The sequence below is a fragment of the Microtus pennsylvanicus genome, chromosome 5 (genome assembly GCF_037038515.1).
Source record: "Microtus pennsylvanicus isolate mMicPen1 chromosome 5, mMicPen1.hap1, whole genome shotgun sequence".
Classification (NCBI taxonomy): Eukaryota; Metazoa; Chordata; class Mammalia; order Rodentia; family Cricetidae; genus Microtus; species Microtus pennsylvanicus.
Genome location: NC_134583.1, coordinates 9197056 through 9252286, shown reverse-complemented (window position 1 = coordinate 9252286; position 55231 = coordinate 9197056). Strand labels below are relative to the sequence as shown.

At 45.7% G+C, this 55231-nt stretch overlaps 1 protein-coding gene across 1 annotated transcript; it reads left to right on the top strand.

Moving 5' to 3' along the window:
* The first annotated feature begins 22870 nt into the window (after positions 1–22870).
* Gabrr1 (gamma-aminobutyric acid type A receptor subunit rho1) lies at positions 22871–54712 on the top strand. Its single transcript, XM_075971257.1, has 10 exons — positions 22871–23074; positions 33638–33691; positions 36779–36885; positions 38568–38635; positions 39647–39870; positions 45351–45433; positions 46376–46516; positions 48805–48957; positions 50083–50279; positions 51563–54712. The coding sequence occupies exons 1-10, from the start codon at positions 22971–22973 to the stop codon at positions 51854–51856; spliced, it is 1425 nt and encodes a 474-aa protein (XP_075827372.1). The 5' UTR covers positions 22871–22970; the 3' UTR covers positions 51857–54712.
* Positions 54713–55231: the final 519 nt, after the last annotated feature.

Genomic DNA, 55231 nt, shown 5'->3' with positions numbered 1-55231 from the left:
GGACACAATGTAACATGTAGGATGTGACATCCTCTGCAAACAGCAGGGATCTACAGGACACAATGTAACATGTAGGATGTGACATCTCTGCACACAGCAGGATCTACAGGACACAATGTAACATGTAGGATGTGACATCCTCTGTGACAGCAGGATCTACAGGACACAATGTAACATGTAGATGTGACATCTCTGCACACAGCAGGATCAACAGGACACAATGTAACATGTAGATGTGACATCTCTGCACACAGCAGGATCGACAGGACACAATGTAACATGTAGATGTGACATCCTCTGTGACAGCAGGATCTACAGGACACAATGTAACATGTAGGATGTGACATCTCTGCACACAGCAGGATCTACAGGACACAATGTAACATGTAGGATGTGACATCCTCTGCACACAGCAGGATCTATAGGACACAATGTAACATGTAGATGTGACTTCCTCTGCACAGAGCAGGATCTACTGGACACAATGTAACATGTAGGATGTGACATCTCTGTACACAGCAGGATCTACAGGACACAATGTAACATGTAGATGTGACATCTCTGCACACAGCAGGATCTACAGGACACAATGTAACATGTAGGATGTGACATCTCTGCACACAGCAGGATCTACAGGACACAATGTAACATGTATATGTGACATCTCTGCACACAGCAGGATCTACAGGACACAATGTAACATGTAGGATGTGAAATCTCTGTACACAGCAGGATCTACAGGACACAATGTAACATGTAGATGTGACATCTCTGCACACAGCAGGATCGACAGGACACAATGTAACATGTAGATGTGACATCCTCTGTGACAGCAGGATCTACAGGACACAATGTAACATGTAGGATGTGACATCTCTGCACACAGCAGGATCTACAGGACACAATGTAACATGTAGGATGTGACATCCTCTGCACACAGCAGGATCTATAGGACACAATGTAACATGTAGATGTGACTTCCTCTGCACAGAGCAGGATCTACTGGACACAATGTAACATGTAGGATGTGACATCTCTGTACACAGCAGGATCTACAGGACACAATGTAACATGTAGATGTGACATCTCTGCACACAGCAGGATCTACAGGACACAATGTAACATGTAGGATGTGACATCTCTGCACACAGCAGGATCTACAGGACACAATGTAACATGTATATGTGACATCCTCTGCACACAGCAGGATCTACAGGACACAATGTAACATATAGGATGTGACATCTCTGTACACAGCAGGATCTACAGGACACAATGTAACTAGTAGGATGTGACATCTCTGCACACAGCAGGATCTACAGGACACAATGTAACATGTAGGATGTGACATCCTCTGCACACAGCAGGATCTACAGGACACAATGTAACATGTAGGATGTGACATCTCTGCACACAGCAGGATCTACAGGACACAATGTAACATGTAGGATGTGAAATCTCTGTACACAGCAGGATCTACAGGACACAATGTAACATGTAGATGTGACATCTCTGTGACAGCAGGATCTACAGGACACAATGTAACATGTAGATGTGACATCCTCTGTGACAGCAGGATCTACAGGACACAATGTAACATGTAGATGTGACATCTCTGTGACAGCAGGATCTACAGGACACAATGTAACATGTAGGATGTGACATCTCTGCACACAGCAGGATCTACAGGACACAATGTAACATGTTGATGTGACATCCTCTGCACACAGCAGGATCTACAGGACACAATGTAACATGTAGGATGTGACATCCTCTGCACACAGCAGGATCTACAGGACACAATGTAACATATAGGATGTGACATCTCTGTACACAGCAGGATCTACAGGACACAATGTAACTAGTAGGATGTGACATCTCTGCACACAGCAGGATCTACAGGACACAATGTAACATGTAGGATGTGACATCCTCTGCACACAGCAGGGTCTACAGGACACAATGTAACATGTAGGATGTGACATCTCTGCACACAGCAGGATCTACAGGACACAATGTAACATGTAGGATGTGAAATCTCTGTACACAGCAGGATCTACAGGACACAATGTAACATGTAGATGTGACGTCCTCTGTGACAGCAGGATCTACAGGACACAATGTAACATGTAGGATGTGACATCTCTGCACACAGCAGGATCTACAGGACACAATGTAACATGTAGGATGTGACATCCTCTGCACACAGCAGGATCTACAGGACACAATGTAACATGTAGGATGTGACATCCTCTGCACACAGCATGGTCTACAGGACACAATGTAACATGTAGGATGTGACATCCTCTGTGACAGCAGGACCTACAGGACACAATGTAACATGTAGGATGTGACATCCTCTGCACACAGCATGGTCTACAGGACACAATGTAACATGTAGGATGTGACATCTCTGCACACAGCAGGATCTACAGGACACAATGTAACATGTAGGATATGACATCTCTGCACACAGCAGGATCTACAGGACACAATGTAACATGTAGGATGTGACATCTCTGCACACAGCAGGATCTACAGGACACAATGTAACATGTAGATGTGACATCCTCTGTGACAGCAGGATCTACAGGACACAATGTAACATGTAGGATGTGACATCTCTGCACACAGCTGGATCTACAGGACACAATGTAACATGTAGATGTGACATCCTCTGCACACAGCAGGATCTACAGGACACAATGTAACATGTAGGATGTGACATCCTTTGCACACAGCAGGATCTACAGGACACAATGTAACATGTAGATGTGACATCCTCTGTGACAGCAGGATCTACAGGACACAATGTAACATGTAGGATGTGACATCCTCTGCAAACAGCAGGGATCTACAGGACACAATGTAACATGTAGGATGTGACATCTCTGCACACAGCAGGATCTACAGGACACAATGTAACATGTAGGATGTGACATCCTCTGTGACAGCAGGATCTACAGGACACAATGTAACATGTAGATGTGACATCTCTGCACACAGCAGGATCTACAGGACACAATGTAACATGTAGATGTGACATCTCTGCACACAGCAGGATCGACAGGACACAATGTAACATGTAGATGTGACATCCTCTGTGACAGCAGGATCTACAGGACACAATGTAACATGTAGGATGTGACATCTCTGCACACAGCTGGATCTACAGGACACAATGTAACATGTAGATGTGACATCCTCTGCACACAGCAGGATCTACAGGACACAATGTAACATGTAGGATGTGACATCCTTTGCACACAGCAGGATCTACAGGACACAATGTAACATGTAGATGTGACATCCTCTGTGACAGCAGGATCTACAGGACACAATGTAACATGTAGGATGTGACATCCTCTGCAAACAGCAGGGATCTACAGGACACAATGTAACATGTAGGATGTGACATCTCTGCACACAGCAGGATCTACAGGACACAATGTAACATGTAGGATGTGACATCCTCTGTGACAGCAGGATCTACAGGACACAATGTAACATGTAGATGTGACATCTCTGCACACAGCAGGATCAACAGGACACAATGTAACATGTAGATGTGACATCTCTGCACACAGCAGGATCGACAGGACACAATGTAACATGTAGATGTGACATCCTCTGTGACAGCAGGATCTACAGGACACAATGTAACATGTAGGATGTGACATCTCTGCACACAGCAGGATCTACAGGACACAATGTAACATGTAGGATGTGACATCCTCTGCACACAGCAGGATCTATAGGACACAATGTAACATGTAGATGTGACTTCCTCTGCACAGAGCAGGATCTACTGGACACAATGTAACATGTAGGATGTGACATCTCTGTACACAGCAGGATCTACAGGACACAATGTAACATGTAGATGTGACATCTCTGCACACAGCAGGATCTACAGGACACAATGTAACATGTAGGATGTGACATCTCTGCACACAGCAGGATCTACAGGACACAATGTAACATGTATATGTGACATCTCTGCACACAGCAGGATCTACAGGACACAATGTAACATGTAGGATGTGAAATCTCTGTACACAGCAGGATCTACAGGACACAATGTAACATGTAGATGTGACATCTCTGCACACAGCAGGATCGACAGGACACAATGTAACATGTAGATGTGACATCCTCTGTGACAGCAGGATCTACAGGACACAATGTAACATGTAGGATGTGACATCTCTGCACACAGCAGGATCTACAGGACACAATGTAACATGTAGGATGTGACATCCTCTGCACACAGCAGGATCTATAGGACACAATGTAACATGTAGATGTGACTTCCTCTGCACAGAGCAGGATCTACTGGACACAATGTAACATGTAGGATGTGACATCTCTGTACACAGCAGGATCTACAGGACACAATGTAACATGTAGATGTGACATCTCTGCACACAGCAGGATCTACAGGACACAATGTAACATGTAGGATGTGACATCTCTGCACACAGCAGGATCTACAGGACACAATGTAACATGTATATGTGACATCCTCTGCACACAGCAGGATCTACAGGACACAATGTAACATATAGGATGTGACATCTCTGTACACAGCAGGATCTACAGGACACAATGTAACTAGTAGGATGTGACATCTCTGCACACAGCAGGATCTACAGGACACAATGTAACATGTAGGATGTGACATCCTCTGCACACAGCAGGATCTACAGGACACAATGTAACATGTAGGATGTGACATCTCTGCACACAGCAGGATCTACAGGACACAATGTAACATGTAGGATGTGAAATCTCTGTACACAGCAGGATCTACAGGACACAATGTAACATGTAGATGTGACATCTCTGTGACAGCAGGATCTACAGGACACAATGTAACATGTAGATGTGACATCCTCTGTGACAGCAGGATCTACAGGACACAATGTAACATGTAGATGTGACATCTCTGTGACAGCAGGATCTACAGGACACAATGTAACATGTAGGATGTGACATCTCTGCACACAGCAGGATCTACAGGACACAATGTAACATGTTGATGTGACATCCTCTGCACACAGCAGGATCTACAGGACACAATGTAACATGTAGGATGTGACATCCTCTGCACACAGCATGGTCTACAGGACACAATGTAACATGTAGGATGTGACATCCTCTGTGACAGCAGGACCTACAGGACACAATGTAACATGTAGGATGTGACATCCTCTGCACACAGCATGGTCTACAGGACACAATGTAACATGTAGGATGTGACATCTCTGCACACAGCAGGATCTACAGGACACAATGTAACATGTAGGATATGACATCTCTGCACACAGCAGGATCTACAGGACACAATGTAACATGTAGTATGTGACATCTCTGCACACAGCAGGATCTACAGGACACAATGTAACATGTAGATGTGACATCTCTGCACACAGCATGGTCTATAGGACACAATGTAACATGTAGGATGTGACATCCTCTGCACACAGCAGGATCTACAGGACACAATGTAACATGTAGGATGTGACATCTCTGCACACAGCAGGATCTACAGGACACAATGTAACTTGTAGGATGTGACATTTCTGCACACAGCAGGATCTATAGGACACAATGTAACATGTAAGATGTGACATCTCTGTACACAGCAGGATCTACAGGACACAATGTAACATGTAGGATGTGACATCCTCTGCACACAGCAGGATCTACAGGACACAATGTAACATGTAGGATGTGACATCCTCTGCACACAGCAGGATCTACAGGACACAATGTAACATGTAGGATGTGACATCCTCTGCACACAGCAGGATCTACAGGACACAATGTAACATGTAGGATTTGACATCCTCTGCACACAGCAGGATCTACAGGACACAATGTAACATGTAGATGTGACATCTCTGCACACAGCAGGATCTACAGGACACAATGTAACATGTAGGATGTGACATCTCTGCACACAGCAGGATCTACAGGACACAATGTAACATGTATATGTGACATCCTCTGCACACAGCAGGATCTACAGGACACAATGTAACATATAGGATGTGACATCTCTGTACACAGCAGGATCTACAGGACACAATGTAACTAGTAGGATGTGACATCTCTGCACACAGCAGGATCTACAGGACACAATGTAACATGTAGGATGTGACATCCTCTGCACACAGCAGGATCTACAGGACACAATGTAACATGTAGGATGTGACATCTCTGCACACAGCAGGATCTACAGGACACAATGTAACATGTAGGATGTGAAATCTCTGTACACAGCAGGATCTACAGGACACAATGTAACATGTAGATGTGACATCTCTGTGACAGCAGGATCTACAGGACACAATGTAACATGTAGATGTGACATCCTCTGTGACAGCAGGATCTACAGGACACAATGTAACATGTAGATGTGACATCTCTGTGACAGCAGGATCTACAGGACACAATGTAACATGTAGGATGTGACATCTCTGCACACAGCAGGATCTACAGGACACAATGTAACATGTAGATGTGACATCCTCTGCACACAGCAGGATCTACAGGACACAATGTAACATGTAGGATGTGACATCCTCTGCACACAGCATGGTCTACAGGACACAATGTAACATGTAGGATGTGACATCCTCTGTGACAGCAGGACCTACAGGACACAATGTAACATGTAGGATGTGACATCCTCTGCACACAGCATGGTCTACAGGACACAATGTAACATGTAGGATGTGACATCTCTGCACACAGCAGGATCTACAGGACACAATGTAACATGTAGGATATGACATCTCTGCACACAGCAGGATCTACAGGACACAATGTAACATGTAGTATGTGACATCTCTGCACACAGCAGGATCTACAGGACACAATGTAACATGTAGATGTGACATCTCTGCACACAGCATGGTCTATAGGACACAATGTAACATGTAGGATGTGACATCCTCTGCACACAGCAGGATCTACAGGACACAATGTAACATGTAGGATGTGACATCTCTGCACACAGCAGGATCTACAGGACACAATGTAACTTGTAGGATGTGACATTTCTGCACACAGCAGGATCTATAGGACACAATGTAACATGTAAGATGTGACATCTCTGTACACAGCAGGATCTACAGGACACAATGTAACATGTAGGATGTGACATCCTCTGCACACAGCAGGATCTACAGGACACAATGTAACATGTAGGATGTGACATCCTCTGCACACAGCAGGATCTACAGGACACAATGTAACATGTAGATGTGACATCCTCTGCACACAGCAGGATCTACAGGACACAATGTAACATGTAGGATTTGACATCCTCTGCACACAGCAGGATCTACAGGACACAATGTAACATGTAGATGTGACATCTCTGCACACAGCAGGATCTACAGGATACAATGTAACATGTAGGATGTGACATCTCTGCACACAGCAGGATCTACAGGACACAATGTAACATGTAGATGTGACATCTCTGCACACAGCAGGATCTACAGGACACAATGTAACATGTAGGATGTGACATCTCTGCACACAGCAGGATCTACAGGACACAATGTAACATGTAGGATGTGACATCCTCTGCACACAGCAGGATCTACAGGACACAATGTAACATGTAGGATGTTACATCTCTGCACAGAGCAGGATCTACAGGACACAATGTAACATGTAGGATATGACATCTCTGCACACAGCAGGATCTACAGGACACAATGTAACATGTAGGATGTGACATCCTCTGCACACAGCAGGATCTACAGGACACAATGTAACATGTAGGATGTGACATCTCTGTACACAGCAGGATCTACAGGACACAATGTAACATGTAGGATGTGACATCCTCTGCACACAGCAGGATCTACAGGACACAATGTAACATGTAGGATGTGACATCTCTGCACACAGCAGGATCTACAGGACACAATGTAACATGTAGGATGTGACATCTCTGCACACAGCAGGATCTACAGGACACAATGTAACATGTAGGATGTGACATCCTCTGCACACAGCAGGATCTACAGGACACAATGTAACATGTAGGATGTGAAATCTCTGTACACAGCAGGATCTACAGGACACAATGTAACATGTAGGATGTGACATCTCTGCACACAGCAGGATCTACAGGACACAATGTAACATGTAGATGTGACATCCTCTGTGACAGCAGGATCTACAGGACACAATGTAACATGTAGGATGTGACATCTCTGCACACAGCAGGATCTACAGGACACAATGTAACATGTAGATGTGACATCCTCTGCACACAGCAGGATCTACAGGACACAATGTAACATGTAGGATGTGACATCCTCTGCACACAGCAGGATCTACAGGACACAATGTAACATGTAGATGTGACATCCTCTGTGACAGCAGGATCTACAGGACACAATGTAACATGTAGGATGTGACATCCTCTGCAAACAGCAAGGATCTACAGGACACAATGTAACATGTAGGATGTGACATCTCTGCATACAGCAGGATCTACAGGACACAATGTAACATGTAGGATGTGACATCCTCTGTGACAGCAGGATCTACAGGACACAATGTAACATGTAGATGTGACATCTCTGCACACAGCAGGATCTACAGGACACAATGTAACATGTAGATGTGACATCTCTGCACACAGCAGGATCGACAGGACACAATGTAACATGTAGATGTGACATCCTCTGTGACAGCAGGATCTACAGGACACAATGTAACATGTAGGATGTGACATCTCTGCACACAGCAGGATCTACAGGACACAATGTAACATGTAGGATGTGACATCCTCTGCACACAGCAGGATCTATAGGACACAATGTAACATGTAGATGTGACTTCCTCTGCACAGAGCAGGATCTACTGGACACAGTGTAACATGTAGGATGTGACATCTCTGTACACAGCAGGATCTACAGGACACAATGTAACATGTAGATGTGACATCTCTGCACACAGCAGGATCTACAGGACACAATGTAACATGTAGGATGTGACATCTCTGCACACAGCAGGATCTACAGGACACAATGTAACATGTAGATGTGACATCCTCTGCACACAGCAGGATCTACAGGACACAATGTAACATATAGGATGTGACATCTCTGTACACAGCCGGATCTACAGGACACAATGTAACTAGTAGGATGTGACATCTCTGCACACAGCAGGATCTACAGGACACAATGTAACATGTAGGATGTGACATCCTCTGCACACAGCAGGATCTACAGGACACAATGTAACATGTAGGATGTGACATCTCTGCACACAGCAGGATCTACAGGACACAATGTAACATGTAGGATGTGAAATCTCTGTACACAGCAGGATCTACAGGACACAATGTAACATGTAGATGTGACATCTCTGTGACAGCAGGATCTACAGGACACAATGTAACATGTAGATGTGACATCTCTGTGACAGCAGGATCTACAGGACACAATGTAACATGTAGGATGTGACATCTCTGCACACAGCAGGATCTACAGGACACAATGTAACATGTAGGATGTGAAATCTCTGTACACAGCAGGATCTACAGGACACAATGTAACATGTAGATGTGACATCTCTGCACACAGCAGGATCTACAGGACACAATGTAACATGTAGATGTGACATCTCTGTGACAGCAGGATCTACAGGACACAATGTAACATGTAGGATGTGATATCTCTGCACACAGCAGGATCTACAGGACACAATGTAACATGTAGATGTGACATCCTCTGCACACAGCAGGATCTACAGGACACAATGTAACATGTAGGATGTGACATCCTCTGCACACAGCATGGTCTACAGGACACAATGTAACATGTAGGATGTGACATCCTCTGTGACAGCAGGACCTACAGGACACAATGTAACATGTAGGATGTGACATCCTCTGCACACAGCATGGTCTACAGGACACAATGTAACATGTAGGATGTGACATCTCTGCACACAGCAGGATCTACAGGACACAATGTAACATGTAGGATGTGACATCTCTGCACACAGCAGGATCTACAGGACACAATTTAACATGTAGGATATGACATCTCTGCACACAGCAGGATCTACAGGACACAATGTAACATGTAGGATGTGACATCTCTGCACACAGCAGGATCTACAGGACACAATGTAACATGTAGATGTGACATCTCTGCACACAGCATGGTCTATAGGACACAATGTAACATGTAGGATGTGACATCCTCTGCACACAGCAGGATCTACAGGACACAATGTAACATGTAGGATGTGACATCTCTGCACACAGCAGGATCTACAGGACACAATGTAACTTGTAGGATGTGACATCTCTGCACACAGCAGGATCTATAGGACACAATGTAACATGTAGATGTGACATCTCTGTACACAGCAGGATCTACAGGACACAATGTAACATGTAGGATGTGACATCCTCTGCACACAGCAGGATCTACAGGACACAATGTAACATGTAGGATGTGACATCCTCTGCACACAGCAGGATCTACAGGACACAATGTAACATGTAGGATGTGACATCCTCTGCACACAGCAGGATCTACAGGACACAATGTAACATGTAGGATGTGACATCTCTGCACACAGCAGGATCTACAGGACACAATGTAACATGTAGGATGTGACATCCTCTGTGACAGCAGGATCTACAGGACACAATGTAACATGTAGGATGTGACATCTCTGCACACAGCAGGATCTACAGGACACAATGTAACATGTAGGATGTGACATCTCTTTGACAGCAGGATCTACAGGACACAATGTAACATGTAGGATGTGACATCCTCTGCACACAGCAGGATCTACAGGACACAATGTAACATGTAGATGTGACATCCTCTGTGACAGCAGGATCTACAGGACACAATGTAACATGTAGGATGTGACATCTCTGCACACAGCAGGATCTACAGGACACAATGTAACATGTAGGATGTGACATCTCTGCACACAGCAGGATATACAGGACACAATGTAACATGTAGGATGTGACATCTCTGTGACAGCAGGATCTACAGGACACAATGTAACATGTAGGATGTGACATCCTCTGCACACAGCAGGATCTACAGGACACAATGTAACATGTAGATGTGACATCCTCTGTGACAGCAGGATCTACAGGACACAATGTAACATGTAGGATGTGACATCTCTGCACACAGCAGGATATACAGGACACAATGTAACATGTAGGATGTGACATCTCTGTGACAGCAGGATCTACAGGACACAATGTAATATGTAGGATGTGACATCCTCTGTGACAGCAGGATCTACAGGACACAATGTAACATGTAGATGTGACATCTCTGTGACAGCAGGATCTACAGGACACAATGTAACATGTAGGATGTGACATCCTCTGCACACAGCAGGATCTACAGGACACAATGTAACATGTAGGATGTGACAACTCTGCACACAGCAGGATCTACAGGACACAATGTAACATGTAGGATGTGACATCTCTGCACACAGCAGGATCTACAGGACACAATGTAACATGTAGATGTGACATCTCTGTGACAGCAGGATCTACAGGACACAATGTAACATGTAGGATGTGACATCCTCTGCACACAGCAGCGTCTACAGGACACAATGTAACATGTAAGATGTGACATCCTCTGTACACAGCAGGATCTACAGGACACAATGTAACATGTAGGATGTGACATCTCTGCACACAGCAGGATCTACAGGACACAATGTAACATGTAGATGTGACATCTCTGCACACAGCCGGATCTACAGGACACAATGTAACATGTAGGATGTGACATCTCTGCACACAGCAGGATCTACAGGACACAATGTAACATGTAGGATGTGACATCTCTGTGACAGCAGGATCTACAGGACACAATGTAACATGTAGGATGTGACATCTCTGCACACAGCAGGATCTACAGGACACAATGTAACATGTAGGATGTGACATCCTCTGCACACAGCAGGATCTACAGGACACAATGTAACATGTAGGATGTGACATCTCTGCACACAGCGGATCTACAGGACACAATGTAACATGTACATGTGACATCCTCTGCACACAGCAGGATCTACAGGACACAATGTAACATGTAGGATGTGACATCTCTGCACACAGCAGGATCTACAGGACACAATGTAACATGTAGGATGTGACATCCTCTGTGACAGCAGGATCTACAGGACACAATGTAACATGTAGGATGTGACATCTCTGTGACAGCAGGATCTACAGGACACAATGTAACATGTAGGATGTGACATCTCTGCACACAGCAGGATCTACAGGACACAATGTAACATGTAGGATGTGACATCTCTGTGACAGCAGGATCTACAGGACACAATGTAACATGTAGATGTGACATCTCTGCACACAGCAGGATCTACAGGACACAATGTAACATGTAGGATGTGACATCTCTGCACACAGCAGGATCTACAGGACACAATGTAACATGTAGGATGTGACATCTCTGTGACAGCAGGATCTACAGGACACAATGTAACATGTAGGATGTGACATCTCTGCACACAGCAGGATCTACAGGACACAATGTAACTTGTAGATGTGACATCTCTGCACACAGCAGGATCTACAGGACACAATGTAACATGTAGATGTGACATCTCTGCACACAGCAGGATCTACAGGACACAATGTAACATGTAGATGTGACATCTCTGCACACAGCAGGATCTACAGGACACAATGTAACATGTAGGATGTGACATCCTCTGCACACAGCAGGATCTACAGGACACAATGTAACATGTAGGATGTGACATCCTCTGTGACAGCAGGATCTACAGGACACAATGTAACATGTAGGATGTGACATCTCTGCACACAGCAGGATCTACAGGACACAATGTAACATGTAGGATGTGACATCTCTGCACACAGCAGGATCTACAGGACACAATGTAACATGTAGGATGTGACATCTCTGCACACAGCAGGATCTACAGGACACAATGTAACATGTAGGATGTGACATCTCTGCACACAGCAGGATCTACAGGACACAATGTAACATGTAGATGTGACATCTCTGCACACAGCAGGATCTACAGGACACAATGTAACATGTAGGATGTGACATCCTCTGCACACAGCAGGATCTACAGGACACAATGTAACATGTAGGATGTGACATCCTCTGCACACAGCAGGATCTACAGGACACAATGTAACATGTAGGATGTGACATCCTCTGCACACAGCAGGATCTACAGGACACAATGTAACATGTAGGATGTGACATCCTCTGCACACAGCAGGATCTACAGGACACAATGTAACATGTAGATGTGACATCTCTGCACACAGCAGGATCTACAGGACACAATGTAACATGTAGGATGTGACATCTCTGTACACAGCAGGATCTACAGGACACAATGTAACATGTAGGATGTGACATCTCTGCACACAGCAGGATCTACAGGACACAATGTAACATGTAGGATGTGACATCTCTGTACACAGCAGGATCTACAGGACACAATGTAACATGTAGGATGTGACATCCTCTGCACACAGCAGGATCTACAGGACAGAATGTAACATGTAGGATGTGACATCTCTGCACACAGCAGGATCTACAGGACACAATGTAACATGTAGGATGTGACATCTCTGCACACAGCAGGATATACAGGACACAATGTAATATGTAGGATGTGACATCTCTGCACACAGCAGGATCTACAGGACACAATGTAACATGTAGGATGTGACATCCTCTGTGACAGCAGGATCTACAGGACACAATGTAACATGTAGATGTGACATCTCTGCACACAGCAGGATCTACAGGACACAATGTAACATGTAGATGTGACATCCTCTGCACACAGCAGGATGTACAGGACACAATGTAACATGTAGGATGTGACATCTCTGCACACAGCAGGATCTACAGGACACAATGTAACATGTAGATGTGACATCCTCTGCACACAGCAGGATGTACAGGACACAATGTAACATGTAGGATGTGACATCTCTGTACACAGCAGGATCTACAGGACACAATGTAACATGTAGGATGTGACATCCTCTGTGACAGCAGGGATCTACAGGACACAGTGACACGTAACATGTAGGAGACAGATCGGGACTGTGGTAGAAAGACTAAGACTAGGCTAAGTTCCAGTGTTTTTATCAACACATTGTATTCAACAATAGGTTTCTTTGTGACATTTTCTACCTGAACATTACATACTTTATCATATTTCTGCTCCACTACCCTTCCTGTGTCTCTTCCCTCATGCCCAGGCTCTCTCCTCTTCCCAAACAATCCCCTTACACTTTCATGTTTTCTTTTTAAAGTCTAGATTCTGTATCATGTGACAATTGTCTGAGTCTGTCTCATTTTCCTCCACATAGTGATCTCCAGTGTCACTCACTTTTCTGAAAACAACATGGTTTCCTTCTTCTTTATGGCTGAGTAATCTGTGTGTGCATGCGTGTGTGTGTGCGCGTGTATGCGTAAGTGTGTGTGTGTGTGTGTGTGTGTGTGTGTGTGTGTGTGTGTGTGTGAGTTTAGCCAGTCATCCACTGCTGGGTGTTTAGCTGATTTCATATGGGATTCCACATGGCTGATTCCGATTGAACCGCTTGGTATCATGTGGCTACTGTGACCAGTGCCACCATTCCCAGGAGTGTGTAGGCATCTCTAGTGTATGATGACTTTGATTCTTTTTGGTACATATCCAGAGTGATTTAGCTGACCATATGACTCAGTATGGAGGTTACTCAAAACACCAAAAATAGGAATAGCTTTCTGAGCTCCTGTAATTCAGAAATCAACTGGGGCCAAAGCAGAAAGGGCTCCAACAAGCCTCTTTCCTCACACTTCTGTGACTGGAGGCACCTGTGTGGGGGGTCTTAATGCAAAGTCTCTGCAGCTACTATCAGCCTATCCTTCCTGTGGGCTGACTCGGACCTTGGAGCCAGTCCTGACTACTAAAAGGCAGAGGAAATGTATGTTGGGGCCATTTGTGTTTGCTCTCTATGGTTATGTCTAGTATATAAGTATATAGAGTAAGTTCCAGATCTTTAAAATACATTATCTATTGATGAGTGGCTGATTGTGGGAATATATATATATATATATATATATATATATATATATATATATATATATATCACAGTGCATGCGTGTTGCTAAAATTCCTTCCCTCAGGGAGAATGTCTGCTCCTCCTCCTCAGGCCCCAATGACAAACCAAGGCATGATTCCAGCAAAATTTACTCTGGGGAACTAATGAGTTTATTTAACTCCCTTCCAGAGCATATGTAAGGGGTTACCTCCAGGGAGTACACGCTCTTCTCAGTCCAGAAAGGAAGCACTGGAAAACCCTTACCCAGATGGGATGATAGCTACACTGATGGAGCACCCCATTTCTAGCCTCTAGTCCTCCCAAGACCCCAAGGCATGTACAGTTAAGGCAGAGTTGCATTCAGCTGATTGGGAGGGCTGGCTGGATACTCAGATGAGTGACCGATTTCCTGCACAGCCCTCCTCCTATGAGGAAAGATAAGCACTCAACTACCTAGCTAGGTTGATTTTTTTTTTTTTTTGATTTTCGAGACAGGGTTTCTCCGTAGCTTTTGGTTCCTGTCCTGGAACTAGCTTTTCTAGACCAGGCTGGTCTCGAACTCACAGAGATCTGCCTGCCTCTGCCTCCCGAGTGCTGGGATTAAAGGTGTGCACCACCACCGCCCGGCGCTAGGTTGATCTTTGCCAGCCAGCCCAGTAGAATTCCTAAAGATGGTGTCAGTTTCACTCGGAGGAGGGTCCTGCATGACAAGGTATGTGTGCAGGGTGTGCTCACGTGCCTGTGGAGGCCAGAGGATAAGGGCCAATGCTTTCCTTTGTCAATTTTCACCCTATTTTTTGAAATTGGGTCTCCCAATTTCTAGAGCTCTGGGAATGCACTTGTCTAAACAGACCCCCTATGCTGAGGTTATATACCCACTGTGGCATCTGGACTCTACGTGTATCCTGGGTACCAAACTCAGGGCCTCGTGCTTGTGCAGCGGGCACTGGAGCAACCGACTCATCTCCCACATCCTGATCCAGAATCCGACATCCCTTCATGCCCACACACCTCAGTCCATGCCTCATTGTCCTGGACATCTCGATGTGCTCAGTCAGAACATCTTCCCTTCGTCCTTCATCCTTGAAATCAACAAGACGCTGCAGGTCCCTAACCACAGGTTCCTAGCCACAGGTCCCTAGCCACAGGTCCCTAACCACAGGTCACTAACCACAGGTCACTAACCACACTGAGCTCACATTGACGTCTGAAGGCGTCACCTTCTCTGCCTCTGTTTCTGTGTGTTGAATGGTTGTCTACAGTGGATAATAATTTAAACTGGCTATTTCCCTAAGTTCACCAAAGACTGTTATTTACCATAGAAACCCCTTTCAGTTTGCTTTGCAAATTCAAGTCATATAATATTGAACAAATCTGAATTTGCCTCTGTTTAGATGTTATCAGAAGACATCCTAATGGGACAAGGAAGCCAAGCCCAAGAAATTCTGTTAAATTTGCCTCTAGCATGTAAACATTCAGGTGAATCCCTTTTTCTTGAGTTTTCAAAAAACTACCACAAGACTATGTGTATGTACTATGTATATATATATATGTGTGTGTGTGTGTGTGTGTGTACACATATATACATATATGTGACCAAGGAATTATATATAATATTACATATAATTACATATAAACTATATATATAATTCTTTGGTTGCCTGTCATTTTTGTGCAAGGTCGAGGCCTCCTGGCTTTCCCCCATCTGCTATCTTACAGAGAGCTCCCTATCCCCTGGCACTTACAAACTCTTTCTACCTCCTCTTCCAAAATGATCCCTGAGTCTTAGGTACAGGAGTGTTTCATAGATGTATGAGTTAGGACTGGGCCCCACAACTCTGTAATTTGATTGGCTGGGATTTTCTGTAGTGGTCTCTGTTTGTTGCAAAGAGAAGTTTCCTTAATGAAGGGTTAGGACTACATTTACCTGTGGTTCGAAGGACAGATATTTAGACTGGAGTTTAGTAAGGTAGCAGAAATAGATTCTCCTCCAATACCCATGACTTCACCAGCCCTGGGTAGTCATCTGGGTTCCCAGGGTGAGGCATGATTTCTTCTTGTTGAGCTGGTTTTGAGTCCAGTAAGAGAGTTCTTGGTAACTGGCAACAGCGTGGCCCTGGCACACCCTCGGCTGGCTGGTGCTGTGGTTCACAGGCATCAGAGTTGGGTAAGACTGTCGGTTGCTACTTCTTCTGGAAGCTTCATGGTGCCTCCTGGTCCTCAGGAAGGAGGTTTTAAAATCAGTTCCAGCTCAGGGGCCTCTGGTACATGGTGTCTTTAGCGACAATGACCTCAGCCTTCCACCTCTAGGGGCAACCAAAGGCAGTAGCAATCACCTATGATGTTTTGGGAGTCTCTCAGACTACCCTGACCAACAACTCAAAGCAGGGCTTTTCATGCCTGGTGTTGGGTTTCTTGTTAGATCGTTGTCTTAGTTAGGGTTTCTGTTGCTGTGACGAAACACCATGACCAAAAAGCAAGTTGGGGAAGGAAGGGATTATTTGGCTTACACTTCCATATCATTGAAGGAAGTCAGGACGAAACTCAAACAGGGCTACATCCTGCAGGCAGGAGCTGATGCAGAGGCCTTGGAGGTGTGTTGTTTTCCCATGGCTTGCTCAGCCTGCTTTCTAATAGAACCCAGGACCGCCAGCCCAGGGATGGCACTGCCCACTGTGGGCTGGACCCTCCCCCATTGATCACTAAATGAGACAATGCCTTACAGCTGGATCTCATGGATCTCTTTCCTCAGCTGAGGCTCCTTCCTCTGATGACTCTAGCTTGTGTCAAGTTGACACACGAAACTACCCAGTACGATGATCTCAGAGGGAGCATTGTTAGCCCAGCTGGGAATTTTTCATTTAAACTATATACTTATGTATAGTGCTATGTGTATAGTCGGTTTTTCTAGAAACTAGTTAATAGTGTGGTTTCTCCTGCCTTTTCCAGACATCCTTTCTGTTGTTTTATCCTCTCTCCTGTACTCATCTCCCTCCCCTCCCCAATTAGACACCCCCCATTTTTCCCATCTGCCCAATCAGATCACTTCTGTCCTGCTATTCCCCTCTTTATCGCCTGCTCCCCAACAATAGCCCTTGTTTGTTTGCTTATTTTTTGTTTTTATTATTTGTTTGCTTTTATTTTTCCGGGTTTCTGCAGTCACTACAGGATGCATACTCACATCTAAAGATTTTGAGCCAGAAGCCTTCTGTGAGCGAGAACATTTGATGCTTCTCTTTCTGGGTTGGGGCTACCTCACTCAATAGGATCTTTTCTAGTTCCAGCCATTTAATTGCAAAGTTCATAATTTCATTTTTCCTTGCAGCTGAATAGCATTTTATACTGTGTATGTATCACATGGTCATTATCAACTTAACACTGAAGGGCATTTAGGTTGTTTCCATTTCCTGGCTTTTATGAACAGAGCAGCAGTGACCATGGCTGAGTAAATATCTGTAGAGTAGGGTACCAAGCACTTTGGGCACATGCCAAAGAGTGAGAAGCTAGACCATACAGCCGAATTATATTTAACTTTGTGAGGATTCTCCACACCGATTTCCATAGTGGCTGCCCCAGTGTGGAATCCCAACAGAGAAGGAGGGGTCCCCTTCCCCCAACCCCTCCAGCATTTGCTGCCAGTTGTTTTGTTGATCCTTGCCATCCTGGCTGGGGTGAGCTGAAATATCAAAGTTGCTTTGATCTAAATTTCTCTAATTGCTAGGGATAATGGATAATGCTGTAGACATTTCTTATCCATTTTATTATTCTTTTGAGAACTCATTGTTCAGGCCCCAGACTCACTTTTTGAATGGGTCATTTGTTTGCTTGTTTTTGACTCTTTGTTTGTTGAGTTCTTCTTATTTTCTGTCTTTTTAATCCAGCGTTTAGCTGATAAAGATTCTCTCCCCTCCTGTGGCCTTACTTTCCACCAGGTGGATTGTTTCTTTAGCTGTGCAGAAGGTTTTTAGCTTCATGACAAAACTGTTGTTCTTAATTCTTGGGCACATGGAGTCCTATTCAGTAAGTCCTTTCCAAGACAGACCAGTGGTGGCGTATGCATTTAGTCCCAGCACTCAGGAGGCAGAGACAGGTGGATATTCTGTGAGTTCGAGGCTAGCCTGGTCTACAGAGGGAATTCCAGGATAGCCAAAGCTACACAGAGAAAACCTGTCTCAAAATCAAAACAGACAGACAGAAAGTCCTTTCCTACACCTATTAGCGTGTAAAGTGCTGTCTGTGTTTTCTTCTGAAAGTTTTGGTGTTTCAGCTTTCAGGTTTAGACCTCTGATCTATTTGGAGTCAGTTTTTGTGCAAGGTGATAGAGGGCTAATTTTATTCTTCTGCATATGGACACCCAGTTTTCACAGCAATATTTGTTGAAGATACTTTCTTTTCTTCGGTGTATTTTTGGCATCTTTGTCAAATATTAAAAGGCTGAATTCACATGTTTGGGTCTTCAGTTTTGTGTCATTGGTCTACATGTTTGTTTTTGTGCCTACCATATTGTTTCTCTTACTATGAGTCTGTAATATATCTTAAGATCTAGAATGGTAGGACTAGAGATGAGATGATTCAGTGGTTAAGAGCACTGACTGTGTGTTTGTTGTTGCTGTATAGACAAGCTATTGATTTGTGTCCTGCCACACTGCTGGGTTTATCATTTGTAGAAATTTTCAGGTAGAATTTTTAGGATCTCTAACGTAAAATATTATGTCACCTTTAAATATGAACAGTTGACTTCTCTCTCCTTTGCATCCCTTTCATTTCTTTGTCTTGACTTATTTTTCCAGCACAATATTGCAAAGAAGTGAGAATAGTGTATAGCCTCGACTTGTTCCTGACTCAGCAGGATTGCTTCAAGCTTTTCTCCATTTACCATGATGTTGGCTGTGGGCTTTTCATATACAGTTTTTATTGTGTTGAGCTGGGTTCCCTCTACTCTTACATTCTCTGGGACTTTTATCATGAAGCCATGTTGGATTTTGTCAAAGGCCTTTTCGCCATCTACTGAGATGATTTTTGTCTTTAAATCCATTTATGTGATTTATTGCATTTGTTGACTTGTGTATGTTGAGTCATTCCTACATTTCAGGGATAAAACCAACTTGGTCATGAAGGATAATCTTTTTGGTGTGTATCTGTATTCAATTTGTAAGTATTTAATTGATCGCTTTTGTGTCTGTGTGCTCTGGGAACACTGGCCTGCAGTTTCTTTTCCTTGTTGTGTCTTTGCCTGGATTGAATATTACAGTGATACTGACTTTTTAGTAGAAATTTAGGAGTGTTCTCCCTTTTCTGTTTTTGAATAGTTAAGAAGGATAGGCTGTAGATCTTCTTTGAATGTCTTGTAGAATTCTGCTGTGAATCTTGCCCTCCCCAGGCCCGGCCATCCCCGTGGGTGTGGATGTGCAGGTGGAAAGCTTGGACAGCATCTCGGAGGTCGACATGGTGAGAGCTTCTCTGATGGGGGCTGGGGAGTGGGAGCTCATTTCTCTCTCATTACTGAATTCTGTTCTCGAGTCCTAGGTGTCTTCATTTCTATCAGCCTTATGTTTGTGTTTTCTTTGGAATCACTCAGGCATTTGTCCTCCTCAAGTTCTTTCTCCTTAATATTATTAAGCTCTTTCTATCACATTCTTTAAGTTCTTTAATTATTTGATAAAGTTTATGATTTTTCTTTTAAATTCTGTGTCCTCGGGTTCATCTGGGTAATTCTCATCGACCAACATTTCTACAGGATTGTTGCAAGGAGGCTGCTTGTTCTTCCCTGCCCCCCGTATAGCTTAGGCCCAAAATAACCACACAGAAACCATATTATTTAAATTACTGCTTGGTCCGTTAGCTTTAGCTTCTTATTGGCTAATTCTTATATTAATTTAACCCATTTCTATTAATCTGTGTATCGCCATGTAGCTGTGGCTTACCGGCTAAAGTTCCCAGTGTCTGTCTCTGGCAGGCTACATGGCTTCTCTCTGACTTTGCCTTCCTTTCTCCCAGCATTCAGTTTAGTTTTTCCTGCCTATCTAAGTTCTGCCCTGCTATAGGTCCAAAGCAGTTTCTTTATTCTTTAATGTTAATCACAACATACAGAGGGAACTCACACATCACAGGACTGGTAGGTTTGGGAGAGAAGGTACTGGATGCAATGCGATCTTGGTATGTAGATTTCTTATGTTAGTTCTAAGGCTGATATGGAGAGAACAGGTTGGGGCAAAAGAGAAGATGTGTAGGTGGATTGTGCCTAAACGTTGGAAATGGCTTTGGTGGGATAAAGTCAGGTGGACAGAAACTGGTGTGTGGGGTATGGGATATGCATCATGGTCCACGGTCCATGCCTCTAGTGTGGGAGTGGATATGACTGGTCAGAGAGGTTGGGTTTGGTATGGGAGGGGACAGACATTATGGGTCCTGATGGAAAAGGTTGGTTGTGACTCCAGCAGAGTTGGCCATTCTGTGTCAGGGCACTGGATGTGGGACCCTGGCTAGACCTGGCAGACTGGGGAGGATGATGGAGGAGAAGGGAGACTCAGTGAGAGACTCTGGAGAAAGATGTGTAAGATCCAGCTGGTGGAGTGGTTGGATGTGGTGTCACCTTTGCTCTTTTAATAAGAGTCTACAGTCTTAGAAATAAACAAGGTCTTTTGAGAACTACAATAATCTCATCAAGATGGGACCTCCTTCCCATTAATTATCTCACATATCCTCTTCCTCCTCCTCCTCCTCCTCCTCCTCCTCCTACCTCCTCCTCCTCTTCCTTGAGTTACTCCTCTTTTCATTTAGTGTCTTGGTTCTTCGATGTAGTCTTGCCATGTAAACTAGGCTGGCCTCAAATGTATAACCTTCCTGCCTCAGTCTCCCAGAATACTGAAATTATAGCTATGCACCACAACACCTGGCCTATGCCCTGTCTCTTAAAGATTCCACCCCTCTGGAGACAGGAAGATCAGGAGTTCAGAGACAACTTTGACTATATGGAAAGCACAAGGCCAGCCAGGTGGCCTGAGTTTCAGGATGCCTCTTCCGCTATGGAGTTCTGGGAACCCTGTCTCAGTCTGTCAGCACAGTCTGAGAGTTCTCAACTGTGTGAGCTTAGCTTGGCAGAGTCAGTAATTTGGAGTCCTGGATGTAGTCCTCTTCCATGGGACCCTGACTCTAGCCTGGGATGGAGACAGAAGCCTGGACCTACAGATTATGTGCCAGGGTCTCTGGGCAAGTGTTAAAGGATAACACTTGATGGCAGCTCATTTATTTCCAGACGTTTCCAAATGTAAAAGCCCAGTGGGGCTGATGAGAGGAACATTGCACACCATGACAGAGCCTCTCCCTATCGCCCTCTTAACCCCGTTATAACCGCCCACCAGGTATCAACCCCAAAGGTACAGAAGCCGTGAGTGAGCTAGAAACATCTAGAAGCTTCAGTTAAATCAGGGCAGGATCATGGCAAGCAGACAGACGGCGCCTCCGCCTTTCCGCATTTACTTTCTTTTTTTTATCCAGCTGACTTGAAAATCCAGACCCTCACCACATTTGATGATGGACTAACGTAGACCAGCCCCAAGGACTGTCCCACAGGGCACAGGAATTCAACCTCAGTTCAGAAAATCCCTGACATCTGACGCAGGAGGATTTGTGGGGTTAGTGGAAATTGCTTTCTCCCGCTGACCAGATTACAGACTGCGGCTTCATTTGTGCAGGAGTAAACATCCTAATAACAACACAGCAAGGATGCCGTAAGAGAGGACCGGCAGCGGCTCCTCACCAGCTCCTCCTCCGCCTTCTCACGGCTTCTCGGGAGAGCTGTTTGACTGTCCAGAATATGAAATTTGGCATCTTCCTTTTGTGGTGGGGATGGATTCTGGCTGCTGAGAGCACAGTGCACTGGCCAGGAAGAGAAGTTCATGAGGCGTCTAGGAAAGGCAGGTAAGTGACAGGGAGGCCAAGGCCCGGGGGACAGAGGAGGGGCAGGTGCTGCGTGGTCCAGTCTCGGGCAGCAGCAAGGCCAGATCTGGGCGGAGGCCTCTCCCCTCTTCCTTCCTCTCTTTCTCTTTCTGGAGACTAGAGTGATGTTTTCCTTTGTAGTGATACTACACTTGACAGTATTAGCATATATTCTTAAATTTGTTATTAATTATCTTGTGTAAAAAAGATTCTAGAAAAGAAACTATTGTATATTTTTTGAAAACCAAGGATGACTGATGTCTGCACTGATTCTCAAGGGACTGATGGAAGTTTCTATCTCAGGGGATGATTTTGGTAACTAATTATTTCTGTTATGAATGTGGGACTCTTTCCAGTCTTATCTGGAAAACTGTTTTCTTCAGGCCATACAGATAGCAGCATTGGTATATCACCCTTACTTGCAGCCTAGGAGAGGCTAGGATGGGATGTGCTGCCCTGGCCATAGCCACCAAGCAGATGGAGATTAGGAAGCTGGAGTCCCGGCCTTTGCCTCACCTGGCTCCAAGGTCACACTGGCTTTGTGTGCCACCATCACACTGATCTACCCTGCGTCGGTCAGTAAATCAGGCCCTGGAGACGACCAGGCCTAGCACTCCCTCTCTACTGAGGAGGAGATGGACGAAGACAAGGTTGTCTTCTGGTCTTCAGTGTTAATTTCCAGTCCAGCCTGAGTCTCCCTTCTATTTGGATGTCAATCCCCAGAGTAAAAAAAGACCAGATAATGTGAAGGGAGGCATGTCTCTGTAAGGTCAGGCCCCTGTCGGCCCCTGTCTTGTTCCCCTATGCTCCCTCCTGAGGTCTGAGTCCCCCCTTCTGTCCGCTTCTGTGATGTCATACAACCGGGAGCTCAGACATCCAGCACGCACAGTGAGCCAGGATGGGGGTAGAGGGTGGGGGGAGTGGTGGTGGGGGTGCAGCACATGGAGGAGGACCACTGTGCCTGGAGCGTCAGAAATTGTTTGGGAAAATGGAATTCATGCAGTGATGGAGCCCAAAACCACAGGGGTTGTTTGACCCAGATGTGCACTTGGGAATTAAAACTAACTAACCCTGCTAATTGTCACCGGAAACTGCACAGCCTTTGTTCTCAAGACACAATTAGAACGGCAACCTCTCTAGAGAAGCCACAGAGACTGAGAAGACTCTTTTAGAAAATGAATTTTGACTATTTTTAAATAAATTTATTATATATACAGTGTTCGGCCTGCATTTATGCCTATAGGCAAGAAGATGGTACCAGATCTCATTACGGATGGTTGTGAGCCACCATGTGATTGCTGGGAATTGAACTCAGGACGTAGGGAAGAGTAGTCAGTGCTCTTAACCACTAGAGCCATCTCTCCAGCCCCTTGATTAATTTTTAAAAACTGAAGTATTAGAAAGTGATTGAATAACTGTCCTTCTGCTTGGCTTCCGTGATTTCAGTTGTCTTAGGCTCTGCCTGTAGGTGAGATGGACGGTATTTAAGATGCACAGTCAATTCAAGAAATTGTGCCTAAGAGCCCTTGAGAGGGCGAGGCAGGTCGTCCTCAAATACATAGGTCCCAGGCCAGTCTGGGCTACACAAAACCCTCTCTCAAAGCAAAACAAGAGGAGGGGGCTAGAGGAAGAGAAAAGAAGAGCAAAAGAGGGAGGGGGAGGGGTGGGGTGGAGAGAGGGAGAGAAGAAGTGAATTGGTTTTACACTCCATGGAGATCTCTTTCCGGCAATTAAAAATAGGGAATTAGATTTGGGTCAGAATTTGGGCTTATGAGAGAGATGGAGAATCATTAGCATTAGGTATCTGTCCTGTGTCTAGCTTCTTCGACTTTGAATAACACCCTGCAGGTCCATCCAGGTTGCCACAAACGGCAGCCGTCCCTTTTGTAAAGGGCTGTCTACCGTCCTATTGAGAACACATCACGTCCTCTAAGGGCTGTCTACCGTCCTATTGAGAACACACCACGTCCTCTTTATACTGTAACTTAGCTGCTGTGCACCGTGCTGTGGGGACTGTGGAAATGCAGACATCTGTTCAAAACACGGAATCCCAGACCTCTAAATATAAGCCCTGAGATACGATGGCATGCTAATTCCGTTTGTTGTTTGGAAAGCCTCGTGATTTCGGGAACAGCTATATGACTCTGCACCTGCGCCAACCGCGCACGGGACTCACCGCTCCTTCACTCCTCGCAGACAAGAGCTTTCCCAGCTTTTACTGGCCACTTGCACGGCTCTTTTGAAAGAGAAAAATGGCAGGCAAGGGTGTGTCTTCATTCTGCTTTAAATCTGGTTGTTCACTTTCTTATTGAGTTGAATTCCCTGTGAATTCTTGTTGGCACCCTTCTTAGATGTAGGCCATGTCAATATATTCTCCCAGTCCGTAGGTCTGTCGCCCAGCCTGGTCTCGTCATTCAGCTGATTGCTGCCTTCTCCATGCAGAAGCTGTGAGCTTGAGATAATTGCTTGGTCTTGCTTCTGTGGAATGAGCATTTAAGGCATATCTGAAATACCACTACCGAGCTCACGGCACAGAGTTCTCCTGGTGTCTGCCAGCACTTCCATAGTATCAGAGCTCACCCTTAAGTCTTTAGGCTATTTGGAGTTCGTTCTTGTGTTGTATTGTGAGGTAAGAGTCTGGTTCATCCTTCTGTGCCCCAGCACTCTTAAAGGAACAGACTGTCATTTTCCTAGCGTGTGTCCTAGGTACCTTTGCTGCTCCACGGCGCTTGTTCGTAAGCATTTTATTTTCTGTAGCGTTATAAAGGGACTGTTTTACTGACTTTTCTTTGGGACAGCTCATTGCTAGTATATAGAAATGTGCTTTTTTCGCGTCCTCTAGCTTCACTATATTGATCAATTTGTTTATTATTTCTAATGGTTTTGAGTAGACGCTGGGGCCCTAAGAGCGTGTTATCGTGGAGCACCAGATAGCTGCTGTAGCAAGAAGAGTAGTACTTTAGCTGAACAGAGATCATGAGTGTCCATATTTGCCTTATTCCTAGTGAAAAAGACTTTCTTTTTGAAAGCTACTTTTTGAACTTGTTCATTTTTTTATGGAAAACACACATGGTAATTTTTAAGTCTGTGAATGTATTTTTGTAACCTTATTATATTTAATATGATTTTACCTACATATTTACTTATTTTTAGTATTTAGAAAGGTCATTTGATTAGCTGCATAATAATGTATAATATGCAGAATACACCACCATATAAGTATTTTTCCTTTATTTATTAACATTTTGTTTCTTCCTCTTTATTATTTCAAATACATTTTAAAAGATGTATTGATTCTTATTTTATGTGTATGAGTGTTTTATCTGTACATATGTATGTGCACCATATGCATACACTGTCCTGAGAGGTCAGAGGATGTATTGAAAGTCATGGGTTACCATATGGATGCTGGGACCCACTGGGAACTGAACCTGGATTCCCTGTAAGAGCAGCAAATGTTCTTAACCACCGAGCCATTTCTCTAGCCCCTATTATTACAAATATTATAATGACTATTTAGTTATGATAGACACTTGAAAGTGTCCTGGATCTGCCAAGTGGTGGTGCACACCTTTAATTCCAGCACTTAGAAAACAGAGGCAGGCAGAAATCCGTGAGTTTGAGGCCAGCCTGGTTTACATAGGGAGTTCCAGACAGCCTGCCTCAAAACAAACAAGAACAACAACAATAAAATAAAATAGAAAGTGTCCTGGATCAGCTAGCATGCAGACACTTAGAACTCTGGGTATGGGCCTGGAAATGTTTGTGTGAGTAAAGTCTCTTGCTGCTGACCCTGAAGAGCCGAGTTCTGAGCCTGGGTCCTGCAAAGTAAGCGGAGAGAAACAATTCCTGTGAGCTGTCCTCTGACCTCCACACAGACACGTTTGTGTGGGCAGGTATGTGCACATACACAGACAGATACCCACACACAGGTGCACACACACAAATTCTAAAACTCTAGGTAGATTTGACTATATTTCTTTAAAAGCAGAAAGTGAATCCAATTTCTCTGGCATCACTCAAGTGAAGTTTTGTTTTCACATAGCCTAAACTTTCAACCAGATTCCAAAAATCTCTCTGAAGCCATATCCAAATGTGAGTTACCTTCATGTACCATGTAGGGCACTGGGCAAAGTTTCCAGAATGGTCTGATACACAACATCCTTCTCCTCTTCACTGGAAGCTGGGAACGTGTGGACTACGGGTGCCAGCCCAGGCTCTGTAGCCTGAGCCAGAGCCTACTAGTTCCATAAGATCTTCCCATCCTAAAACTTGCACTCCTTCCAAAGGCTGAGAAACCCAGCTAGCTCCAATACAACTCCATCCCAGAGGGACCAGACTTGCTTGCACACCAGGAAATATGGCAGATGGGCAGGAAGGGAAGCAGAGAAAATACCAGAGGCCTCCCCTGGAACAGGTGAGAGATAGTGAGTATTCAGGGTTGATAGTGGAATGAGCGGAGCTGTGGAGATGGAGCCCAGATCATCTTAGAATTGCCAGGATTTGCTTGGTATAGGATAAGAAAGCAGTCTCAGGTGAACGCACAGCAGGCATTTGGGTTTTTTATCTGAGAGAGTGGCCATGTCAGGGGCAGGAGGGTGGGCAGAGGAGCCGTATGAAGAAGAGCACATGGTCCCAGATCACTTAAAGGCTACGGAGGAACACCTGCACATCTTCAGGAAGGGATGGGCGGCTTAGGGAGAACTGAGCCTGGAGATACAGATTGAAGGGTTCGCTCTTGGGCAGTGTGATCAAGAGAGCTAGAGAAAATGACATGAAGGGAAAGCAAGGGCAAAAGACGGAAGAAGAACATTGAAGACGTTAGAGGAAGTGGGTACAGCAGGTAGGGCTGTAATCCCAGCTACTTGGGAGGCTGACGCAGGAGGACCACAAGGACAAGGGTGGGCTACACAGCAAATTCAAAGTCAGTGTAGACAACTTTGTGAAAGAGGGGATTGGGACCAGGCATGATGGCACACGCTTGTAACCTCAGCACTCGGGAGGTGGATCATCTTCAGCGACATAATGAATCTGCAGTCAGCCTGGGCTTCTTGAGACCTTGTCTAACAGGGGGAGTATTGGGGGGGTATCGTTTATTGACAAAATGCTTTCCTATACATAAGGCTTGGGTTAAATGCTCAGTACATTATACACTTACACAGAAGAAAGGTTTTTGAGGAGGAGTAGATGGGAAGGAAGTGGAACTAAGGATCAGAGCTAAGTGAGTGTAGAGAGAGGAGAGAGGCATCAAGGACACTAAGAACCATTGATGACTTTCACATGTTTGTTAGAGAATTACTAAGTGACGGTTCATCAGCTTCTGCATTATCATTAAGGAGTCTGAGTCCTCCAGGGGCCTCAGACTAAGGAAGCGTCCTAGAGAGGCGTCAACGGTTTCCTAAGAATGCAACGGTCAATGGGGTCAGTCGACACCAAGATCAGAATCAGTCAGAGAGAAGACTGAGCAGTGATGCAGGATATAGGAACCTTCTCAAGAGCAGATGGAGGTCAGTGGGCAGGGAGAGAAGGAGTCTATGCTGGGTCAGGGGGTGGCACTGGAACCAGGCGGAGAACTCAGCAAGTTCACCTCTGACAGCTCTGTGCTGCAGGCTCTGTCCATGACAAACATGCGCCTGCTTTGTTTCTTATTCCTAATACATTTAGTCAGTGGTGGGAGCTTCACTTGTGTAGCGAGGATCCCACCTATGCAAAGCCACAGGGGCACACAGTGAAAAAGATGGGCCTGCCGAGCCCAGAGGGATGGTTCAGTGGCTAAGAGTTTGCTCCTCTTGTAGAGGACCCAGGTTTGGTTCCTAGCACCGACATGGTAGCACACAGCCAGCTGTCACTTCAGATCCAGGTCTGGTGTCCTCTTCTGACCTCTGTGGGCACCAGGCACTCATGTGGTGCACAAACATAATGCAGACATTAATCCATATAAGATTTTTTTTAAAGAGGAAAATGTTAAACAAAAGTTGCTATGTAGGTATTGGAGATATAGCTGCACAGAAGAAAGACCTTTTCAGGGAGCTGGGGGAAAATACTTCTATCAAACAGCTAGTGTGGTGGGGAGCACTAATACTTTAAATGTGAAAGTAGTATCTTCCAGAAGGAAGAGCAGGGAGCTTCTATTCAGACCCGCACCAGCAAAACAGGAGTGGGCTTCGTAGACTCTTCCTGAGCCACAGACAAGTACATTCTTGATGTGAGCTTCCTACGGAAGGTCAATGAATAGTTGCTCGGGTCTTTATGTTAGGGCCCCATCAGATTCTTGGGGACAGTTATCAGTGATCCTGGCAGATGGATGGCTTGATCCAATGACTCAAGACAAGGCAGAGCAACAGGCGAGTACAGCCCAAACCAGGCCGCCCTTTAGTCTAGCCTCAATGTAAACCTCCCACCCATGTGCAGAGTTCAGTGCCAGAGTGGTCACGTGTCAAAACAGCTGGGAACCTCCACAGAAACAGTTTGTGTAGCTATGAGTCTATTCCTGTCTCTCCCTCTACTCATCCACCCATCCACAGGAAAGGGACACATTTATTTGTAAGTTCAGAGACTGGGGCTGGAGAGATGCCTCAATGGTTAAGAATACTGGTTGCACTTCCAGAGGACCCAGGTTCAGTTCCCAGCACCCACATGGTGGCTCACACCTGTCTGTGAACTCCAGTTCCAGGGGATCTGATACCCTCACATGTTAATACACCAATGTACATAAAATAAAAATGAGTTATTTTTAAAAAGTTCAGGGACTGGAGAGATGGCTTAGCACTTACTGTCTAGTTTCAGTTCCAAGCATCCATGTGGTGGTTCACAACCATCCATAACTCCTGTTTCCAGGGAGTTGACTCTCCTAAACTCTACAGGCACCAGGCACAAGATTCACGAACATACAGAGAGCAGCAGAACTTTGCAGCTTCAGCCACACAGTTCTGACTTTAGAGTCAAGAATACAAGAACAATGTTATAGACTGTCTCTCCCGGCTAAGGAAAGCTGCTGAGACCAGGAATATGTCAGGGTGTCCTCACATGGAGGCCCAGAGAGGCCATTGCATGAAGCTGTGAAAGAGGAGCCTGAGTTGGGGGCCCCAAGGTGCTGGAGATGCCAGAGTTGTAGGATACCTGCCAGGAAAGCTGTGGACCGGGTGTGGAACCGGCTCCAAGAGGAGAAGTGTGCTCCAGTCAGCAAAACTGAAAGACGCTGCAGGTCTGAAGAGTGCTTTGATGTCAGACATGGAGATACAGAGAATGGAGTTTGCCCCACTGCTTTTAGGTCTAGCTTTGGGCCAGTATCTCCTCACTATGCTCCATTTCTTTCCTTTTGGACTGGTAATGTATGTTATGTGCCATTGTATGATGGAGGTATGTGATCTGCTTTTTGATATTGGTTATATCAGAGGTTACACAGAGACTGCCTTGGATCTTAGCGTTCAGACTTTGGACTTCTAGAGTTGTGAGACTATGGTAGAGTGTGGGGACTTTTGAAACTGGTTGCATTTTGCATTATGATATGACTGCAGGCCTATGGGAGCCAGGGATTGGAATGTGGTGGTCTAAATAAGAATGGACCCATGAACTCATGTATTTGAATGCTTATTCCTCAGGGAATGACACTATTTGAAAGGATTAGAAGGATTACAAGTGTGGCCTTGTTAGAGGAAGTCCACTGGTGAGGAACTTTGTGGTGTCAAAAGCCTATGCCAGACCCAGCTTCCTCTCTCTGCTTATGGATTAGGATGAATTGAAGTTCTTTGCTACTTCTCCGGCACCAATAGCTAAGGAAAGAAATCTTTTATGATTTAGAGGTGTATTTACTCAAAAGGGAGCCCTTTTCTCGTGTGCATGAGGCTCAGAGTGGGACAACCAGAGTCACAACACCCGGCTAGACCTGGCTGAACCTCTACCTTAAAATTCTGTCCACTCTCTGCACTCTCCGTCCCCACCACCTTACAAGTGGAATCGCGTGGTTCTTGACAAGGGGCAGCACATGCCCTCTCTGTGCTTTTCCTCTCTGGTCTAGACATCGCGACAACACTGCAGAATGGAAAACAGACATGCGCTTTCCCTCTGAAAACCTTCGCCTTCAACATCAAATACATAGAAGTTGGAGACAAGGCTCATAATCTACCACCCATTGCCCGCTCACTGCATTTCACAACGGTCGAAGTACATGTACATCAGCCCACACAATCCTGCCAACCACCAGGAAGTGACTGTGTTGACTAGTGTTTTGTCAGCTTAACCCAAACCTAGAGCCAGCTGGGAGGAGGAACTTCATCTGAGCAAATGAAATGAATCCATCAGATTGCCTGAAGGAAGTCTGTAGGGCATTTTCTTGGTTAAGGACGGCCCAGCTCAATGTGGGTGATGTCACCCCTGGACTGGTTGTATAAGGGAGCAGGTTTAGGGATTGGAGGGTTGGCTCTGCAGTTAAGAGTGCTTGCTGCTTTTCTAGAGGACTCAGGCTCAATTCCCAGAACCTACATGGTAGCTCACAAGCCTCTGTGTCCTCTGACCTCAGCAAACCCTAGGCACATATGTGGTACTCATACATGCATGTAGGAAAAACACTCATACGCATGAAATAATAAAACAACCTTTACAGTTTTAAAATAAAATCTGAGCAAGCTATGAGGAACAAGCCCATAAGCAGGGTCCTCCATGGTCTCTGCTTCAGTTCCTGCCTTGAGCTCCTGCCCGGATTTCCCTTCATTGACTGTGAGAAGAAAGGAACATTTCCCCAAGCTGCTTCCACCTGCTTTATGCTTACTCCACTTTCCAGCTTGTATATGGCATAGAACAAGAAATTCTGCTTTGACATATTAAGAACAACGGGAAAGACATCGGGGGTCCTCCTTTGTGTCTTCTCATCGGGGGTCCTTCTCTGTGCCTTCTCATCGGGGGTCCTTCTCTGTGCCTTCTAGGTTAGAGTCCAAGCTTTGCAGCCGCAGCTGCAGGGTCTCATGGTTGACAGTCCTGTCAGGTGGCGAGGTTGTCCACGGGTAATCAGGAGAGGACGACTCATTTGCTATCCCAGCCTCTTGCCCAGGCTCTTTGGTCTCTCTTCATATTCTCATTTTCATGTACAGGACATTTAGTACTTTCTCATTCTGCTGTGCTGTGCTGAGAGTCGGCCGCAGCCAGCCCTGCCCGTGCCGGACGTGCCTGGGACTCTATCCTTGGGGATCCCTTCTCCCACCCGTCTTTCCCATTCCCACTCTCTCCTGCCAAGCTCATGCCTGCCCTGCTTCACTGTGCTATGGATGATGACATAATCCCTGACCCGTCACCAGTGGAGTCCTCTCAGGGAATAGCATTACCTGCACCTAACCAATCAAAAACAAGCATTTCTCACAGAGATGTGGGCAGGTTTTGGGGCACCAATGCAGGCACGCTGATGTCCCCTAGAATGAGAACAGAAGGGCAGAGACACAGGGCATAGCTAGTCACCAGCTACACAGAAGGAGCAAATGAGAGATAGCTGCTCCAGCTTCTCTCCCCCTGCTGTGCCCACTTGCCTAAATCCCTGGCCAGAGGCAAGTATAACCAGGAGGGCAAGATTAAATGGCAGCATTGTGTGCCACAGTTTCATAGGGGTGCCAAGGTAGAATGCGCAACCCTTCAGGCTCGATTTTAAGCCGGAGTGGACATAAGTGCATGTATGAGTGTGTGTGTGTGTGCACATGTGTATGTCTATGTGAGTGCATGTGTGTACATGCATGAGGGTGTGCATGAATGTGTGTATGCTTTAGTGTGTGAGTGTGCATGAGAGTGTTTGTATGAGTGTGTGTATGAGTGTGAGTGTGCATGAGAGTGTTTGTATGAGTGTGAGTGTGCATGAGAGTGTTTGTATGAGTGTGTGTATGAGTGTGAGTGTATAAGTGTGTGAGTGTGCATGAGAGTGTTTGTATGAGTGTGTGTATGAGTGTGAGTGTATAAGTGTGTGAGTGTGCATGAGAGTGTTTGTATGAGTGTGTGTATGAGTGTGAGTGTGCATGAGAGTGTTTGTATGAGTGTGTGTATGAGTGTGAGTGTGCATGAGAGTGTTTGTATGAGTGTGTGTGTATGAGTGTGAGTGTATAAGTGTGCGAGTGTGCATGAGAGTGTATGAGTGTGTGTGTATGAGTGTGAGTGTATAAGTGTGCGAGTGTGTGTGTGGATGTGAATGTGCATGTGTGTACGAGAGTGTACATTACTGTGTGAGTGTGCATGTGTGTGGATGTGAATGTGCATGTGTGTACGAAAGTGTACATTACTGTGTAAGTGTGCATGAGTGTGTACGTACGTATGTGTGTGCACATGCATGCGGTGGGGGTGTAGTTAAGTCAGATCTCTGGAAATCAGGCCTTCTAAATAATTAATCCTCGTTCCCTGCTCCTGTGAGTCGTTGGGAAATGCTCATCAGACCAGATTAATGCGTTGAGCCTCCTTCCCTCTCCACCCCCATTCTATTCTGACTAGATTTGAAGTGTGCAGAGAGGCCAGGGTGCTCTGTTGATCTGAGTCACTGGACAGTCTCTGGGGCATCTTTCTGTTTTGTTTCCGTAGCAGACCTCAGAGACAGAGACGAGGAGCCCTCGACGATGCCCACAAGCAAGGCAGGTATGGCCCATGGTAACAGCGAGTCCCACAGCTACAGCGATTTTCAGCCCTACCTCTCGAGGACCAGGAAGAAGCTGGCTTTCCCGGTCCACGCCCCAGCTCCTTCCTCTGCTCGGCAAGTGCGCTGGTTTCCCACATATCCTGTTCTACCTGCACACCCCCACGGTCCGCTCAAAGCCTTCCTTCCGTCAGGAAAACAGCTTCCAGGGAATAAACTGGACCCCCAATGGTCTAAAGCAACTAGGCTCTGAAGGGAGGAGAGAGTCCTGGTTTCCTGACCTTGACTTCGTGTTTTCTCCTGAACACTAAAGGGTTCTTTCAGGGAAGAAGATAGGGCCAAGAATTGCATGTGCGCAGAGCAAGCCCCTGGAAGGCGGGAGGCAAGCAGAGGCTAACACACCTGAGCCAGCCACGGGGAGGGCAATGCGCCTGAGCAGGGCTAAGGTGTCCCCTCCTGTCTTCCAGCAGCCTCCGTCCAGAGCCCTGCATCAGACACAAGGGCCTGTGAGGTCCAGGAATCTAGGTTCCAATGAGGCTCCTATCGAGTGTGGGAGCATCTGGACTGGGGGAAGGACATATGGGGAGGTCTCCCGGAGGGGACGGGCCTGGCATCAGCATCTGGAGCTGGAAAGGGGGTCAATTATTTATGAGTATTATCCTGGTGGGTAATGAAGAATTTCAAGCATCCCTTACTGTAGGCACAGAGGACCCAGACCAGCTCATGTGTTTGCTGTGGGAGGACAGGTCAGACGAGCACTGTGTGGTGGAATGAGGAGCAAGGGGGACTCTCATGTGGGAAAATCCAAGGCATGTTATTAAATGAGGGAGAAGCAAGACAAATAAGCATTAATGTAACATTAACTACATAAGAAGAGAAAGTAATGCTATATACTAGTACTTCCATATTTCTGTAGCAAACTCTGCCTAGACAAGGAAGCAATAAGACAAGTGTCTGTGGATGAGGAGTAGGTCAGTAGAATTAACTGCACATTTAATTAAAAAAATATTTTATGTGTATGGGTGTTTTGCCTGAATTGATGTCTGTGCACCATGTATGTGTAGTTCCTGTGGAGGCCAGAAGAGGGTGTCAGATCTCCAGGACTGGCATTTTATGAGCTGTCATGTGGGTGCTGGGAATAGAACCTGGATATTTTGGAAGAGCAGCCAATGCTCTTTCTGCTGAGCCATCTCTCCAGGCCCTGCCTATATGAGAGGGGAAAGGAGGGGAAGTGGGGAGGGGAAGAGAGGGAAGAGGAGAGGAGAGGAGGTAAGGTGAGGAGAGGGGAGGGGAGGGGAGGGGAGGGGAGGGGAGAGGAGAGGAGAGGAGAGGAGAGGAGAGGAGAGGACAGGAGAGGAGAGGAGAGGACAGGAGAGGAGAGGAGAGGACAGGAGAGGGTCTAACACTGAAAACACGTCACACATTTAGGAACAAACAGATGACAAGACAGAATAGGTAAAAGTGTCCCTACAAGCAATTCAGAAGCACTTTCCCTGGAAACACGATGGCAGGTGTCCACCCTCCACAGAAGGACCACAGAAAGTCCAGGGTGTGAGGCTCAGCCGCACGCATTTGCTTCTCCTGCAGTCACTGTTCTCTCGATGTCTCGGGCAGTTTGAAGGGGTCTGGTTTACCATTCAGATCGGTTCTGGCAGGTGTAAGTGCTGAGTTCTTGTCCCCATCAGTTCCAGCAATAGAACCCAAGGCTGTTCTTCTGTCGGCAAGCATTACAACACTGAGCTACACCCCGGCCTTGGAAAAACGTTTTTAAAAATACCAGTTTCCAGGCTCTTAAATTAATAAAATACCAATTCCCAGATTATAATCAGGATGTCAGAGGCAGGGTCTGGCATTGCTATTTGAGAAGCCCCTCCATGTGGCAGGGGGACACAATCTTGGAACTTCCAGGGCAGTTTCTTTTTTTTTCTTTTTTATTGAGAAAAGGAAAAAAAAAACAAGTTTCCATCTCCTCCCAGCCTCCCATTTCCCTCCCCCTCCTCCCACCCTTCTCCCCCTCCCCCTACTCCTCTCCCCCTCCCTCTCCAGTCCAAAGAGCAGTCAGGGTTCCCTGCCCTGTGGAAAGTCCAAGGTCCTCCCCCCTCCGTCCATTTCTAGGAAGGTGAACATCCAAACTGGCTAGGCTCCCAGCACATTAAGTAGGATCAAAACCCCGTGCCATTGTCCTTGGCGTCTCATCAGCTCTCATTGTTCGCCATGTTCAGAGAGTCCAGTTTTATCCCATGCTTTTTCAGTCACAGTCCATCTGGCCTTGGTGAGCTTCCAATAGATCAGCCCCACTGTCTCAGTGGGTGGGTGCACCCCTCGTGGTCCCGACTTCTTTGCTCATGTTCTCCCTCCTTCTGCTCCTCATTGGGACCTTGGGAGCTCAGTCCAGTGCTCCAGTGTGGGTCTCTGTCTCTATCTCCATCCATCACCAGATTGTTGAAATAGGGGCTGCGTCCCTGGCACCCGGCCGCCCACATGGCTAGCTAGTGCTAGCTTATGCCCCGAAATAATTACACAGAAACTGTATTCTTTTAAACACCGCTTGATTATATCTAGCCCATTATATCTAGCCTTTTCTCGGCTAACTCTCGCACCTGGACTAGCCCATTTCTTATAATCTGTGTAGCCCACAAGCTGGCTTACCAGGAATGATCTTAACCTGCGTCTGCCCGGAGTGGGAGAATCATGGTGACTCCTTGACTCAGCTTCTTTCTCCCCGCATTCTGTTCTGTTTACTCCACCCACCTATGTTTTAACCTATGAGGGCCAAGCAGTTTCTTTATTTGCTTAACCAATGAAATCAACAGATTGATATATGACACTCCCACATTACCAGATGAAGGTTCTATGGTGATATGCAAGATATTCGTCAGTATTGCTATAGGATAGGGTCATTTCAGGTTCCCTATCCTCAGCTGCAGGGCAGTTTCTTTATCCAGAAAGTTGGAAAAAGGGAGGGGGGAGGCTTAGAAGAGAAAGCACACCCTATGAAACCTGCCAAGAGCAGGAAGAACACAGATGGCTAAGACTCTGACCAGCCTTGGTTAGTACGTTTGATCCATCTGCTTTTCCTTCTGTGACAGCCCGATTCTGAAACGAAGCTCCGACATAACCAAGTCGCCTCTCACCAAGTCAGAGCAGCTGCTGAGGATAGATGACCATGACTTCAGTATGAGGCCTGGCTTTGGAGGTATGGGATGTACTCTCGAGGGTGGGGCTTCCCTTATTTTCTGGGGTTCTTTCTGCACCCAGATCTGTTTATCATGTCTACCTGGGCTGAACTTGGTGGGCTGCACCTTCTGAGCGTCTGTCCTTCTTGTCCCTGGCTCTGTCAGGCATTGCCAAGGTACCAGCTGCTAGCTGTCCCAGGGCTGTGCTGTGAGAAGGCTCACTGAGGTCAGTGAGACAGAGGCTGCCGCGAGAAGGCAGGGCAGCTGCAGCCGGGGCTGCCTCCTGAGGATGCTCTGAAATCCCATGCAACAACCTTGTACTGGATTGGTTCTCCCTGGGAACTGGCAGATGAGTTTCACTGACACGTCAGAGTCCTGTCTGCTGGGCTTAATGAAATGAAAATAGCTCAAGAATGTAAGGATTACCCTGCAGAACCGGAATCCGGGGCTCAGTAGCTGCCAGGTTTCAGCCCTCTACCAAAAGAGTCTCTCTCTCTCTCTCTCTCTCTCTCTCTCTCTCTCTCTCTCTCTCTCTCTTTCTCTCTCTCTCTTTTCCTCCCTCCCTCTCTCCCTCTTTCCTCCCTCCCTCCTCCCACTCTCTCCCTCTCCCCCCTCTGTTTCTTTCTCTCTCCCCTCCCCTTCCCCCTCTCCCTCCCTCTCTCCCTCCCTCCCTCCCTCCCTCCCTCCATCCCTCCCTCCCTCTCTCTCTGTTTCTCTTTCCCTCTCTCCCTCTCTCTCTCTCCCCCTCTCTATCCCTCTGTGTGTGTTCAACATTTATTTATTTATTTGATGGTGTGGTGTGCACATCACAAAATGCATGGCTATCAGGGGACAACTTATGGAAGTTGGTTCTTTCTGCCATGTGGGCTCTGGGAACCCAGCTCAGGGTCTCCAGGTTTGGCAGTGAGCAGCCCCACCTGCTGAACCATCTCACTGACCTAGGTTTGGTTTCTTTCTGGAGAAAAATATATTTTATGCCTGTGGGTATTTGTGCTCGTGTGTATGCAGATACACGTATGTAGGCGTAGGTGTGAATGTCTGCAGAGACCAGGGGAGAGCCCTCTGGGCTTGCCATCTGCAGAAACGCTGCCTGCCTCCTTTGAGACACACTCTCACTGTCCCGGAGCAAATTAGGCTAGACTGGCTGACCCATGAGCCCTAGGAATCCTGCGTCTGCCTCCCCAGCACTGGAGTACATAACACCTCATCTAGTATTTCTGCATGGGTTCCCGGGGTCAAACTCAGGTCCTCATGCTGACCAGGCCAGAAGTGTTTACTAACTGAGCCATCCCTCCAGCCCCCAGAAATCATTTTCATGCCTTTTGTTTTTTTTTCTAGTCATGTTTACCTGCACCCCAACCCCATCCCCCTGCAAACCAATCCCCCAAGTTCCAGAAAGGTCTTTATTCTTTATCATAGGTAAACTGTTGGATCCAACACCAACTCTTTGTGTCATGGTTAACTGAAACATGCCCTGTACCTAACCTGTTCATCTGGATGTGCTGGCATATTCTTATAATCCTAGCACTTTGGAAGCTGAGGCAGGAGGATTGAGAGCCTGAGATTAGCCTGGGCTACATAGCAAGGCTTTGTCAGAAAAAAAAAGAAGAAGAAAAAGACAAGAAGGGAAGGAGGGAAGAAGGGAGGGGAGAAAGAAAGAACAGAGGGGATATAAGAGAGTGCCCTGTCTTGCCCTCCCCAGGCCCGGCCATCCCCGTGGGTGTGGATGTGCAGGTGGAAAGCTTGGACAGCATCTCGGAGGTCGACATGGTGAGAGCTTCTCTGATGGGGGCTGGGGAGTGGGAGCCCATGTGCACCTGTCTGGACAGAAGCGTGGCACTGCTGAACTCCCTCATAACTCATAACTCCTTGGCAGATGGGAACTGTCACACGCACTTAGCAGATGACTCACAGACATCATGTCCTGTGTCCAGAGTTCCCAGCTGGTATGAGATGGAGTCAGGTGACAAACTTGGTCTTTATCCTCCTGAGATGCAGGCCCCCTGTATTTCTGCAGAGTCTGTATCTTGCTCTAGAAACCTGGAATCGAGAGACTATTACTTTTTGCTTTTCAGTGGGTTCCAATTTAAAAAAAAAAAAATGTTGCCGGCTAGGCATGGTGGTGTGAGTCTTCAAGTCAACACCCAAGAGGTAGAGGAAGGCTTATCTTGGGTTTTAGACCAGCCTGGTCTTCTATATAGGAAGCTCCATACCAGTCTGGGCTATACAGTGAAACCATATCTTCAAAATTTTAACGGTAACACGGGTCGAGGTCGGGAAGCATTCTACAAGTTAGGGGACTTTTTACAAGTCTACCTTGGTTTGGAGCCTCCAAGAAGCAGGCCAGAAAGAAGTATGCTAACCCAGCGTGTACTTGGGGACTCCTTCCTGAAAATGCCAAAGAGAATGAGAAAGGGAGACAGGGAAGCCAGCGAAGCCAGCGAAGAGCAGGGTTCTCAGGCAAGCCACGCCTACAGCCCTCCTCCCACCGCTCTCCAGGAGGCTGTGGAGAACACTGCTCAGGCCAGCCCTGCTCAGGGTGTCACTGCCCTAACCCTGGCACTTACAGCCTGAGTCGCTGGTGTCAGCAGGGCAGCTGTTATGGAGATGATGGGTGTCACGGGTGGGTGGAGTTTAGGGGCGGTCTGTGCTAGGCCTCTTCCTGGGTTCCCCTCTGCCTTCTCCAGGGGCAATGCTCAGCCTGCTGGCTTCAATGGCATGCCCCACTGCCGATGTCCCCACAGTGGGTGGGTATGCTTCTGCTCTGCTTCCCACCTGCAGGACTTCACCATGACCCTCTATCTGAGGCACTATTGGAAGGACGAGAGGCTGTCTTTTCCAAGCACGAACAATCTGAGCATGACATTTGACGGCCGGCTCGTAAAGAAGATCTGGGTCCCTGACATGTTCTTCGTGCACTCCAAACGCTCCTTCATCCATGACACCACCACAGACAACGTCATGCTGCGGGTCCAGCCGGATGGGAAAGTGCTGTACAGCCTCAGGTGGGGACAAAGGCAGGCTGGTGCTGAGAGCTTCCGCCTTACCTGAATATTTTAACTTTTAAAAGTTTAATTAGAATTCTGCATTGAAACCATCTGGTCCTGGGCTCTTTTTGGAGGGGAGAAAAGCCTGGGATAAAACCGGACTCGCTGAACATAGTGAACAATGAGGACTACTGAGAACTCAAGAACAATGGCAATGGGTTTCTGATCCTACTGCACGTACTGGCTTTGTAGGAGCCTAGGCAGTTTGGATGCTCACCTTACTAGAACTGGATGGAGGTGGGGGTTCCTTGGACCCTGATTGCTCTTCGGGCTGAGGAGGGAGGGGGAGGAAAATGGAAGGCGGTGGTGGGGAAGAGACAGAAATCTTTAATAAATAAATAAATTTAAAAAAGTTTAATTAGTTAAATTTTTTAAATTTTGCATAATGCATATGGGCATTTTGGTTGCACGTGTGCCTGTACACCACGTGTGTGCCGGTGAAGGCCAGAAGAGGGTGCCAGATCCCCTAGGCCTGGAGTTACAGACTGTTGTGAGTCATTATGTGGGTGCTGGGAATAAAACTCAGGTCCTCTGCAAGAGTAGCCAGTGTTTGTAACCACTGCATCTTTCTAGCCTGAAAATTTAAATTTTTTTTAAAGTTTGTTTTTCTAGTAAGAGTCAGGGAAAAAAATAAATAAATAGACTTGTTTTCTGATACACATCTTCCTCTCTCTGAGTCTGGGACATGTTGTATTTTGTCAAAAGCTTTTTCAGCATCTAGTGAGATGATCATGTGGTTTTTATTTTTCAGTTTGTTTATATGGTGGATTATGTTGACAGATTTTCATATGTTGAACCATCGCTGCATCTCTGGAATAAACCCTACTTGATCATGGTAGATGATGGTTTTGATGTGTTCTTGGATTCGATTTGCCAGTATTTTATTTAGTATTTTTTTGCATCAGTGTTCATGAGTGAGATTGGTCTGTAATTCTCTTTCTTAGTAATGTCTTTATGTGGTTTGGATATCAGGGTAATTGTTGTCTCATAAAAAGAGTTTGGCAATGTTCCTTCTGTTTCTATTGTATGGAACAAATTGAGGAATATTGGTATTAGTTTTTCTTTGAAAATCTTGTAGAATTCCGAACTGAAACCATTTGGTCCTGGGCTTTTTTTGTTTGGGAGACTTTTGATGACTGTTTCTATTTCTTCAGCAGTTACAGGTCTGTTTAATTTGCTTATCTGGTCTTGATTTAATTTTGGTAAGTGATATTTATTCAGAAAGTTGTTTACCGCCTTTAAGTTTTTAAATTTTGTGGAGTACAGGTTTTCGAAATATGACCTGATGATTCTCTGTATTTCCTCCATGTCTGCTAGTATGTCCCCCTCTTCATTTCTGATTTATTAATTTGGATATTCTCTCTCTGCCTTTTGGTTAGTTTGGATAAAGATTTCTCTATTTTCTTGATTTTCTCAAAGAACCAACTCTTTGTCTCATTGATTCTTTGTATTGTTTTCTTTGTTTCTATTTTGTTGATTTCAGCTCTCAATTTGACTATTTCCTGCCATCTAGTTCTCTTGGGTGAGTTTGCTTCTTCTTGTTCTAAAGTAATGTTCTGTTAATTCACTAGTTGGGATTTTTCCAGCTTCTTTATGTAGGCATTTAGTGCGATGAACGTTTCTGTTAACACTGCTTTCATTGTGTCCCATAAATCTGGGTATGTTATGTGGTCATTTTCATTGAATTATAGGAAGTTTTTAATTTCTCCCTCCCTTTAGTTCTTCTTTGACCCATTGATGATTCAGGTGAGCATGGTTTAATTTTTATGTGTTTGTAGGCTTTCTGGAATTAGTGTTGCTGTTGACTTCTAGTTTTAAGCCGTGGTGATCTGATAATACATGGGGTTATCCCAATCTTTTTGTATCTGTTGAGGTTTGTTTTGTTGCCGAGAATGTGGTCAATTTTTGAAAAGGTATATATAGATGTCTGTTAAGTCCATTTGAGTCATAACATCTGTTAGTTCCCTTATTTCTCTGTTAATTTTTTGTCTGACTGACCTGTCCAGTGTTGAGAGTGAAGTGTTGAAGTCTCCCACTATTAGTGTGTGGAGTTTAATGTATGATTTGAGCCTTAGAAGTGTTTCTTTTACATATGAGGGCACCCTTGTGTTTGGAGCATAGATGTTCAGTATTGAGATTTCCTCTTGATGGCTTTTTCCTGTGACTAATATAAAATGTCCTTCTTTGTCTCTTTTGATTAATTTTAGTTTAAAGTCTATTTTGCTAGATATTTGGATAGCTACACCAGCTTTTTCTTAGGTCTATTAGATTAGAAATTTTTTTTCCCAACCTTTTTCTCTGAGGCAATGTCTGCTATGAGGTTGAGGTGTGTTTCTTGTATGCAGCAGAAAGATGGAATCTGTTTTTGTATCCAATCTGTTAGCCTGTGTCTTTTTACAGGTGAATTGAGTCTATGTATATTAGGGGATATTAATGACTAGTGATTGCTATCTCCTGTTAATTTAGTTTTCATTGTTAATGTTAGTTTGTGGGGTTTCCCCTTCTTTGGGATTTGTTGTTGTGAGCTCATCAATTGTCTGTGTTTTTGTTGAGGTACCAACTTCCTTGGGTTGGACTTTCCCTTCTAGTACTTTGTGTAGGACTGGGTTTATGGCTAGATATTGGTTAAATCTGGTTTTGTCATGGAATATCTTGTTTTGTCCTTCTATTGAAAGTTTTGCTGGGTATAGTAGTCTGGGCTAGCACCCGTGGTTTCTTAACATCTGCATAATGCTTGGCCATGACTTTCTGGCTTTCATTGTTTCCAATGAGAAGTCAGGTGTAATTCTGATAGGTCTGCCTTTATATGTTACTTGGCCTTTTTCCTTTGCAGCTCTTAATATTCTTTCTTTATTCTATATGTTTAGTGTTTTGATTTTTATGTGATGAGGGCACTTTTTTTTATCCAGTCTATTTGGTGTTCTGTAAGCTTCTTGTATCTTCATAGGCATATCTTTCTTTAGGTTGGAAAAGTTTTCTTTTATGATTTTGTTAAATATATTTTCTGTGCCTTTCAGTTGGACTTCTTCATTTTCTTCTATACCTATTATTGTTAGGTTTGGTCTTTTCATGGTGTCCAATATTTACTGGATTTTTAAAAAAATATTTATTATGTATACAATATTCTTTCTGCGTTATGCCTGAAGGCCAGAAGAGGGCACCAGACCTCATTACAGATGGTTGTGAACCACCACGTGGTTGCTGGGAATTGAACTCAGGACCTTTGGAAGAGCAGGCAATGCTCTTAACCTCTGAGCCATCTCTCCAGCCTTTTACTGGATATTTTGTGTTAAGTTTTTGTTAGATTTAATGTTTTCTTTTACTGATGAGTCTATTTCCTCTATTGTATCTTCAATGCTTGAGATTCTTCTCTCTTCCAAAATCTCTTGTATTCTGCTGTTTGTGTTTGCATTTGTGGTTCCTGTTCATTTTCTCATAATTTCTATTTCTATAATTCCCTTGGCTTGTGTTTTCTTTATTGTCTCTATTTCAGTTTTCAAGTCTTGAATAGTCTCTTTCATATGTTTGATTGCTTTTTCTTGGTTTTCTTTAAGGGATTTGTTGATGTCTTCCAATCTTTTGTTTTTCCTTTTCTCCATTTCTTTGAGGAAATTTTTCATTTCTTCTTTAAGAGTCTCAAACATTCTCCTGAAGTTATTTTTTAAAGTCATTTTCTTCTGCTTCATTTATATTTGGTTGTTCAAGTCTTGCTGTTGTAGGATCTCTAGATTTTACTGGTGCCCTGTTGCTCTTTGTGGTATTGCATGTGTTCTTACCTTTTCTACTCATCTTTTCCTCTAACTGGTGTGGATGGGGCTGTCTGTAACTCTGGTGATTAGTATTCTAGGTGCCAGTGGATCCAAGGCTCAGATGGTTGTTCCTCATAGTACAGTTAGTGCTATGCATAGTTCTAGTTACCCCATTGGTCACTCCGTGTTCCTGGAGGTCACTCAGCTCTCCCGGGATTTGCTCTACTCCCATGGAGTTTGCTGTCTCAGGCCTGCTCTGGTCTAGGTTGCTGGCTCAGACCTATTTTTGTAAATGTCCCTGGTCAGGATCTGCTCCTGTGGAAGTCCCTGGCTAGGGGTTGGTTCTGCAAAGGTATCTGGCTCTGAGCTTCTCCCTAGGAGGTCCCAGACTCAGGTGCACTGGAACCTACAGAGGACCTGGCTCAGACCTACTCTCTCAGAGGTCACAGACTCATGCTGGGAACGAAATCAGAGAAACAACACCCTTCACAATAGCTGCTTTTTTTTTTCTCAATTGCTTCTGCAGAGCTACCTGAGCCTTGGTGTATTTGTAGGGGTGAGGTGATAAAGACATTCATTTTAGGGATAAGTGCTTGCCAGGGTCCAAACCCTAACATAAACTATCTCTCTGGACCAGTATGGGGGTGTGGGAATAATTGAGACACAAGTTCACACAGCAATATCGGAAGGGAATCTCAGGGTTCCTTCAAATCCTGAAGGTTACCAGCGTTTATTCTCCAAACATCTTTGATTACCCAAGGTAAACTGAGGGGGAAGTTCATTAACATTCTGTTTCCGAGGTAGGAGGACTAAAGTTATGTTAGCAACTCTGTCACTAGTTTGGGATTAACACTTCTTCCCGGGTGGTCCTCATGACTAGGACAAAGGGGCACCACACCATCAGCATACCCTGAGCTGAGGAGACAGTCTGGAGATGCTTTTAGCACCTCTGCTGCTATTATGGCTTGAGAGGCTGACTGCTGATACAATACAGATATATGTGGGCTGTATAATATGGTCCCACAAGTGCTCCAAAGTCTCTCACTCTCTGTATGTTGCTTGTGGGACCCTGGTAATCCCTATTTACTGCAACTTTCTCTGGTGAGGACTGAGGGAGGTACCAGTCTCTGGGTGCAGCAGAAGGTCATCAGGAGTCATTTTATTGCTATGTCCCTTTAGCATAATAATAGTTACATTTCCCCATAGGCCTATGGCCTTTCTAGTCTCAGGTCATTGCTTACCAGTGTCAGGTATGGGTTCCCCTACCCCCACAACGTTCTATTGCAGATAAGTAGATGCCATCAGCAGCGGGAGCACAGCAAACGGGAAAGCGTATTAATATCTCGAGAGGCAGTGAGTTTTGAGTAGTTATTGGTGAGGCAAATATTTGGATACCTGTATTTGGGGAACACTCATTTCTTTCAGCAATCATTTAAATGAAAAGTGTGTGTGTGTCTTTTACACCGCTATACTGACTGACCACACTGGAATGTGCTGGTGTTAGCAGAGATCCTCACTCGCTTGTACAGCTCCTAATGTCAAACATAAAGAGCAGGTCATGCCTAAGGGTCTTTCCTGACGCCAGCACACCGCTTAGGCCCTGGGGGCAGGAAGCAGCCTTTTCTACCTGTTCATCACTTCGCAGTTGTCTCCAGCAGGTGCTGAAGCCGTGCGTCCTTTTGTTTCTAGAGTTACAGTGACAGCGATGTGCAACATGGACTTCAGCAGGTTTCCGCTGGACACACAGACCTGCTCCCTGGAAATCGAGAGCTGTGAGTCCCACACCAGCACGTCTAAACCCCTCTCTGTGGCAGGGGACAGTTCTCCCAGGAACTCTGCTCTTCCTGCCTTTCCCGTCCTAGGGTCAGGCTCTCCAGGGTGACCTGAGATAATCTCCTTCACCCGAAGTCTCCTGGTTGAAATGCTAGTCACCTCTAGAAAACACCTTCACGCATTAGTGTCTGGTTTGACACCTGTGTACCAGAGCCAAACCGGTTGACGCGTGAGGGCTCCTATCACACAGTCAAGGCTTAGCGAGCCCTTAGAAGAACAGATTACAGGGAGGCAGACGCTATCTGCAGCTCCAAGATGTTCCCCCTCAGTTACGACCAGGGGCACATGTGCCTGTGCAACCCTGTGCCTCACCTGAAGGGGACGTGCTGGGCACATGGCAGCCTCTGGGAGGATGCTGACCACAGTCATCTCCTCCTTCTTTTGAGGAAATGGGCACAACTGGCCCAAGGAGAAGCCCCTTCTAGACTCATGCTGCCTGAGAGTGAGTCGTGATCTGGCCCCCAGGTGATGTATTGCACCTGTGCAAGAGAGGAGCAAGCTGGCTGGTTCCTAGTCTATAAAGCTGACCATAGGAAATCTTGCCAGTATTGAACTGTCTCTGCCATGCAAGCAGCAGTAGCATTTGGTTTAACCTATCGCAGCTGGATTGCGGAGTGAGGTTTTTTTTGTTTTTGTTTTTTTTTTTTTTTTTTTTTTTTTTTTGTAGGAACTGTGAGCCCTTGAGCCTAGAAGCCTTGCTCTGATAACTTTGAGAAACTGGGATGAACTAGAGTTGTCTGTCTGTATTGTCTAGTTTGCAGTTTGTTATCTTTCCCCAAGCCAGGCAGTCTGTGTGGCTTAGGACACTTAGTGTCACACAGCCCCACAGGCTGCCTGGCTTGCATGTCACCCCGTTCCTGACACTGGCTCTCATCTCCCAGATGCCTACACAGAAGATGACCTTATGCTATACTGGAAAAAGGGCAACGACTCCTTAAAGACAGACGAGAGGATCTCCCTCTCCCAGTTCCTCATCCAAGAATTCCACACCACCACAAAGCTGGCCTTCTACAGCAGTACAGGTGAGCTCAGAGCATGCGTGGAGTGCCAGGGAGGCCCCATGGTGGCCAGGTGCTTCAGGCTCTGTTTAGGACGTGTATGATCTGGTTGTCACATCAAGTGAGCAGAATTTTGAAACAGAAGACTAGAGTCCTAAATAAAATCCAGTGGGTGGTATGTGTCAAGGAGAGGTGATTTATTTTCCTTTAAGACAGGAGCTCACTCCCTTGCCCATGCTACCCTGAATTCACGATACACTATGTATCCAGGCTGGTGAACTCACTATACACCATGTATCCAGGCTGGTGAGTTCACTATACACTATGTATCCAGGCTGGTGAACTCACTATACACTATGTATCCAGGCTGGTGAACACACTATACACTACGCATCTAGGCTGGTGAGTTCACTATACACTATGTATCCAGGCTGGTGAACTCACTATACACTATGTATCCAGGCTGGTGAACTCACTATACACTATGTATCCAGGCTGGTGAACTCACTATACACTATGTATCCAGGCTGGTGAACACACTATACACTATGCATCTAGGCTGGGCCTCTGGCTCAGTATCTCCAGGGCTGGGCTATAGGTATGCTCCAAGGAAACTAGCTTTGCAGGTAATATTTATTTATTTATTTATTGGTTTTTCAAGACAGGGTTTCTCTATAGCTTTGGAGCCTGTCCTGGAACTCACTTTGTAGACCAGCCTGGTCTCGAACTCACAGAGATATGCCTTTCTCTGCCTACTGAGTGCTGGGATTAAAGGCATGTGCCACCACCACCACCCAGATTATAGGTAATTTTTGACCCATCAATGTATCAGAGATAGCTACCTAGGAAATGCAAGCTAAGGCTCCGAGGGAAGCTGTGTGAGTAGGTTTATTTGAGATGATGCTGTGTCTCGTTGGTGCTGCATCCCTGACGTGCTCAGCAGAGCCTCTCTCTAGCCACAAACAAGTTTCAGTTCAGACCACCATTCTCCATTTCCCCGGGTGTGCCACTACTACCCACGCTCCTCAGAATGACTCCTGGTCATCATGTGGACCTGGCTGTGGCCTTATCAGTCAGAGGTCTATACAGGCCTCATCAGCACCCATTGCCTGAGGCTGTGCTCCATGGCCTTCCCCAGCAGCTGGCCTGAGCTGGTAGACAGCTGACATTCTCCATCCCTTGCTTCTGTTTTAATCTCACCTTTCAGAAGATTCTGCAGAACTTCTTGAGGGAGCTCCCCCATGTAAGCGCATCCTAATCCGTTAAAGAGCACTGACAGCCAAGTTTCAGCCTGCCAATCCAACTCCCATTCTGCCCTGCTCACCCTGGATGCTCAGTGGTTTGGGTCTGTCTTCTGAAAGTCCTCTACACTTGCTGGTACCAAGAGGCCAGCTCTATGCAACGTACTCACTGACGACACCAAATCCGCTCTTATTGCTGCCAGGACCCCACTTACTCCCAGCCCTGGACACCCTCCTCCCACATCCTCACACGTGTTCCTTTCTCTGGAAATCGCAAAGGCAGAGCAAAGCCCAATGGACCAGAGATTGTTACTCTATGCCCAGATCAAAGACTGTGTTCTACCTCAAAACCCATTTCTTCCCATAAAGAAATTCAGGAAGGGAGCCAGGCCTGGGGATAGTCACCAACATCCCAGCACTTACCAAGGTGGAAACAGGGGGGGATCAGGAATTCAAGGCTATTCTCAGGTACATTGTGAGTCTGAGGCCAGTCTGGGCTACCTAAAACCCTGCCTCAAAAAATACAATTAAAAAAGAAAAAGGAAAGAAATAAAGGGGGCTGTTTAAGTACTGCCTCTAGCTTTGCTCTGCACACAAACCCCATGAGGCTGCTGCTCAAGAAAGATTCTGCTCCAGTGGTCTGGGCTACAGTGTAGGAGTCTGGTGGGAGATGGGAAGGGGAGGAGGGAGAGAAGAAGAGGAAGAGAGAGAAACGGGGAGGGAACTGAGCATATGGCCTTGTGTATCCTGGTCAAGGACTCTATCCATGAGCTACATCTGAACTTCTAAGATGCTCCCATGTGATTGTGAGGCAGACAGGCCCAAGGACATATTTTGAGAAACAAAACTTTAAGTGACTTTCTCAAGGGTTCCCTTCATGTTTACGAAAGGGACAAAGATTCCTCACAGTGGCTTCACACGAGTGATGAGGGTTGCCACATGGCCCAGTCACTGTTTAAGGTAGGGGTCCAGAGTGAGCTCTAAGAAATTTAAGATTCTATAAATAAGCCTTGTCTTTTAAAGGAGCCAAGCAGCTACACTGTGTTCTCTCTCTTATTCCTTTGTCCCCAGGCTGGTACAACCGTCTGTACATTAACTTCACTTTACGCCGCCACATCTTCTTCTTCCTGCTCCAAACCTATTTCCCCGCCACCCTCATGGTGATGCTGTCCTGGGTGTCCTTCTGGATCGACCGCAGAGCTGTGCCTGCCAGAGTTCCCTTAGGTAAGGACTATCTCAAGAGTACACTACACGTGTCTGGAAATCCAAGGCATTCCTTCCTCCTCTCTACAGAATAACCTGGAAATGTTTAAGTAGCACCACACAATCTAAGCACCACATGGAAATCTATCCAGGCCCCAGGGCTGTCCATCCACACAGCTCCCTGTGGTCCTGGGCAGGGGGCTCCCAGTCTTGGTGTGCTCTTCTTGTTGGTCTGTATAAGGTATTCTGCAACAAGGTTTCTCAAAGGGTGGCCCAAGGAACCTTTGCAGTAGAGAATCCTTGAGGGAATTATTAAAAACGAGGAGTCTTGGGCTTCACCATATCTGTAGTCAGAATCCCCGAGTTTTCCTGCTCTCCTTCCATTCCTTCCTCAGCACCCCATCAAATGCCCTTACCGTAAACCCTGAGCCCGTAGGTCACAGCCACTACTACAGCTCAGACGGCTCAGGTTTGCAAGTGACAGGATGTCCCACCAGGCTTCAGTGAAAGGGTTTGGAGCTGGCCCTTCGGGTGACCCCAATCGTGTGTGATTTAATGTTTTCCAAGCGAATGTTCTGAGCTTAATTTGCAATCCTGGGCAAATTCCCACCCATGACGCCCTGTTCTTCAGCAGTTAGCTGGCACTCCAAAAGCTACTGTGCAGAGCGCATGTGCAAGCTCATTAAAATCTGTCTCCTATAAATAAAGCGATCCTGATAAACCTGATGTCAAGGTGCTCGAGGTAGTCCTGCTGGATAGGCACACAGGCCCAGCATGGGGTAGCTGTCAGCTAAAGAGATGAGCCCAGGATTATAGAACTTTTATGGACCAAGGACAGACACAGTGTTGAAATGACTTCCTTTACCACGTGGTTGCTTATATCCGTATCTCCTTTCTTGGGACAAAGGAAGGCAATCCCTTCATGCTGAAGTGTCCGGGGCTGTAACGAATGTGCCAGGTGTGCAGAGGAGAAAGTGGAAACGAGGAGCAGAGGAGCAGGGAGGGATCTGTGACAGCTAGCTCACGAAGACAGGAGGACGGTCCCCAGGAGGGAGCAGGCAGAACAAAAGGCGGAGTCACAGAGGGACAAGGCACACAGTGTTTGGCAAATGTGAGCGCGTGCTTATTTCTCACCATCTGTGGCAGGCATCACCACGGTGCTGACCATGTCCACCATCATCACGGGCGTGAATGCCTCCATGCCCCGAGTGTCCTACATCAAAGCCGTGGACATCTACCTCTGGGTCAGCTTCGTGTTCGTGTTCCTCTCAGTGCTGGAGTACGCGGCTGTCAATTACCTGACCACAGTGCAGGAGCGGAAGGAACGGAAGCTACGGGAGAAGGTGACTTTGCCACGGCATAGACTGGGCTAGCCTTGGCATGGTGGGCAGGTTCTACCCTCCCTGTAAAATGAGGCTGTGATACCCTCTCCTCAGCCTACCTCCAGCCATGGTCATGAATAGTTGACATTTACATCTTTTGTTCAATGAAAGCATTCACTCAGCATCTACATCCCAGTGCCGCTAAATTAAGACATGGCCCATTCGATTGTGGATGTGTTCAGAGTTTAGTGAGGGAAATAAATGATAATTTAACACTGTGGAACATATTATTAACAAATATGAGGTGATTTAAAAGACCCCTCCAGGGGCACCATATTCTATCCTAAGAAACTTCCCTTCATATAAGGCCTCCTATCTCCCACCATTTCTTTTTTTCTTTTTCTTTCTTTCTTATTTATTTATTTATTTGTTATGTATACAATATTCTGTCTGTATGCCTGCAGGCCAGAAGAGGGCACCAGACCCCATTACAGATGGTTGTGAGCCACCATGTGGTTGCTGGGAATTGAACTCAGGACCTTTGGAAGAGAAGACAATGCTCTTAACCTCTGAGCCATCTCTCCAGCCCTCTCCCACCATTTCTTAAGCTATCTTTGCTCCCGCCCTTCCTTTCCCTCCCCAGCCTACAGTGTAGAGCCTCTCTCCTCCAGCAATCCCTTACCGAAACACTATTCCCAAACTGCTGCCTTTCAGTCCCAACCCTCGTGGCAAACACCAAATAGCGTCATCTATAAACGTTTTTATGAAGGGTTCGTTTGGTGCCAGGTGTAAAGTCAACAGCCTGTAATGCAGTTTCTCAGGAGGAGAGTCACAACCTGGAGGCCAGCCTGGGTAACTTACCAAGGCTGTCTCAAAATGAAAAAAAGGTGTAGCTCAGGATATCACTCTTGTCTAACATATAGACCCTGGGTCTGTCACTACTTTCCCCAAAGAGAACATGGTATGAGCTCAGGGATTATGACTTCACGGAGGACGGGGCTAGCTGGTGCTAGTCTTATCCGTCTCTGGTACAGCAGTGTGCTCTTTCCTACAAGTTAGCATGAAGATATTAGTTCAACACCAGTTCCCATCAGCACCCTGATCTTGAGGCTGCTGGTAAGCTCTCGGATGCAGAGCTGTGCTCACAGCTGTCTTAGGATGCTCACAGTGACACCATCATCATTTTTCTTACCTTCTCCCTAAAGCTGAGAATAAAAGAGGCTAGAGGGTAACAGCCTTCATACACAATACTTTGCGGGAACCTGAGGGACAGCGCTCAGCTCACGTGCCCCGTGTGTTTGCAGGTCTCCTGCAGCTGCGGACTGACCCAGCCCCGGGCAGTGATGCTGGATGGTAGCTACAGTGACGGGGAGGTGAATGACCTGAGCGGCTACATGCCTGAGAATGGCGAGAAACCCGACAGGATGATGGTGCAGCTGACCCTGGCCCCTGAGAGGGGCTCTCCCCAGAGGAAAAGCCAGAGAGGCAGCTATGTGAGCATGAAGATCAACACCCATGCCATCGATAAATACTCCAGGATCGTCTTCCCAGCCGCCTACATCTTATTCAATTTGATATACTGGTCAATTTTCTCTTAGATGTCTGTAATTCTGTAAACCTCGCCTTCTTCATGGTTTGTATGCACTACAGAAATTGCTGTGAATGACAAAGTATGAAAACCACCCCAGTGCCCCCCTGGGCTTTCACTGTCCCTTCTTCAGCCATGCAAAGCTGCACTGACAAGACAGCGTTTTTCTATGTATTAAGCATCAGTTGTACACACAGTATTAGCTGTTCCCAGATCCCAGGAAGAGCACAGAGGACACATGGTCATGCTGCATTTCAGTGCTGGGCTCTGGGTTCTCCCCTCATGGAGGTCTTCCTTCATGGGCGGCACTGTGTTCTTTAGACTATGTGGAACTGGAGAGCACCTGAATAAAACTCATTTGCACGGAGCCCACGTGCACATAGGCCCCTTCTGGTGACAAGCTGTGCTTTGGTCTGTCCCTGCACCTGTTCGGCACCCCCCACAGTTAATGTACTGTAGAGTTGTTCATGCTTCAGTCTGTCCCTCCGTCCACTCGCATAGTTAACGTATGGTAGGGATGTTCACAGGCTCTCTTTAACAAGCTATAGATAATCTCCCCTTATAAGAAATGCTCTTTAGATGGTTGACTTTTCTCTGGCAGAGAAACTCTGAAGATGGAGATACGTGTATGCATTCTGTCTGTCCTGTGGAGCTGAGTGTGCTAGAGAACCGTGTTCCTTTCTCTGTTTTCTAGTCACTGTTTTGTGCCTCTCTACCACGGAGCACGTGCTCTTTCAAAATGAACTGTTTTCTCAGTAGCATGATAATATCACGGAGGAGCTCGAAGAGGTATTAATTTCTTCTGAATAATCAGCATTTCAAGGAAACTTGAGGTGATACAGCTCATGAGAACGAGAAGCACACAATTTCTTAAGAGAAAATAACATCAAAAAGCAAAAGAAACAGATAGACGTCTGCATTTCCACTCTGAGAGCCAACACTGTCTAGGAACTAGCGCAGTTATCATCTAGATTGAGCGTTCAATAGACCAGATGATGATGTCAGTCATCACTTGTAATTTGATGTGTTATTTTAAAATAATGTTTAAAAACATAAGGCTTCATGTTATTTATCTAGAAGATATAGAATAAGTCCAACCAAACTTGCCCAAAAGTCATTAACAGTATGGCGTTTTCTCTGGGCTACATCTTTCACTCACAGAGACAGAGACTTCTATTTAGCATCTGTTCACATCCCAGCAGCCTCTAAAACAAGTTAAGACATTGCCCTTTAATTGTGGTTGTGTTTGTCGGGCAGTGGTGGCGCACGCCTTTAATCCCAGCACTCGGGAGGCAGAGGCAGGCAGATCTCTGTGAGTTCGAGGCCAGCCTGTTCTAAAAGAACTAGTTCCACGACAGGACCCAAAAACTACAGAGAAACCCTGTCTCAAAAACCAAAAAGAGAGAGAGAGAGAATTGTGGTTGTGTTCAGAGTTTAGTGAAACATAAATGATAATTTAACATTATGGGGCATATTAATAAAAAGGAGGTGGTCTAAGAGACCCATCCAGGAGCCACCATCCTCTGTGCTAGGAAGCCGCCCTTCATATATGTCCTTCTATCTCCCATCATTTCAAAGTTAACTTGATGGATCAACACTAAATGATATATGCATGCCTATTCTTTATTCTGATTTTTAAAGAACTACTTGCAAAGTCCTACTTAGACGGTCTTTCATTTTCCCCAATGAGAGTCCTACTTAGATGGTCTTTCATTTTCCCCAATGTAAGGCCACTAAAAGCTTTTTGGAAACACAAGTAGTAAACTTAGAAGAGCATAAATTAAACTATTAATTATCATTGATATACAAAGTGACTGTTTGTTTTACCAAGCATGGTTTACACATGCCTGAAATCTCAACACTTGGGAAGTAGAAGTGGGAGGACCTGGAGTTCAAAGCTAGTCTTAGCTTTAGAGCACATTGGAAGGCAGTCTGGGCTATGTGAGGTTTAAAAAGATTAGTTTCCATTTTTATTTTGTGAAACAATTATCATTAAAGTCAACATCTTTGCCACTGTCTTCTCCCTCACCACTAGGGCCACTGAGTTGTCTAAACTAAACCTTACCTACTGTTTGGGATACTCTAGCATTTGAGGCAGTGTGTAGAATGTTCTACTAGTCTGCTAACCTGCTATATCAAAGACTGTAGGCCAAATGGCTTGATCAACAGAGATTTCTCACAGTTCTAGAGACTAATGTTCAAGGTCACATTGAATGTGCTGGCGGATGTGCTTTCCCCAGAGGCCTCCCTTCCTGACTTTCCAATGGCCACCATCTTGCTGTATCCTTGCCTTCTTTCCTTTGTTCCCACCAATGTCCAAATCCCTTTCTCCCTAGTTATATTTTGTCAGGACCCACATGCATGGCCTCATTTAACCTGAGGTACTTCTTTAGAAGCCTTGTCTATAGATCAGTTTTTCTATAGCAATCTCCTCCAAGTTAGAATACTTTATCTTGGAGGGAAGCTCCTTAGGATGCGCTTAACAAAAGGTGATGCCCTCCATCCCACAGGAAAGAAGCCCCTTCAAGTTAAGCTCAGGAAGCAAACAACTCAAAAGTTTCAGGAAGCCCCTGAAACTAAATAGATAAACTATCTCCCTCCACCAAATAAACATAAGCAATAAGAGCCACTGAGAGTAACTTTCAGGTGATCCAAGCTGTCAGGAAGAGGCAAAGACCAGCTAAGCTATCTGGAGGGGACACATTCCAGCACATCCAGCTGTCTGCAAGTCATGCAATGAGCTCTAGATTTCCAGCTATTGTGGGTTTTCACCCATGATGGGGTGGGCTTCAGTGATGCAGCTGTCTTTGAATAATTTCTGCACCTCTAAGTAACCCCAATAAAGCTGATTGGTTCACCAAGTTGGACTTTGGTGGTATCTTTAATTTGATCTGTCATTGGTTTCCTATCTGGAGTGGTACATGTTTGCTCACGTATGCACAGGAACGGTGTCACACAACACTATCATGTACATTCGATAACATATGCCCATGGAAGTCTATTGGCATCACAGTACACCTAATATTTTGTACATAGTTATACTATAGCATTTAGGAAATGACAAGAAAATTCTGGGGACTGGAGAGATGGTTCAATGGGTAAGAGCACTGCTACCAAATTTGAGAAACTGAGTTGAAATCACCAGCACCCACCCAGAAAACTGTGTGCGGCCATGTGTGTGTGTGTGTGTGTGTGTGTGTGTGTGTGTAGGGGGCACAGTGGAGACAGGAGGACATCTGGAGCTTGCTGACCACTAGCCTAGCTCTAGATTCAGGAAGAGACAGTGTCTCAAAGAAATAAGTGGATGGTAATGAAACAAGACACCGGATAGTCTTCTCTGGTCTTTTTGAGTGCTCATTCAGCATGTGAAGTCACCATACACATA

Coding starts and splice junctions, on each gene's coding strand:
- Gabrr1 (XM_075971257.1), top strand. CDS start 22,971: ATGAAATTTGGCATCTTCCTTTTGTGGTGGGGATGGATTCTGGCTGCT. Junction 38,636..39,646: donor GCATCTCGGAGGTCGACATG/GTGAGAGCTTCT, acceptor TCCCACCTGCAG/GACTTCACCATGACCCTCTA. Junction 39,871..45,350: donor AAAGTGCTGTACAGCCTCAG/GTGGGGACAAAG, acceptor TTTTGTTTCTAG/AGTTACAGTGACAGCGATGT.